The sequence below is a fragment of the Haematobia irritans genome, chromosome 3 (genome assembly GCF_050003625.1).
Source record: "Haematobia irritans isolate KBUSLIRL chromosome 3, ASM5000362v1, whole genome shotgun sequence".
NCBI lineage: Eukaryota > Metazoa > Arthropoda > Insecta > Diptera > Muscidae > Haematobia > Haematobia irritans.
The window spans coordinates 68,495,582-68,563,895 of NC_134399.1; the positions used below are offsets into that span (position 1 = coordinate 68,495,582).

General features: G+C 33.2%; 8 protein-coding genes and 1 long non-coding RNA gene across 11 annotated transcripts in view; 7 read left to right on the forward strand and 2 right to left on the reverse strand.

Annotated features, from left to right (window-relative positions):
- Nucleotides 1-685: 685 nt before the first annotated feature.
- LOC142230968 (uncharacterized) lies at nt 686-1,360 on the reverse strand. Its single transcript, XM_075301585.1, has 3 exons — nt 1,116-1,360; nt 889-1,048; nt 686-828 (listed from the first exon to the last, which is right to left on the reverse strand). Exons 1-3 carry the CDS (start codon nt 1,323-1,325, stop codon nt 686-688), a joined length of 513 nt encoding a protein of 170 aa, XP_075157700.1. The 5' UTR covers nt 1,326-1,360.
- A 4,157-nt stretch (nt 1,361-5,517) lies between these two features.
- Nucleotides 5,518-9,959, forward strand: LOC142229722 (annexin B10-like). Its single transcript, XM_075300292.1, has 4 exons — nt 5,518-5,714; nt 5,775-6,483; nt 9,475-9,656; nt 9,719-9,959. The coding sequence occupies exons 1-4, from the start codon at nt 5,703-5,705 to the stop codon at nt 9,773-9,775; spliced, it is 960 nt and encodes a 319-aa protein (XP_075156407.1). The 5' UTR covers nt 5,518-5,702; the 3' UTR covers nt 9,776-9,959.
- A 1,967-nt stretch (nt 9,960-11,926) lies between these two features.
- LOC142232106 (annexin B10-like) lies at nt 11,927-18,545 on the forward strand. The gene is made up of 4 exons (XM_075302823.1): nt 11,927-12,224; nt 12,293-13,001; nt 17,996-18,177; nt 18,243-18,545. The coding sequence occupies exons 1-4, from the start codon at nt 12,210-12,212 to the stop codon at nt 18,297-18,299; spliced, it is 963 nt and encodes a 320-aa protein (XP_075158938.1). The 5' UTR covers nt 11,927-12,209; the 3' UTR covers nt 18,300-18,545.
- Nucleotides 18,546-23,326: 4,781 nt separating this feature from the next.
- On the forward strand, nt 23,327-40,661 carry LOC142229370 (very-long-chain 3-oxoacyl-CoA reductase-like). The gene is made up of 5 exons (XM_075299922.1): nt 23,327-23,707; nt 23,902-23,948; nt 37,505-37,580; nt 37,657-37,997; nt 40,073-40,661. Exons 1-5 carry the CDS (start codon nt 23,545-23,547, stop codon nt 40,406-40,408), a joined length of 963 nt encoding a protein of 320 aa, XP_075156037.1. The 5' UTR covers nt 23,327-23,544; the 3' UTR covers nt 40,409-40,661.
- A 10,647-nt stretch (nt 40,662-51,308) lies between these two features.
- Nucleotides 51,309-52,009, forward strand: LOC142229950 (uncharacterized). Of its 3 annotated transcripts, none has more exons than XM_075300548.1 (2): nt 51,309-51,437; nt 51,631-52,009. In XM_075300548.1, exon 2 carries the CDS (start codon nt 51,636-51,638, stop codon nt 51,798-51,800), a length of 165 nt encoding a protein of 54 aa, XP_075156663.1. In that variant the 5' UTR covers nt 51,309-51,437; nt 51,631-51,635; the 3' UTR covers nt 51,801-52,009. The 3 variants fall into 3 exon arrangements, with proteins under 3 accessions (XP_075156663.1, XP_075156665.1, XP_075156664.1); XM_075300550.1 differs by having other exon boundaries at nt 51,361-51,448; XM_075300549.1 differs by having other exon boundaries at nt 51,369-51,499.
- Nucleotides 51,810-52,057, forward strand: ND-MNLL (NADH dehydrogenase (ubiquinone) MNLL subunit). Its single transcript, XM_075300551.1, has one exon. It carries the CDS (start codon nt 51,810-51,812, stop codon nt 51,972-51,974), a length of 165 nt encoding a protein of 54 aa, XP_075156666.1. The 3' UTR covers nt 51,975-52,057.
- Nucleotides 52,058-53,792: 1,735 nt separating this feature from the next.
- Nucleotides 53,793-54,713, reverse strand: LOC142229666 (FUN14 domain-containing protein 1-like). The gene has a single exon (XM_075300248.1). It carries the CDS (start codon nt 54,590-54,592, stop codon nt 54,062-54,064), a length of 531 nt encoding a protein of 176 aa, XP_075156363.1. The 5' UTR covers nt 54,593-54,713; the 3' UTR covers nt 53,793-54,061.
- A 531-nt stretch (nt 54,714-55,244) lies between these two features.
- On the forward strand, nt 55,245-55,601 carry LOC142228238 (uncharacterized). Its single transcript, XR_012720104.1, has 2 exons — nt 55,245-55,485; nt 55,553-55,601. It is a non-coding gene; the product is annotated as an uncharacterized LOC142228238 (long non-coding RNA).
- Nucleotides 55,602-68,065: 12,464 nt separating this feature from the next.
- Nek2 overlaps nt 68,066-68,314 on the forward strand; it is a 2,509-nt gene continuing 2,260 nt past the window's right edge. The window contains exon 1 of the mRNA XM_075301317.1: nt 68,066-68,314. This exon is cut by the window's right edge and continues 2,260 nt beyond it. Coding sequence (XP_075157432.1) covers nt 68,115-68,314 — 200 coding nt within the window. The 5' untranslated portion in view covers nt 68,066-68,114.

The following is a 68,314-nucleotide window of genomic DNA, read 5'->3' on the forward strand; positions in this document are numbered from 1 at the left end:
AAAATTTGAATTCATGAATAAAAATATGAGTTTAATAATGGTGATTTTATTTATATATAAACAATAAATGTCAAATCGTTAATATATTCAAAAATGCAGATATGTATATATATTGGCTACTGTATTTATTTTACCGGTTAGGCTACTGATAAAACAGTGTCATCAAAAAAACAGGAAAATGGTTCGTTTTGTTGTTTAATCCAAAAGTGGTGATTCTTTTATGCATCCGAACATCGATTTCGCATTAGTTGCGATGCCACATCAGTATTTCGAACCTCATTAGAACCAAAAGAAACACCTTTAAAAAATCTTAATTTTTTCTATCTATATGCAAAGACCTATTGAACATACTAATTTAAACGATACAGGCCCTCCGCAAAAAAAATTGTAATGCAGAAACGTTTTATTCTCATTCTATTCCTATGGTATGTAGTGTACACATCAAAAAATAATGTTAAACTTTTTTATTTTATTCTTTATTTATTAAAAGAAATAAAAAAAGTATAATTCATCTAATTCAGAGCAAAACAAAAAAACTAAAAATAAAGACTATAACATATTTAGGAATTAAAAAAAAAAATTATGAAAATTTTTTATTATATTTATTTATATTATACAATTTAAATAAATAAAAAAACTTAAACTTAAATATAGTTTATATTTTCCAATTGCAATTCCTTCCAATTCATGTACATTTCGTACTTTTTGATACGTTTCCCCAATCACAGTTGGTGATTGTTGTAGTGTAGCTTACGAGGCTGTGGTAGCGATGAGGATGAAATGGAACTTTAAAATGCTGGCAGGGTGCGAAAACTTTCTTAAAGGCATCTGAAAAAAAGGAGAACAAAATATTTTGTGTATTTTTTTTTTTTTTTGAAAATCACTTACTACGTATCGTGGATGTTACCAGTGTTCCTCTGATGCATTGTTTGGACGAAATTCCTCTCGACGAAAATTGTTCAAATACATTATCCGAACATATTGAACGCCCTAGGTTTCGTATAAATTTGTCGCTGGACCGAGAGCTCTCCGTTGATAATTCCTTTACCTATAAATATATATAAATTGTAAAATCTTTTAAGTACATATTACGGTGTTTGAAAATGTTTACTTACCAATTGGGCATATGTTTCCGCATTACTTAGGGGGACTTCAAATTCTTTAAATTTGTCCATTGTGTTGAAAGGTTCTTTAGGGGTAACTGTCTTCTCTATGTATAACTCGTTACACAATTTCACCTTCATATTCGTGATTTCAAAACCTTTCATATTTTCCAATAGTGTCAAATTTGGATCCTGATTCGTAACTAGTTCGGTGTATATCATTCTTTCGCCATTGTTTGGTGATCAGCTGTTAAACAATTGAGTATATTGTGACATCTGTCTAAAAATGAAGCAAGGGAATATAAATATTATATCCATTATTCTCAAATTAGCAAAGTTCCACAGTTTCAATTTTATGAAAGTAAAGTTTTGTTTCATATTACGTAGTTTTGGAGCAAAAAATTTCCTAGCAATGTAGAGTCAACAGTAAAGGTAAAAAAGGATTGAAGTCTAACAAGTCCTATTACTCGTATAAGCCCCTATAAGATAAACCTAAATTAAGTGGCTTTAAATTCTTCGAGATCGATCAGAGTCCTGGGCTTTCTGCAGAATTCTCTTGGTATATATGGTCTTAGCGAGACTAGTCTTTGGCTAAGTAAAGTCCATGCATATAATAATGATTTGATTACACCCATACAAACCACAAGCATGTAGACCAATGGAAATTTTTCGAATTGTAATTCTCCCAGAACTAGTTCATTGTCTGAACATTTGTTTGCCCGCAGACCATTTTCCGAAAAAGGGAAAGTAAAACTTTGGTCTTTTCGCACACATTTATGGCAGCTGTTGAAATTGGAATGGCACGTTATGCCCAACAAAAACGAGCGTGCCGGAGCATCGGAAACAAATGGCCTAATTTTAACTTGGTAGAAATTATCCATAAAAACCATTCCGTTCTCCACCAATACTGTCATTTCATGGACAAAATTTTCCAAATATTTGTTTGGATCTTTCGGCGTTGTCGTGCCGACGCATATACCGACTGTATATACGGGATCCGTTCCGTCAACATTTATTAAAAAAAAATTATTAAAATAGGCCCCAAAAATTTTATATGCTTAAATCTAAATATTATTAAATTTTAATATTAAAATGTGTATTCGAAGAAAATAGAGCGAAAAAGAGAATAGACATTTGAAAAAAAACCTGAGAAGGTGTTTTTGCCTTGAGAGCAGCATTTTATGTATAAATCAAAAAATATATTTGTTTCCTTTGAAACCTCTTTGTCGGGTTACTTGAAAATATATAGAATTTCATGTGGATTTGATGACAAATACTCTGCCAAGCAAACATATATACCAAATCGGTAGACTTAAAACATGGTGGCTATATCAAAACATGGACCGGTCCACACGCTACACCTTCTGTTGCTATGTCTTTGGCTACCTGCAAGCTCTTACTGCGTGAGAAGGTTGTCATGATGGCAAATCTTCGATGGGAGAATTGCAAGGGTTGTAACGACACCAAGCAAATATGGCCCCATTTATACTTGACCGCACACTAGATATGCTAGTGTTATCAATACGTCAGATATCACTTCTGATATCTGCAATAATGGGTCGCTGCCTGATAGGCGAATTTGCCAAAAATATTGGTGCGAAGTATAATGACTACTGTATGCGCTGTCATGATACGGAGGAAAAGGAATCAATTAAACACCTCTTGTGTGAGTGTCCTGCACTTTGTGTAAGGCGTAAGCAAAATTTAGGGGCATATAGATTCAGATTACTGGCGGACCTGGAAAACGTTAACTTAAGCAGTCTGCTAATGTTTTTGGAATAATCTGGTTGGTTCAACAAAAGAAAATAATAGTGAAGGTTCAGTGGTTAAAACTAGAAGTGCCCATATGTAATAGGTACTTTTAGTTAAATGTGGTATCACAATGGACTGAATAGTCTAAGTGAGCCTGAAATTTAATCTGGCTGCCACTTTATCCTAACCTAACCTATCACAGTTGGCGATTGTTGTAGTGACATTTACAAGTCTGTGGTAGCGATGAGGATGAAATGGAACTTCGAAATTCTGGCAGGGAACACATAAAAATTAAACTCTTAAAGGTGGACAAAATTTAGGCGACCATGGATGTCCACCTCTCAGAGGTTTCACTGTATATACTTTATATATTCGGAAATCGATGTGTTACGAATAGGCTGTCCATTACATCTCTTTTAAAGAGAACATGTTCTCTTATTGTGTTCGTATCTTTTTGTTCACTCTCTTTTTTGGTACCGTATTTTTATGTATTATTATACTCTATTTCAAAAAAAAATCCTAGATTGATGGAATTTTATTTATTTAGTAGGAATTCGCCACAATTGTTCGCCACTAATTGTTTACTGGGTTAAATCTGTTGACAAATTAAAGGCCGGAACACAATTGCGACGTATCGACGTACGGCGTAAAAATTAGAAATAAAGGGTGATTTGTTAAGAGCTTGATAACTTTTTAAAAAAAAAAAACGCATAAAATTTGCAAAATCTCATCGGTTCTTTATTTGAAACGTTAGATTGGTCCATGACATTTACTTTTTGAAGATAATTTCATTTAAATGTTGACCGCGGCTGCGTCTTAGGTGGTCCATTCGGAAAGTCCAATTTTGGGCAACTTTTTCGAGCATTTCGGCCGGAATAGCCCGAATTTCTTCGGAAATGTTGTCTTCCAAAGCTGGAATAGTTGCTGGCTTATTTCTGTAGACTTTAGACTTGACGTAGCCCCACAAAAAATAGTCTAAAGGCGTCAAATCGCATGATCTTGGTGGCCAACTTACCGGTCCATTTCTTGAGATGAATTGTTCTCCGAAGTTTTCCCTCAAAATGGCCATAGAATCGCGAGCTGTGTGGCATGTAGCGCCATCTTGTTGAAACCACATGTCAACCAAGTTCAGTTCTTCCATTTTTGGCAACAAAAAGTTTGTTAGCATCGAACGATAGCGATCGCCATTCACCGTAACGTTGCGTCCAACAGCATCTTTGAAAAAATACGGTCCAATGATTCCACCAGCGTACAAACCACACCAAACAGTGCATTTTTCGAGATGCATGGGCAGTTCTTGAACGGCTTCTGGTTGCTCTTCACTCCAAATGCGGCAATTTTGCTTATTTACGTAGCCATTCAACCAGAAATGAGCCTCATCGCTGAACAAAATTTGTCGATAAAAAAGCGGATTTTCTGCCAACTTTTCTAGGGCCCATTCACTGAAAATTCGACGTTGTGGCTCGTTAGTAAGTCTATTCATGATGAAATGTCAAAGCATACTGAGCATCTTTCTCTTTGACACCATGTCTGAAATCCCACGTGATCTGTCAAATACTAATGCATGAAAATCATAACCTCAAAAGAATCACCCTTTATATGGAATTGAACGTACGACGTAAATACGCCAATACGTTGTCGTCAATTTATTTTGTTTATTTTTTAAGAAAATGTGATTCTTTTTGTTTTTTATTGTTTTATTATATATTTATTTCGTTGTTTCTATCATTACAAACTATTATTATTTTAATTTTAACATCAATAAAATTATTAATTATTTATTAAAGATTTTTTTATTGTAAACTCTTTTTTAGTTCAAATGTTCTCTTTTTAAAGCGAAAGTTCTCTTTTGAAAATTATCCATATGGAAACCCTAGTTACGAACGGAATTACAAGCTTCTTATGCCCCCATAAATGTGTTGGGAAATTCATACAAAAAAAATATTTTTTGTTTTCAATCACGAAATTAATTAATTGAATTTTTTTTCACAGAAATGATAGTATCAATCACCAAAGTTAATTAAAAAATTAATTGATTCAATTAAAAAATTAATTAATACATCTAATTTGTGTGATTGATTTTTGTTTCAATCAAAATCTCAATTAAATTTTTAATTGAATATTTTTTAAAACTCAATTAAAATTTCAATTGGAAAAATGTTCGTGATATTTTTTCTGCCGAAACATAATGAAAAAAAGGCAGGCCTAGGCTTTAGCTTTGCTTTAAATCTGTTTTAGCTTTTCCAACGCACATAGAAAATCATAATTCTCCCCACCTGAGCACAACGTTCGTTATCGTACTCGTTATAGAAATATTCTCGGTTATTTCATGAAGAAAACTATCGAAAACTATATCGAGAATGATTCGAAAATTATTCGAAAATTATTCGAAAAATGTTCATTAGTCGTTTTCGAAAGCTTGTTAGTGATTTGAAATCAAAAGCTCAAACAGTCTGCCACAAACAGAAAAAAATCAACCCTTCCATCAACGCACGGATTAATTCATACTTGTCTCTATATTTTTTGTACCATGTATACATTAATATAGTAACGGACATTTGATGGTGTTGCCAGATTCTATTCTAAACTGATAACCATAAATATGGCAACAGAAAAGGGCAAAGAAGAGGAAGATAAAATGAAAACATTCGGAGGGCAACAACAAATACAATGAAACAAAAAACAAACTGCAGGTATTTGCCGTATAGTCTATTCAGAAATTAATTGTTACACTAACAATACAGACGCGTATACGCGGCGCGAATAGGTTCATTAATACTTAATTAGCATTGTGCGTTAATTTATTTATAACTGCCCCTGAATTTATAGAAATTTAAAGCACCAAACATGGATTATGATGTAAGCCAAAGAGATTTCCCTTATACTTTCCAAGGAAATAATATATCCCCCTTTTCTTAGCCGATTCCTACTGTGGTACCTGCAGAACCTCTAGATGTGGAAGCAGACACTGCAGCTTTAAGGGCCGCTATGAAAGGATTTGGAACCGATGAGCAGGCAATCATTGATATACTTACAGCCCGCTCGAATTCCCAACGTCAACAAATAAAGGAGAACTTTTTGCGTGAATATGGAAGAGATTTGATTGAGGATTTAAAAAGTGAATTGGGAGGAAAATTTGAAGATGTCATCGTAGCCCTTATGATGACTCCCGTCCAATATTTGTGCAAGCAATTGCATAAAGCTATGGCTGGTATGGGAACTAATGAGAGCGCATTGGTTGAAATCCTATGCACTAAGACTAATGAAGAAATGGCCGAAATTGTGGCATGCTATGAGAATATGTACGACCGCCCATTGGCCGAACATATGTGCAGTGAGACTTCGGGTCATTTTCGACGTTTGCTGACATTAATTGTAACTGGAGTACGTGACCCTGTGGGCACTGTAGATCCTGATAAGGCCAAAGAGCAAGCTGAACAATTGTACAATGCTGGCGAAGCTAAATTGGGCACCGATGAAGAGGTCTTTAATCGTATCATGGCACATGGAAGTTTTGCCCAACTGCGTTTGGTATTCGATGAATATAAACAGTTATCGGGCCAAACAATTGAGCAGGCTATTAAACATGAAATGAGTGGGGAATTGCATGAAGCCATGATGGCAATTGGTGAGTATGTAGAAGTTTAAAATTGGCTTCTTGTTTATTTTATCTGCGACGACTATGTCTTTATAAACTACATCACGGGAAAATTTCAAACGTTTCAATATGGGTGATGTATATTCAAAAATGTTATATTTTGTGCCATAGGATCGATTCCAGAAATGTGACAAAATTATAGAAACATTATACCCACCAAAGGTTCCAGCAAATTTGCACGAAATAAGGCACCAACATAGCAATAAAATTTAATTTTATACAAAATCCTAATAGAAGTATTCCCACAAGTATTAAAAGTACTCAAAAAGAAACATTCGGTATATTTTCACAGGTTTTTCAACTCAAACGTACATATCATGTGCTGGATATTCTAAATCTGAACAAATATCGGTAATATATTGTTGAGGAAAACTTTTGTAAAGTTCTTCCGTTAATTTACTATTCAGAAATTAATAATTAGCAGTTGACAAAAAAATTCGAATTCAACACCGATTTTTTTTATAGTGAAAAATTTTACAGCGGTCACACAAAAATAGACGACCTACAGTAAAAGTCAGTCAATCAAAAACGTCTTTGCCAAATTTTAGGAAAATACAATGAACACAGAGGAATATATCTTGGAAAAAAGTCTGCACCACCATGTCTAGGTCTCCCCAACTAAGCTGATGAGTTTTTGTTTTTTTTTTTTTTGTTTTTTTTATTTTTTTTTTGCCAAAAGTCGAAAATTTTCTGTTGCGGAAAAATGATCCTTATAATTGATGGTAAGAATTCCTTCAATTATCCGCTACATATTTTCTTATATTTGGAAGCAAAAATTGATAGCTTTGTAGTATCCCTTTGTTTACACTTGTTTCAATTTGGCTGACAATCAAAATGGCAATAAAAATTCCAACTAGCAAAATTATCTGAGTGTAGTACAAAAAATACATGTTTAGAGTTATCGGAGAATTCAATAGCACATAAAATAAACAGTAAATATTGTTTAATATATAGAGAAAGAAGTTATTATACCCTGCTCCACACTGTGGAACAGGGTATTATAAGTTAGTGCATATGTTTGCAACACCCAGAAGGAGACGATATAGACACATGGTGTCTTTGGCAAAAATGCTCAGGGTGGGCTCTTGAGTCGATATAGCAATGTCCGTCTGTCCGTGAACACATTTTTGTAATCAAAGTCTAGGTCGCAGTTTTAGTCCAATCGACTTCAAATTTGGCACAAGTATGTGTTTTGGCTCAGAATAGCTCCCATATATATATTTCGCCCGATATGGACTTATATGGCCCCAGAAGCCAGAGTTTTATTCTAATTTACTTAAAATTTTGCACAAGAAGAACAATTAGTACTATAGTCAAGTGTGCCAAATTTTATTGAAATGGGTTCAGATTTAGATATAGCTTTCATATATATCTTTCGCCCAATATGGACTAATACGGTCCCAGAAGACAGAGTTTTACCCCAATTTGGTTGAAATTTTGCACAGGGAGTAGAATTAGCATTGCAGCTATGCGTGTCAAATTTGGTTGAAATCGGTTCAGATTTAGATATAGCTCCCATATATAGCTTTCGCCCGATTTACACTCATATGACCACAGAGGCTACTTTTTTCCTCCGATTTAGTTGAAATTTTGCACAGGGAGTAGAATTAGCATTGTAGCTATAAATGCAAAATTTGGTTGAAATCGATTCAGATTTAGATATAGTTCCAATATATAGCTTTCGGCCGATTTACACTCATATGACCACAGAGGCCAATTTTTTGGTCCGATTTAGTTGAAATTTTGCACAGGGAGTAGAATTAGCATTGTAGCTATGCGTGCAAAATTTGGTTCAGATTTAGATATATCTCCCATATATAGCTTTCGCCCGATTTACACTCATATGACCACAGAGAGATCGATAAATCATAAATAAACTTTTTCGAAGTTTCCTTAAAATTGCTTCAGATTTAAACGTTTCCCATATTTTTTTACTAACATTGTGTTCCACCCTAGTGCATTAGCCGACTTAAATTTTGAGTCTATAGATTTTGTAGAAGTCTATCAAGTTCTTCCAGATCGAGTGATATTTAAATGTATGTATTTGGGACAAACCTTTATATATAGCCCCCAAACACATTTGACGGATGTGATATGGTATCGAAAATTTAGATCTACAAAGTGGTGCAGGGTATAATATAGTCGGCACTGCCCGACTTTAGACTTTTCTTACTTGTTTGGTACAAGGTTAATACTAAACAGACTATGAATTTTCCCCACTGAAATATACATACTGTTTCCACACCTCCTTATTTACCTTCTAGCCATTTTGCACATTATTTATCTTATCAATCGATAAGCTTTCATATACATGCTCTTATTTATCATCAGAAGAAATGTATCTGCTCTCAGGGAAGAAAAAAGAACAAACGATCAAATTAAGGAAGTATATACATAAGTAATCAAAAAATATCTTAACGTGGGAGATACCTTCGCTTTTTAGAAATAAAATCATCAGAACGAAGGATGAAGTCAGATATTTCCTTGTTTGCAATTAATAAAATGTGCATTTAATTACATTTGGGATTTTCGCCGGCTTGATGAGTTAAGGCCCTTATTGTAGTAGTCTAAAAGAACATGTTATTAATATAATCAACATAAAAACTTGATATGATGAAGTCTAGAATTTTAGCATATTTGCATAACTAATAAATTAGTTTTATTGAATAACCTAATATTTGATCTTGTCGGATGGGGCGGGAAAGTGGGCGATGGGACCGTTCGTAAAACAAACACATAAAAACATAACTTGAATTTTTTATGATGTATTTAAAACTGGCATTCTATTCGCAGATCTAAGTAAATACTAAATTTATTATTCCAAAAAACCATTATCCAAACGTCAGTCAAATTATTACGCAATTCATAATTCATCTTTTAAAATTTTCCAGAAACACATTCTGAAATTTATCTTTATTATAATGATATCTTTTCTTTTTTATTTCATTATAACTATTGCAGTTGAATGCGTTCAATCGCCGCCAGCCTTCTTTGCCAATCGTCTATTTAAGGCTATGGATGGTATGGGTACGGATGATACTACTCTTATACGAATTATTGTCTCTCGATCAGAGATAGATTTGGGTAATATCAAAGAAGAGTTTGAACGTATTTATAATCGTACTCTCGTCAGTGCTGTGAAGGTTAGTATGCTATTATTTATATTCATTTATTAATTTCTAATAAATTATATTTCTGTTTACAGTCCGAGACTTCTGGAGATTATAAGAGAGCCTTGTGTGCCTTAATCGGTGGAGCCTAATACATTAATTGTATTGTATCAGAAATGAATCTCTATAGCCAAAGTATTAAAGGCTTTTATATCATCTATAATATACTCGTATATCTTTTTAAAGTAGATTTGTTTCTATGTTAAAATATCTTGTATTTTGTCCAAACATTGTTTAAATCGAATTTAATACAATAAATTTGTTTATGTGATCCCAGTTATAAAGTTGTAAGTATATTTTAAGTATAAGTTATGGAGCATACATAACTCCTACAAATACTTCACAAGAGACAATATATTGTCGGTCATTACTACATCGCAAACACGCTTATATGGATAGATGTGAAATCTTGCAAATATTAAAGATAGGTTAAATATCTCGTTGTTCTTTTCAATTATTTCACTGCGAAACTTGATGACAAGAGACGCCGCACAAACGATTAGGTTATTTTTTACCAATATGGGTGAGACTAGTGTAGAAACATATAGAAAAATATACAAATAGAAATTGTTGTACTTGTGTTATCCGACCAAATTGTTGTACTTGTGTTGTCCGACCAAATTGTTGTACTTGTGTTGTCCGACCTTTGGGCAATTGTGCGTAGTATGTCGGAATTATACTAGATCGGAAGTTAGATTTTAGTCTTAATATAGAGGAAAACAATCTAAATTCAAGAGGATCGCAAATCGTAAAATGTTCATTTGGTCATAATTTTTTAACCCGGAACCTTATTAACATAAATCTTAATAATATAGTTCTCTTTAGCGAGAAGTTCATATAAAAATTGTATTGGAGTTCGAGAGTATCTCTATTTTTTCGTTAAAAAAAATAAATCTATTTAACCCTGGAAGGTCATCCTTATTTTTTTTTTTTGTACGCTAACGTCATCCTTCGTCATTTTGGCTACGGCTTATTTCAAGGAAAAATGAGAACCAAAATTGAGTTTATTTTCTTATTCAATTTGTTTTTAAATATTATGCAAAAATGCATAAAACAGTTGAATTAGTGTAATTTAAATTTATCATTTCCCAATCGACTAAAATGCATTTTAGATCGAAAATGAAATTACGGGTCGTAATTTTGACGAAGGATGACTGTCTAGGGTTAAAGTGGATTTTGGAAGTGTAATGTGAATGAGGTATAAGACTATAATGTATTGTCTTTTGTATATTCCAGCCACCTAATATTCTGAAAAGTACCAAATGCAATCAACCAACAATGCTATTATGCCTTAAGGTGGGTATTAAGTTCGAGTTTAGCCGCCAAAATTATCATTTTTTCACGATTACTTTCCTTTAATAATGCATTTTAAGGAATACAAACTGTGAAAATTTGATACGTATAATTTTATGCCTTTTTTCGCTTATTTAGTTTTCACTTTAGCGGCTAAACTCGAACTTAGTACTCACCTTTAATTGAAAAAAACCTATTCTTAATATATTAGGTTAGGTTAGGTGGCAGCCCGATGTATCAGACTCACTTAGACTATTCAGTCCATTGTGATACCACATTGGTGAACTTTCTCTCTTATCACTGAGTGCCTGCCCGATTCCATGTTAAGCTCAATGACAAGCGACCTCCTTTTTATAGCCGAGTCCGAACGGCGTTCCACATTGCAGTGAAACCACTTAGAGAAGTTTTGAAACCCTCAGAAATGTCACCAGTATTACTGAGGTGGGATAATTCACCGCTGAAAAACTTTTTGGTGTTCGGTCGAAGCAGGAATCGAACCCACGACCTTGTGTATGCAAGGCGGTCATGCTAACCATTGCACCACGGTGGCTCCCATTCTTAATATATTGCCCGTAGATTACATTTTTAATTTGATTTAACAAACAATTGCTGCTCCATCTTTTTCCGCAAACTGTTTTAACAGATTCTTCTGTTGTGTCCGCTAACAAATTTCTTTGATTGTACGATTTTGAAATAATAATCAGGTTGATGAGGACACATATACCTACGCGCCCCGTCAGTAAATCGCCCTTTGGCTAAGCATATATGTATTTAATATTTACCTTTGAAATCATTTTTGTTCATGACTGAATCTTTCAAACAACCACGAACCTCCGAATTTCCATTCAAAAATAACAGACGATATTCCAAACAGAATGCCACATTGGTCCCATGGAAATATTCATAGAATGGCAACGCTGGAGAATAAACAAAAGAAAATACCAAGAAATAAACATCGCGACAGTTGTTCCACAACAAATTAATCCACAAAGTAGTAATTTCAATATCACATTTATGTTAGTATAAGCGCTGAGACACAATAGCAATTACAAGCAGTTAATAGAGGGGCTTGTATCTACCTATACACAGCGTACATTGTATCCAATATCATAGTTGTGAATTAGAGGGTGAGGTTCAACGGAGAAGAAAGTTTATTAAAAATTAATTCGCAGCTAGAACGTCATCAGTTTTTTTGGAAGAGTTTTCATATACATATAACTACATTTAATACAAATGATGGATTATCAAGTGAGTTGGGAACAAAGTTTTATTTGTGCTATATTTTCTAATAAGACATCTATGTTTTTGTCCCCCAGGCCGTTCCAACCGTTGTTCCAGTGCAACCTTTTGATGCAGCGACAGATGCTGCAGCTCTTCGCGCAGCTATGAAAGGTTTTGGAACCGATGAACAGGCAATAATTGACATTCTAACATCTCGAAGCAATGCCCAACGTCAACAGATTAAGGACGAATTTTTGCGGGAATTTGGTCGTGACCTGATTGATGATTTGAAAAGTGAACTTGGGGGCAAATTCGAAGATGTTATCTTAGCTCTGATGATGCCCCCAGCCCAGTATTTGTGCAAACATTTACACAAAGCTATGGCTGGAATGGGTACCGATGAGACAACTCTTGTGGAAATACTTTGCACCAAATCTAATGAAGAAATGGCCGAAATAGTGGCATGCTATGAGAATATGTATGACCGTCCATTGGCTGAACAAATGTGCAGTGAAACATCGGGTCATTTTCGTCGTTTGTTGACCTTAATTGTGACTGGCGTAAGAGATCCAGTTGGTTCTGTAGATGCAACAAAGGCCAAAGAGCAAGCCGAGCAATTATATAATGCTGGCGAAGCTAAATTGGGCACCGATGAGGAGGTTTTCAATCGTATACTATCCCATTGCAGTTTCGCTCAACTACGTTTGGTGTTTGACGAATATAAGGAATTATCGGGGCAAACATTGGAGCAAGCAATCAAACATGAAATGGGTGGTGAAATGCATGAAGCAATGATGGCTATTGGTGAGTTAATTGCCTTTGCTAATATTTATTAATACGGTAAAGTTTTTACGGTCGGAGAATCATGTCCATGCATATCTAAGTCCGCTTAAGAATTTATTAATGTTGGGCAAGTTTATAGTAGTTGACAAGAGGCAGCAGAAATGGCGCAGTACCAAACAAAAATTATGTACAGACATTTTTAGGTCAAATTTGCTACAAAGTAATCCAATTGACCACCCTTTAAGTATGCCAAATTTCATCGAAATTGGTTCAGGTTTAGACATAGCTCCCATATATACGTATCGGCCGATTTTCCCAAATTTAGCCACAAGCAGGGATCCGGAGCGGAGCGGAGCAAGCCCTTTTTTTGCCGGAGCGGGAGCGGAGCGGGAGCGGCATTTCTACAACCCGGAGCGGAGCGGTTTCCAAATGAAAAACCGCTCCGCTCCGAATAAAATATTACTTGAATGAAATGTGTAACTTTGAAATTACACTGTGTAGGTAATTTCAAATTTAGCTAGTACTTAGCGTAGTGTGAGTAAACGATTAAAATGTACGATATGTATTTTTGTACGTACGTACATTGGGGAAAACACAACGTGTTTTTTAGTAATTGTTTTCAAAAAACGGCAAATGTCGAAATATATATCTAGTATGTGTTGTAAAAGTAACAACAGTACTTTAAATCAATTTCATCCCGTATTACTACAAAGATGTTTGTAATGAACGTCAAATAAATGCAATTAAACGATCTTATTTATATTTAATTTTTTAGTTTTCTACACTGAAAAAAATATTGTCGTGAAGTCAAAGATTCCATGTCCTTAGAATAAGAATGCAAATTTTGCTTAACATGGAAGACGCATTTCTCTAAAATAAAGTTTTTTATACCCATCACCATAGAATGGTGACGGGGGTATAATAAGTTTGTCATTCCGTTTGTAACACATCGAAATATCGATTTCCGACTATATAAAGTATATATATTCTTGATCAGGGAGAAATTCTAAGACGATATAACGATGTCCGTCTGTCTGTCTGTCTGTTGTAATCACGCTACAGTCTTCAATAATGAAGCAATCGTGCTGAAATTTTGCACAAACTCGTCTTTTGTCTGCAGGCAGGTCAAGTTCGAAGATGGGTTATATCGGTCCAGGTTTTGATATAGTCCCCATATAAACCGACCTCCCGATTTGGGCTCTTGGGCTTATAGAAATCGTATTTTTTATCCAATTTGCCTGAAATTTGAAATCTGGAGGTATTTTATGACCGTAAAGAGGTGAGCCAAAAATGGTGAGTATCGGTCCATGTTTTGGTATAGCCCCCATATAGACCGATCTCCCGATTTTATTTCTTGGGCTTATAGAAACCGCAGTTTTTATTCAATTTACCTGAAATTGGAAATCTAGAGATATTGTAGGACCACAAATAAGTGAGTATCGGTCCATGTTTTGGTATGGTCCCCATATAAAACGACCTCCCGATTTGGGGTCTTGGGCTTATAGAAAGCGTATTTTTTATCCAATTTGTCTGAAATTGGAATTCTAGGGGTATTTTCGGACCAAAAAGAGGTGTGCTGAAAATGGTGAGTATCGGTAGCCCCCATATAGACCGATTTCCCGATTTTACTTCTTGGGCTTCTAGAATCCGAAGTTTTTATCCTATTTGCCTGAAATTGGAAATCTAGAGGTATTTTCGGGTCATAAAGAGGTGTGCCGAAAACGGTGAGTAGCGGTCCATGTTTTAGTATAGCCCCCATAAGAACGATCTCCCGATTTAACTCCTTGGGTTTCTAGAAACCGTAATTTTTATCTGATTTGCCTGAAATTGTAAATATTCTGGTATTTTAGGCTCGGTCCATTTGATAATGCCTCCATATAGACCGACTTCACTTGAATTGCTTGAAACTCAATGTAAAATTTCCAGATTTTACTTCTACATATTTAAGATTTCAAATCAAGACGTTATTTTATAATTTTCTTGCACACTTACAAGAGATGTTAATGATTCCTCTAAAACTCAAACAAAAATGGTTCTTATAAATCCAGAATCTGATATAGTCCTCATAGGTGAAATCTTTAAATTTATCTTCGGGAAGTGTCCTCAAGTCCTCAAGCCCTCCTAAAATTTCAAAGGAAACCCTAATATTTGGTTCATGGTGGTGGGTATTTAAGGTTCGGCCCGGCCGAACTTAGTGCGGTATATACTTGTTTTCTTGTTCAAAAGGCAATAAACTTTTGAATGAAGTTGTAATGTCCTTATAATTAAGTGATTTTACTTAAAAATGTGTATCATAACATGAAAGATAAAATTTTTGAGGTAAGGTCAACGTGACTTTAATAATTAAGAAAAATTCTTTAAAATTAATAAAATTGTCTTTAAATTTGTTTCCTTTTTGCATCTTGCCTACAAAGCAAAAAATCGTTAAAAAATAAGACATGTTTTTCAACACTTTATTTTAAAGACGCCTTTTACTTGAAACAGCATAATTTCTACTGGAAGTCGAGTCTTAATATGGAAAAAAAATAACTCGTTAACTCGTTTTTAAAGGATTTTGATAACAACTGACGAAAAAAAATCTAAAAAAATGAAAAATTAACATATGCTTCCTAGAATGCTTCCTTTAATGAAGTCAAAATGGATTTAATATTTCTGAAAAAATTTTCAAAATTAATAAAATATTTCAACACATTGTTTTAAAGTCATTATACCCTAAACCACATAGTGGTTAGGGTATAACAAGTTTGATCTGCCAAAAAATGTGCCTACAAGAAATATTGATTTTAGACCCCATAAAATATATACCGATCGACTCAGAATCACCTCCTGAGTCGATCTAGCGCTTGGCGTCCGTCCGTCCATCCGTCCGTCTGTCCATGTATTTGTTGTTCACAGGATTTCGGTCGCAATTATTAACCGATTTTGATGAAAGTTGGTACAGGGAGTTTTTTTGGGCACAAGGACGAACGTTATTGAATTTGGAAGAAATCGGATCAAATTTAGATATAGCTCCCATATATATGTATTGCCCGATTTCGACAAATGGGGTCACGTTGCACTTTTCTTACTAACCGATCGTCGTCAAATTTAGCACAAAATAATCTTCTGTATCACCCTTTAAGTCTGAAAATTTCATCGAAATCGGTTCAGATTTAGATATAGGTCCCATATATATGTATCGCCCGATTTTGTCAAATTAGATCATAAAACCCTTATTTATCAACCGATCTTACTCAAAGTTGGCGAAATGTAATCTTCTATAGCACTAACTATATGTGCAATAAATCATCGAAATCGGTTCAGATTTAGCTATAGCTCCCATATATGTACCGCCCGATTTTTCTAAATAAAATAAAACTCAATTGAACAAATAATACAATGTTTGTACTATAATTTTCTCGAAGAGGAGCGGAGCGATTTTTTTTTTTCTCGGAGCGGAGCGGTTTTTTTTTCTCCGGAGCGGGAGCGGAGCGGAGCGAAAAAAATGGACCGCTCCGGATCCCTGGCCACAAGTCCCTTATTTATCAACCGATCTTACTCAAAGTTGGCCAAATCTAATTTTTTATAGTACTTACTATATGTGCAAAAATTGGCCGAAATCGGTCCAGATTTAGCTATAGCTCACATATATATGTATCGCCCGATTTTCGAAAATTTGGTCTTAATAGCCTTATTTATTAACCGATCTTACTCAAATTTGGCACACAGTTATCTTCTGAGATTTAGATATAGCTCTCATCTATATGCAACGCCCGATCTTGAACAATTTGTCCCCAATAACTTTATTTTTGACCATAGTGACCTCATATATTAAACGATCTTACTCCTCAAATTCAGCACAAGGTAATGTGCTGTAATATCGACCAAACCTGCAAAATATCATTCAAATTGGTTCAGATTTAGATATAGCTCCCATATATATACATCGCTCGATTTTCCCAAATATGGCCATAATACTCTTATTTATTAACCAATGCTACTCAAGTTTCAAATTTGTATGTATTATCCGATTGTATTTGGAATTGCATGTAACTCTTTTATAATAATATTGCCCGATTTTCCCGAGTTTTGATTTATTACCCACACTAATTGAGCGATTTTTTCTTTTTTAATAATGGATTCAATATTAGTTATGCTCGTGACAAAACTCCCATAAAAATGTTCCCCTTAATGTTCTTAAATATGGAAATGCGGTTTATCGCTCAAACCTATACCAATGTTACCCCAAAAATGCTTATATATACTTCAGTATGGGCGGTTTAGGGTATGATATAGTCGGCCCCGCCCGACTTTCTACTTTACTTACTTGTTTTTAATCAAAATTATCAGAAAAATAGTAAGTACGAACCTCGGGCGAGGCCTGCTTCACAATACCCTATTTTATTTATTTATTTATTTATTTTATTTATTTATTTGATAAACCAGCACAACAAGATTTATATCTTATAAGTGACAGTGCTAGTTTCAAGTTGTGATACAGAAAGTAATTTTGTGATCAGACAACGTAAAATAATGTTAAATTAACAAAAGTAAATGTATATATATATATATATATATATATATATATATATATATATATATATATATATATATATATATATATATATATAAACAAGTATAAAAAAATATATAAAAAATAAATATTAACAAGTTAACAAAAAAAATAAAAAAACCACCCATTAAACTATTATTTTCCCAGATTAGAAGAGTGTTATTAAAAGGAATACTTTGTGTTAAAGTTCAAAGGATTTTTTAGAATTTGTTAGGAATCTTACATCGAAATCTTATATCGGAGCTATTTCGACCATTTTTTGAACTATCTGACCAGCGATTTTTATCTGCTGGGACTAAGAAACTAAGAATTTTAGGTCCAAACGTATCAGTCGTAATCTCTAATTAATAGCAACGAACATATGAAAATTTTATAAATAAAATTTGTGTCCAACCAGAATATTTAATACCTTAAGCTAAGCAAATGTTTTTAATAGTACTTTTTGTTTATTTTCTCTTTTTAGTGGAATGTGTTCAATCTCCTGCAGCCTTCTTCGCAAACTGTCTTTTTAAAGCAATGTCTGGGGCTGGTACAGACGACACAGCTTTAATACGCATTATTGTCTCACGATCTGAAATAGATTTGGGAAATATTAAAGATGAATTTGAGCGTTTATTCGATCGTACTTTGGTTAGTGCGATTAGGGTAAGATTTGATTTGACAAGACAATATTTTTTAAATTTAATTAATCTGCATTATTTCTATTGTAGTCGGAAACATCTGGAGATTATAAAAGAGCTCTTTGTGCTTTAATTGGCGGTGCCTAAATAATTTTGCATGAGATGCCAAAAAAGTTTGAAATAACTAAACATGGCCTTTTCATTTTATCAAAATATCATTGTGCTTTGAATGTATACCTGTAATTTTACAAATATTTATGGTTTTCATGTTTAACATCAATTAATCTTTTAATAGAATCTAACATACAAAATAGGTTAGACAAAATTTCACAATAAAATCAATATCCATCTACACTAAAATTATATTTAATAAAATTATATGTGGTAACAACAGCTAAACTACTTTTATAATGTAAATTCCTTAAACAAACAGAAATTTTGTAAATAAAAATTCAAAGTCGACTTTGAATTTTTCAAAATTTTCAAATGTGTTTGTTGGTAGAAAATCCGCGGGTACTTTCTTGTTCTTCAAAGTCGGGGCTTTTTGTTTCTGCTTACTTTCTACAATACCCTAGAGCTATATGGGCAGCTACACAGTCGCACACAAGTTTACATACCCCTGTTATACAAATATACTTTGTTTTAAGACTGTGTACCATATATCCAATTGAGGGCTAATGAAAAATCGGATGAAAAATGAAAAAAGAAATTATGAAATTATCGTCTTCAGAACGATAATTTTGGTATTTAGTTCGCTTGGTACAGAAGTAGAATTTGTGCTCTTTTAACCGACGCACTGGTAGGTTTCTTGCACGTCCGAAATACTAGAAATTTATCGGATACTCGTACATATCAGTACGTGTAATTGATTTATTTATTTCAATTTTCAAAAAATAATCAAACTGTTCCAATTGAATGGACCATACGATCTAGTATGTCCACCTTATGAATCAATCGCCAGATACGAAGCTCTTGGTGTCTGCTGTTAATTTGTACTTCAGGGTCTAACGAAAAACAATTGCAATATTTTTAGTTTTTAAAATACCCAGCAAAAAATTTTGGAAGTTCTTCCAAAGGCACAACTTTAAAAGCACTTGCAGAAGATGCACTTCCAATGATGTTCTTTATTTTAACTACCCAGAAAGTTCTTTTAATTCCATTTTTTATAACTTGGTTTTTTCATACTTTTAATGGGTAATTTTAACTTTTTTTTGTTTCAAATAGGTTAAAAACGGAGTAAGAATTCATAAAATGGTACAAATCATTTAAATTTTGTCGAAAAAATGCTAAATCCAATCTGAAAAAATTGTGCATTTTTGAAAATATTAGAGGTCAAATGTTTCCGACAAACGTTAAAAATTATAAAATGCATTAAAAATTATTTATTTGACAAAATATCACAGAATTTTTTAATTTACATCCAAAACATTGAATTCGGATCAAACCTATAGAAGTGATGCAAATTCAGTGCAAAGGCTGTTGAAATGGAGGACTTCCGTCCTATGACAAGCTAATGTTAAATTTATCGTTTCTACGTCAATTTTGCACCACTTCCGGATCCAAAAAGAACATTTTGATAACTTTTTTGGCGACGCTTTTTTGCTGGGTAGTTAAAAAACATATTTAAGAACCAAAAACTGAGAGAATAAGTGACTATTTTGCAAACTTTGGTATATATACGAATAAGTGATTACATATTAGGTGATTACATGCTTTAAAAGCACTAATTATTTCATGGCCAAAGGTATGCCTGGGGAGAAGTACTTTCCTCCTAGGACATGCGTATGTAAATGTAATCCGGAGCGATGCCAATTAATAAGTGGTTATTCGTTTTTAAACAGGCTTAACTGCAAGATTACCGGGTAATGAGAGTTTTTGCTGGGTAAACATTTGTTTGGCCGAAGTTTTCGCTATCACAGTTAATAGAAACCGACCGAATTTTTGTATTAACAAAAATATCTTAATTTGAAATAAATGCCTAAAAGTATGCTACGTTAAATTGAAAATAGGAAAAATTGAGAATCATCTCTAGTTGCATTTGTTTTTCTGTAATGTAAGTTTAATAATAAACTAAATATACCATAGAAGTTGATGATGAATATTTTCATGGGTTGTCCAGAATATTGTAGCACTGTTGTTTTCACTTAATCAGTGCAAATCTCTTCGGTAGTGCCATGTGGATTTGTGATTTCTGATATTTTCTCAAAACATATATAGTAAAATTATAAAAACGTTTTGTACTAAGGGGCAGTTTAATTTCAAGGGCCGTTTAATATTTTGGAATTCACAAATATTTATTGTTACTAGGAATTTTTAATTCAAGTGTGTCTTGAAAGTCTCCATCCCGTGAAATTTCAAGATTCAATTGTTCCAAAGATCCCGCATTTTGGAAAATACAACACGCAGTCCCGAATATAGAGTGCAGCGTGCACACAAGTATGCTCCTAAAAGTATACTCCAATTTTATCAACTTGTACTAAAAATTAAGTCCACCGAGAGTATTGATTTGATGTTATCCAGTGTATGTGTGCGTGCGAATCTCGTATACAGAGACACGAAATTGAGAGAAAATCATGCTAATTTATTTACATCCATAGTATGGAACAGGATGCACGTTGAAACACAAAAACATCACTTAACAAATTAATGGGCCATTATGGTGTAATTGGCGACTGTAGCCAAAATTAAGAAATTTAACAACTTGATTTTTAATTTATTTGAGTATTTCATTTTGTTTTCTTCAAATTCTTAAGATTTTTTTTTAATTTTTCCTGATTTTGAAAAACGACCTTCGAATTTGTCAAAAGTTTTCCTTTCGGATTGGGATTATTAAAAAGCGATTCCAATGACAAGGCAACTCCTTTTTATAGCCGGGTCTGAACGGCGTTTCATATTACTGTGAAACCACTTACACTGAAAAAATATTTACTAATATCACGTAACCTAAATTTTAGGATTCGGAATTTACAAAATATTAAGGACAAATTTCTTTAAAACAATGAAAATTTAAATAAATTAAAGTTTAAAGACACAAATTTTGGAAATTTGCGCCCTCTGTTAAAATCGTATGTCTTTGAACTAAGGCAAATTTTCCTTATAGTAATACAACATATTTTTGTTTTAAAGAAATCAAAATATTGATGTTAGGTTTAAGATAAAAACGCTTCAAATATAGGCTAAGACTTATTTTGAGGATTTAGCATCTTTGGTTTAAGATTTTTTTTTTTGAATTAAGAAAATATTGTTTACTTTAAAGTATTCGTTACAATTTGGATTTTTAAGCTGGCCTTTGTTTGAGATCTGTATCCTTATTGTCATTTTATTGATTCTAGATTTAAAGCTAGAAAGGTCACCAAAAAATTTCTTTATTTTAAAAACGCCGGATCTTTGGCTCGGAATCAATACCAAAATTCTTAAGGGAAGGTAAAAATCTTTGAATCCAAGTAAAAGTTTGTGTTACTTCAAAGTCATACGATTTTAACAGAGGGACGCAACGAATTGTGTTCTAAATTTAAAGAACAAAATTTTTCATGCAAATACTAAAAAACTTTTAACAAAAAATTAATTACTTTAAAGAATTTTGTCCTTAATATTGTAAATTGTATTATAAATTGTTTGTTTTCAAATTTAGGTTGCATAATCTTTCATATTTGGTCAATATTGTTTTCAGTGTAGTCATCGAAAGAAAATACTTTCAGTACATAGCATGCAAACTTCCAAAACTCCAAATTTACTTCTAAGTATTGTATCGCCTATAGATATTGCTTTTTCATTTTCTGAGAATCAACATTTCATTTAACTGGAATTAACATGTGTTTTTGTTTGTGTTAGATTAAATTAAAAAGATTGTAACTACACTGAAAAAACAGTGAACCCACCAGGAAGAAAATTTTGATTAATTTTAGAAAATTTTGAATAGTTTTAGAAATTTTTAACTAAACAGTATTACAAGCGCTGGCATCACGCCGATATCACAAAAATAGGTAAATATTTTTCGACAAATTCAAGAAAATTTATTAGACATATATAATTTTTTTCACTTTTTAAAGAAAATTTTGCAGTTTGAAGGAAAAAATTGGAGTTCAAAATTGCAAGAATGTCTTTAGTGACATACGAAGTTCATGATGGACGCGGTTGTAGTAAAATTTACAAATTTAAAGAAATAATGAACTATTTTGTGAGAAGTACGAATTTAGTAAAACTTTTTACTTCATTTGTATATAATTTTTTCCCGTCTTTTAGTTCATTTAACTAACGTACACAAAAAATTATTAGAGTAAATGAAACTTTCTCCAAATATAATAATTTCATGAACTAAAATATAGTTAAATTGGCTTTAGTGAAATAGTGAGTTCACTTTTTTTGAGTGTAGTAATGTTTATTATAGTTTTTAAATTTTAATAAATAATGAAGTAAAATATTTAAAATATATGAATATCTTCAACTAAATATATGAATATCTTCAACTAAACAATATTCCTTGTTGGAATCATGTTGAATTCAAACAATCATCAAATATGTTGGGTTCATAGGGTTGCCAAATGCAGGATCTGTAGTATAAAAAGTGAAAGTGGAACAATGAATGTGTTCTAAAGTTCTCTTATTGCGTTCGCCACCCAACCTCTCACACATACAAGTCTAAATGTATATTTTGAAGACAGAAAAATACACCCCACAAAATAGGGTGTTAAATTTGCGAGAACAACTTTTCGAAATACAAATTATGAGAAATACTCACACACACTCTCTCACAACTTTACACACCCTCGATAATAATATTAGGAAAATATTTATCGAAGAGATGGAGAGCATGAATGCAAAGCCGAAATTATGCCGGTCGGCATGTAACTGTATAAATATACAAATAGAACCCCTAAGGGGGAGAGAAACTCAGATTTGTCTCCTTATCAACAACAAACACACGTATGTGCCCAAATACATTGTATGTATGTTTAGCCACCATATGGAATTATGGCGTATGAGTTCTGAATGTTTAATAGAAACAATACGACTCAGCGGCAAATGCAGCAAAAGCAAAAGAAAATACAAAAAAGAAATGTGTGTTCATTTCTATACGGAATCAAATTAAAGGCAGACATTCGACGAAGGCAAACACTACACATATTCCCTCCCATCCGTAGAGCGAATAATTGAGGAACATTGCTCGGCCAAATATCGAACCATTCGTATACGTCACTCATTTGTCTCTGCGCCGAAATCAACGGAAAATAAAATTTTTTAGCGACAGTAGTTTATAGTAGTCAAACGATTTAATCGTCTCCAATACCCCAGGCGGAATATACCAAGTGAATAAGTTAGAAAATAAAAAAGAGCCCTTTTTTGAGGAGGCATAATTCAAAAGTAAAAGCTTTTTCAATAAAACAAATATACCATGGAATTCGATTCGAAATGTATGCGAGTTATTGGCACAGCTGCCGTTTCCATTGTTGGCTACCAAATCATTACAAAGTTCCTGCCTTGGCTGTACATTAACATAATTGGTCCCAAATTATTTGGACCTAAGGTCGATGTTCGTCGCATGGGATCATGGGCCGGTATGTGCACTCATTATAGAGTGACGAATAGTGAATCAAAAAACGTGAATCAAAATGACCTGATTGACAATGTATTTTTCTTATCAAAGATTCAAAAAAAAAAAATCAATTGATTTGTTATTGTTAATTAAACCAAATTTTCCTCAGATTGTTATTAAGGTGTATTTTTTGTCTCTATTTCCTCTAAAAAATAGTTATCACTGGTGCTACAGATGGTATTGGAAAAGCCTACACCAAAGCGGTGAGTACAAAATAATGTAACATTGATTTTTCACTTTTCTTGTAGTTTTACAGAAAATCAATACATAAGAAATTTCATAAACTGACTTGAGGGTATTCTTTATCGAAACGTTATCATAGTTGTATACTATAATGAATAACTGACCACCCTTTAGGAACTCCGTGAAATTTTTACGATAAGCACACCGGTGAAACATAGAAATTAAGATTCTTACATAAAGGCCGCTAACAAGTCCAATCGGATTTCTTGCTGACTACATTTCCTATGTACGTACAATGGACTAAAAATTAAATATATGAATGAGATGAAGTGGAGAATTATTAGGTTTCGAAGTATTTTCATAGTTCAATCAGCGGGCCCGATAAGATTTATACAACGATAGGATTTAGACGCTGTTAAATAACGCCATCTATTAGAAAAAGATGGGTCCACAAAATATCTTTGTTACAATGCCGAATAGGAAGGTTAGGTTTAAGTAACAGCTCACTTTTTTCAGACTCACTCAAAGATGGTCTGTCGAAAACTCCGACGTATTTGACATACATTTACGAAGTTTTACTATACGTCGAAAACGTCGTAAACCTATGTAAAACACTTAGTTTTTGACATATATAAATTTAATTATACCCTAAACCACATAGTGGTCAGGATATAATAACTTTGATGTTTTTTATGAATGAAAATATATGAATCTGAGAAAAAAAGAGCAAGAAAAATTAAATTTTGCCCAGACTTTATTGAAACCTACAATGGCAAACTTGGCGTATCACATTTCACGCTCCTTATATTCGACCCTGTTTAAAAAAATTTAAAACGAGTTGAATTTAAACTTTTTTCAAGTATATGATCTATTATAAAAATTTAAATTTTCTCAAAAAGGTTTCTAAATGTTAATCCCAAGATTTTAGTTAATTTTAATATTATTTTTTAAACCAAAGATATTTTACTCTATATTATATACATACTCGTAAGAATTTGATATAATGTCAATTTTTTTAGTGTTGAGTCTCTGTAGATCGCCACACACAATGAGAATTTTTGTTATATGCAGCAGAAAAATCTGCTAAATAGCAAACAGTCAGGTGAACGGGGAAAGCAAACTCTACTAAAACTTCTGTCTGTTTTTATACCCTCCACCATGGGATGGGGGTATATTAACTTTGTCATTCCGTTTGTAACACATCGAACTATTGCTCTAAGACCACATAAAGTATATATATTTTAGGTCGTGGTGAAATTCTGAATCGATCTGAGCATGTCCGTCCGTTGAAATCACGCTAACTTCCGAACGAAACAAGCTATCGACTTGAAACTTGGCACATGTAGTTGTTATTGATGTAGGTCGGATGGTATTGCAAATGGGCCACATCGGTCCACTTTTACGTATAGCCACCATATAAACGGACCCCCAAAATTGGCTTGCGGGGACTCTAAGATAAGCAAATTTCATCCGATCCGGCTGAAAATTGGTACATTATGCCAGCATATGACCTCTAACAACCATGCAAAAATTGGTGCACATCGGTCCACAATTATATATAGCCCCCCTATAAACCGATCACAATGGACTGAATAGTCTAATGGCGTTTTCTTTTCTTGCAAAAAATGCACACTTTTTTTGCATTTTGCCCGGAAAATGTACTCTTTAGGTTCTTTTCTTAAAAAAACAGGCAAAAGTGCGAAAAGGCTTCGAATTCTGTTGTGAAAATAGCGCCACGCATAGAGGCAAATTACGGGCATTTTCAGCACTGCCAACAAACGAGAGTGCTGCGATTGCCCTGTTTCCTTCTTTGAATTCTTTTCTGCCCGCTGAAATGATAGCATTTTTTTAGGTTGCTGGTAACATTTTAAAAATGCGCATTCTGTACAGACAAAATGAAGGCAAAGCACTTTTTTCAGAAAAGAAAACACCATAAGTGAACCTGAATCTTAATCGGGCTGCCACTTTAACCTAAACCAATCCCCCGATTTGGATTTCGGAGCCTCTAAGAGGAGCAAATTTCATCCGATCCGGCTGAAGTTTGGTACATGGTGTAAGTATATGGTCTCTAACAACTATGTAAAAATTGGTCCACATCGGTCAATAATTATATATAGCCCCCATATAAACCGATCCCCCGATTTGGCTTGCGGAGCCTCTAAGAGAAGCAAATTTCATCCGATCCGGCTGAAATTTGGTACATGGTGTTAGTATATGGTCTCTCATGACCAATCAAAAATCCACATCGGTGCATGATTATATATAGCCCCCATATAAACCGATCCCCAGATTTGACCTCCGAAGCCCCTTGGAAGAGCAAAATTCACCTGATCCGGTTGAAATTTGGTACGTGGTGTTAGTTTATGATCTCTAACAACCATGCAGGAATTGGTCCATATCGGTCCATAATTATATATAGCCCCCATATAAACCGATCACCAGATTTGACCTCCGGAGCCCCGGAAGAGCAAAATTCATCCGATTAGGTTGAAATTTGGTACGTGATGTTAATATATGCTATCCAACAACCATGCAGGAATTGGTTTATATCAGACCATAATTATATATAGCCCCATATAAACCGATCCCCAGATTTGATCTCCGGTGCCTTTTGGAGAAGCAAAATTCATCCGATCTGGTTGAAATGTGGTACTTGGTGGTAGTATATGATATTTAATAGCCATGCCAAAAGAAGTCCATATCAGTCCATAATCATATATTGCCCCCATATAAACCGATCCCGAGATTTGGTTTTGGAGCCTCTTGGAGGAGCAAATTTCATCCGAGGCAGTTGAAATTTGGTACATTGTGCTAGTATATGGCCGTTAACAACCATGCCTAACTAGGTCTATATCGGTCTATAGTTATATATAGCCCCCAGATAAATCGATCCCCAATCACACAAAAATTTGTCCATATCAAGTTCATAATTGTATATAGCCCCCATATAAGCGACCCCCATATTTCAATTCTGGCTGTCTACCACGTATGGACTAACTCACAATTTAGAAAACGATGTTAAGAAGTTTTAAGATACCACAACCCAAGTAATTCGATTGTGGAAGACAGTCTTTCGTAGAAGTTTCTACGCAATCCATGGTGGAGGGTACATAAGATTCGGCTACAAAACATTCAAATTTTTTTCAAAATAAAACATGGCAATATAATATATTTTTTATATTCGGTAACTCACAATATATATAAAATAGTCAAAAAATAAAAATGTAACAATAGACGCCGGGAGCTGTTATTGGCACAATGTTTTTCTATGATGCATTTTTTAATTCGATTTTCTAAAGAAATCAACATGAGCTACATTGTAGCTTATTGGTTATTTGACGACAGTTTCTAGCATTATGTGTGTAAGAGCTCTTCTCCCTATTTGTATGCATAAACTTAGTTCGAAATTAATTCATTTGTATACGCAAGTGAACTTAAGCATTGTGCTGTCTCATCATTATTTTCAACACGTTCCACCACCAATCCGACATTATTTAATTGTTTATGTATAAGCTATGACACCAAATCAATTTCAAAATTTCTTTAAAAAGTAAATAACCGAGAACGCAAGAGAGCGATATTGGATGTACTCTAACTTGGGTATAATTCAATCGAATGTACATAACCCTAATTCCAATATGTACTCGTATCAGAGGTTTAATATCCAAATTAAAGGCAGGTTACTGAACTTTAGTCAACAACGCATTTTTTTTTTTAAATTGAAATTGATTCAATGACAAAAATTTTAGAATCAATCATAAAATTGATTAATTCTACAATTCTTCGACACTTTCAATTAATTTTTTAATTGATTCATTAAACATTTGATTGATCGCAGAACTCAATTCATTGTTTAATTGAGGCAATCAGTTATTTTGTTGGTCTTGCATATGTCATGCAACGGTTAAATGGCCCGTCTTGCATATAAAGGATGAACGCTTTCATTGAACAAAATCTACTATAGTTTTTGAATAAAATGTTTTTTGCTAATGGGAAAATATAATATTATTCTACAAATTAACAATTTTGCGAAAAAAATTTAATATATTTACATAATATATTTACTATTCCGATAACTCTTCAATTTTATAGCTATTAATCCGTAATGATGTTATTCAAAACGAAGAAAAGTCACATATTTAAATAAAATTATTTGCATATCATCTCAATAAATGATTTTCTACCTTTAGCATACTCACGTACTAATCCATAAGCATATGAGTAGTACACACGAAGGAAATTTGACTAAAATTGAGCGAACGATTGTTTTCATTGAAACGAAAATTCGTCAGTTTTGAGACAATGAAAATGTTCATCTATAGTATATACTATTTTATTATATAATGAAAAATTCATTACCATACACAAAAAAAAAATCAATGAATTTTCTTGTCAATACAATTAAAATTATGTTTAAATTTGAGCTAACAACGTAATTTGTAAATAAATTACGATTTTAGTAATATTTTGTCACATTATATCAACAACAATTTTTTTGAACTTAAAAAATTTCTTTAACAAAAATTTATTGTAAGTTCAAAAATTTTAATAATATTTTGTATGCACAAAACAACAAAAACTGAACTATATTGTATTCCATATTTGAGATTTTGAGAGATAATGCGTTGTTAAAATAACAAGATTTTACTGATATTTTTGGACTTTTAACTACGTTTTACGAAATGCCTTTTTTCTCATAAAAGCAAAAATGAACTAAATGTATAAGAAAACATCATTACCATATAAACCATGCCGTAATTCATTCTTACTATCTTTTAGAAGTGTATCAATATTTTCTTCTGCTGTAGTTAATAGCATACGTATAAGCATTTCAGATTCCTATTACTAAATGTGTAAACAAAATCAGGTTCGTAATGTATTTACTTCTAATGCAAGTAAACACAGTGGCTACACTACAATAGATTTTTAAATGTGCAAATTCATCAAAATCTTCAAAAGAAAAAAAACCCTCATTGTCAAGTACTCTTACAAAAATAGTTCGTCTTTCTACGAAATCAATAAATCATTTATTTGTTGCAAATTTACAAAGCATCATTAGCACAAGCTTTTGTTTTTTCATATTTCCATGTGGGAAATGGAATGAAGGGTAAATATTTATCCATTATTTAAAAAAATTATCGATGCGATGAAACAAAAATCGAAGTTTGCCTTTCGTAATAGTCTGTCATAAATAGGCAATGTAAGTGAAAAAAATCTATAAAACAAAAACAGAAATGAAAGTTTGATATGTTGATAAAATAATAATAAAAATCTGAAAATAGCAAACAGTGACTGCTGCTTTTCAACAGACGAATTACTGTTATTTTGTCGAGTTTATTTTTGGTTGTAACAGCATATCTGTAGACATGCTGTTTAAAAATTTGACTGCAATTTCAAGCTGAATGAAATAATGAACTATTCAGAAGTTCGTAAATATACTAATTTAAGGCCCAATTCTATCGAAAGTTTATGTCGTAAATACTTATGTATTATACACCGAAAAAAAAATTCCGTAGTTAAACTAACGGTAAATTTAACATATTTTTATTATACCCTCCACCATAGGATGGGGGTATATTAACTTTGCCATTCCGTTTGTAACACATCAAAATATTGATCTAAGACCCCATAAAGTATATATATTCTGGGTCGTGGTGAAATTCTGAGTCGATCTGAGCATGCCCGTCCGTCCGTCTGTCTGGTGAAATCACGCTAACTTTCGAACGAAACAAGCTATCGACTTGAAACTTGACACAAGTAGTTGTTATTGATGTAGGTCGGATGGTATTGCACTTTTATGTATATCCCCCATATAAACGGACCCCCAAATTTGGCTTGCCGATCCTCTAAGAGAAGCAAATTTCATCCGATCCAGCTGAAATTTGGTACATGGTGGCAGCATATGATCTCTAACAACCATGCAAAAATTGGTCCACATCGGTCAATAATTATATATAGCCCCATATAAATTGATCCCCAGATTTGGCTTGTGGAGCCTCTAAGAGAAGCAAATTTCATCCGATCCGGCTGAAATTTGGTACATGGTGTTGGTATATGGTATCTAACAAACATGCAACAATTGGTCCACATCGGCCCATAATTATATATAGCCCCCATAAAAACCGATCCCCAGATTTGACCCCCGGTACCTTTCGGAGAAGCAAAATTCATCCGATCTGGTTGAAATTTGGTACGTGGTAGTATATACTATTTAACAACCATGCCAAAAGTGGTCAATATCAGTCCATAATAATATATAGCCCCTATATAAACCGATCCCGAGATTTGGTTTTGGAGCCACTTGGAGCAGCAAATTTCATCCGAGTCAGTTGAAATTGTGTACATTGTGCTAATATATGGCCGTTAACAACCATGCCTAATTAGGTCCATATCGGTTTATAGTTATATATAGCCCTCAGATAAATCGATCATCAATCACACAAAAATTGGTCCATATCAAGTTCATAATTGTATATAGCCCACATATAAGTGACCTCTTGTTTCAATTCTGGCTCTCTACGTACCGTGCAAAAGTCCATATCGATTCGTAATTATTTGTAGAGTTACCTATACATACCTTTTTTGTCTAATATATTCCACGTATGGACTAACTAACAATTTAGAAAACGATGTTAAGAAGATTTAAATAAGATGCCACAACCCAATTAATTCGATTGTGGATGACAGTCTTTCGTAGAAGTTTCTAGGCAATCCATGGTGGAGGGTACATAAGATTCGGCCTGGCCGAACTTACGGCCGTATATACTTGTTATAAAATAAAATTTTCGTACGATTCCCAAAAATAGTAAGAATGAACTACTGCACGGACGACAAATACTGTTTTTCATATGTTTGAGTGTAAAAATTGTATGCTTGGAACTCAAATTTTTTAACACAATGCAAATATATATTAATTTAGAAATAGCCTGTAAACATATATGTGTTTAGAAATACAGACTTTGAGAGTATGCTGGATGTAACCAAAATTGGCGCCTTAAAAATATATATACACAAAGAAAATTTCACTAATTTTTTTCTATCAGTGTATGCCTAAGGTAAAACATAGTATGTTAGAACAATACAAACAATATTTTGTTTGGACCAATCCTGAAAATATATGTACTTGAAGTAAAATGTGTTTGGGGCATATGTTACAGAAGCGATTTTTTTTGAGGGTGTGTATGGTTTAAATGGTCATCATTTGGCGCCAATGATTTTCTTCATTACTTTTAGTTCACTTTTTCTTCTATGAGTGGATGGAATTTCGTGAACTGCAGTTAAAAAGGGGAACAAGGCATTAAATTTTCCTGGTTTTAACAACCCTGTGGATTATGTGGAGAGGTAGTTCATTCTTCCCATAAAATTATTTATTTTTTTTTTTTTTTGTGTATACCAAAATTAGTTTTGTGACATATTTTTCCTATAAATCGCAGAATGTCTGAAGTTTGGTCTTCATGTACAGTATTTAAATTCGGCATTAGGTTAGATTGAATTCTCTAAACAGTTTGGAACTCTCTAAACAGTTTGGAATTCTCTAAATCTCTAAACAGTTTGGAATTCTCTAAACAGTTTGGAAACAGGGACTGGAGGTTCCGAGTCACCTCTTCACCGATAGGGTGAACTCTTTGCCTAATAAAGGCAGGGCAGTGACAAAGGTAGTGTCTCATCATCCTCACCACCGTGGTGCAATGGTTAGCATGCCCGCCTTGCTTCCACAGGGTCGTGGGTTCAAACCCAGTTTCGACCAAACACCATAAAGTTATTCAGCGGTGTATTATCCCAACTCAGTAATGCTGGTGACATTTCTGAGGGTTTCAAAGCTTCTCTAAGTGGTTTCATTGCAATGTAGAACGCCGGACTGAATAGTCTAAGTGAGCCTGAATTATCGGGCTGCCACTATACCTAACCTAACCATCCTCAAAACATAAATAAAATAAAATATTTCCTCTGTATATCTGTTCTATGGGTCATTCTCCCATAACCATATTATTGGCGTTAGAACGACATATTTGGTAGCTATGACCATCTCAGGTATACGATCAGGGATTCTTGCAGCATCCGCCAGTACACCCACCGAACCCCTATTATCCTTTCATGTTCGTCATGTTTCGTGTTTCCGTCCATTCTCCCGACATCTTCAATCTCACCGCAGCCATACCGGCTTCGCTTTTGATCTGAACCTGTATTGGCCTTAAATTCAGTAGAGTCGCTAAGCGTCAGATAGCACTCCTGATATCTGTTATATCGGGTCGCTGCCTGATAGGCGAATTTGCAAAAACTATAGGTGCGAAGTATAATGACTATGGTATAAGCTGTCATGATGTGGAGGAAAAGGAATCAATTAAACACCTCTTGTGTGAGTGTCCTGCTTTTTGTGTAAGGCGTAAGCGAATTTTAGGAGCATATAGCTTTAGATTACTGGCTGACCTGGAAAACGTTAACTTAAGCAGTTTGTTAATGTTTTGGAGCAATCTGGTTGGTTCCACAAAAGTAAATAATGGAGAAGGTTCAGTGGTTAAGACTAGAAGTGTCCATATGTAATAGGTACTTTTAGTTAAATGTGGTATCACAATGGACTGAATAGTCTAAGTGAGCCTGAAATTTAATCGGGCTGCCACTTTAACCTAACCTAAGGCTCTGGTTGACGTAATCTGCATTGACCCAATTATGCCAAGACAACAGGTCTGTTGAACCCGTTGTAAACCAGACAATCGACGGGTATGTCATGATTGTCCTATATCCAGTGCGTGGCCTTTGGATTCAAGTCCCATTTAGAACCCGCCGCTCTTCTGTAAAGTACCCAACATTTGTAGGGTTTCTCAGTCCCCTCTTTGATGTGGCTCTTCCAATTTCCTGTCTATGGGAACCAGGGTTGGCCTGTCGCAAACTGTGACTTTTGCGACATACATTTACGACGGTATAATACGTATGTCGCAAAAGTCGTAAACCTTTTGGCCAGAAAAATATTTAAATATTTAATTTAATTTAGTTTGGCTCCCCGATAAAAGGGATGCAAAAACTATGCTGTTACATTGTATTTATTGAAAAATTCAACTAGTTTTACATCTCACATTCGCAACTTCAATTTTTTCGGGTTTTGCGTGGTCCATAATGTTCAAACAAGCTTTTGCTGCAGTGTGGAAATTGGCACTAATATGTCAAAAAGTGAATTTATAATATTCTTTCTAAACATCAGTTCACTTACATAAGAATTAAGTAGTGGTTCTTCTTCGCTACCAGTTTCTGCAGAAATTTGTGGAAGGTTAATTATGAGCGGGTACAAATCTAACGCTTACTACATCATTAATAGTTTGATGAACATTCCTGAGAATTAAAAATTCTTCGAACATATCGTCATTTTGGATATCATCGAATTTCCTGTCCACCTGAAGCGATTGTAGTATTTTGAGTTTGTGACGTTTGTTACTTTTTATACATTTACGTCGCGTATGTGACGTTTACGACGTTTACAACTTTGCGACAGTCGTAAACATAAAAAAGTTTGATACCGACCATCTCTGATGGGAACTCCTATTTACTTTATTTTATTAGAAACTGGTATCAACTTGCCCAAAAAATTCGGCAATTTTAAACGTGTAGTGAATAGGCATAATTCTGTCTTCTCCGGGTTTACATTCAGGCCATTCAGGGTCTTGCCCAGCCATGTGCTGCCCTAAGGACTTTTTCAGCTCTCCTGCAAAATCTATTATGATCCGTTTCCTTGAGAAGTATTGTAACATTGTCTTCGTAACAGGCGGGTTCAAATCACGGTTGCCACTCGAGCCAAAAGTAATCTACCAAAAATCGAAGAAAATTTTACCAAACATTCACGAAATTTTTTTTCAATTAAAGTCTTAATTAAGTTTTAAAAAATATTCAATTAAAAATTTAATTGATTCAACAAATTTTTTAATTGAAACAAAAACCAATCACAAACTTAATAGTATCAATTAATTTTTTAATTGGATCAATTGATTTTTCAATTGACTTTCACTTTTTAACTGATATATCATTTCTATGATTGAACACATTTCAATTAAAAAATTCATTGGATCAATTAATTTCGTGAAAAATGTTTTATGCGTAATATCGACAATTTATTTAGATGTTTAAATGTATCGAAGTATTAAATATTTTTAGCTTGCACCAAGGGAAAGTTACTACTCCTACAAAAAGGGGGAAGTTACCTACAGTAGACTTTGTTAGTATGACCTAACACGAAAATTACAATTTTAAGGGAGCCACCGTGGTGCAATGGTTAGTGGGTTTGATTCCTGCTTCGACCGAACACCAAAAAGTTTTTCAGCGGTGGATTATCCCACCTCAGTAATGCTGGTGACTGAGGGTTTCAAAGCTTCTCTAATTGGTTTCACTGCAATGTGGAACCCCGTTCGGACTCGGCTATAAAATGGAGATCCCTTGTCATAGACATAGAATCGGGCAGCACTCAGTGATAAGAGAGAAGTTCACCAATGTGGTATCACAATGGACTGAATAGTCTAAGTGAGCCTGATGCCACCTAACCTAACCTAACCTAACCTAACCTAACCTAACCTAACCCAACCTAACCTAACCCAAGGATATTAACTTATACAAAATTTAGTAACTTTTTATTTTTGGAGAAAAATTTGCCCAAATTTTATTTCTATATAAATTTTTCTTTTCTATAGACTTTGTCAAAATTTTATTTCTATAGAAAACTTTGTCAAAATTTTATTTCTATAGAAATTTTTGCTCAAATTTAATTCTATAGAAAATTTTCTTTAAATTTTAAAATTTTACACTCAAAGAAAAAAATCTGAAAATAGCATACAGTGACTGCTGTTTTTCAACAGACGAATTACTGTTATTTTATCGAGTTTGTTTTTGGTTGTAACAGCATATCTGTAATTGTATAATGTAGACATGCTGTTTAAAAGTTTGGCCGCAATTTATCCATTCAGAAGTTCGTAAATATTCTAATTTTAGGTCCAATTCTATCGGAAGTTTATGTCGTAAATATATATGTATATATTGAATATTATATACTGAAAAAATCCGTAGTTAAATTAACGCTAAATTTAACTTATTTTTATTACAAAAAAAAAATTATTTGTTTGTAGTTAAATTTTATTATTTTTTTTTAATTTTCCACAGCTTTATGAAATCTTACTTTTTTAAGTACTAACTAAACGTGGGTATAAAGTTCAATGGCCGTACACATAAGTTCAATATGAACTAATGCAAAAGAACATATTCCTACACCCAGAAAAAAGTGGTCACTTCTTTAAGTTAAAATGAACTCATTGTGAAGAATGTTGAACTTCGTATAGCGCCAAAGACATTTTTATTTGTTTGAATGATATGAATTTTCGTAGAAATTAGGTAGAATGCATTCCATATATTAGTTAACATTTTCCTATATTTATGTACCACTATACTACAGAATGAAAAATTTAACTGAATATAATATATGGAATGATTTTATTGAACTTTTTTCATTCATTTGGACAAATCTTACATATTTGTGGTAAACCTTTTACTTCAAAATTAGAACTGCTTACCTTCGCTTTTAAATACAGTTTTATTTATTTATATAGGCATTGTTCTTCAATAAAAGACATGTTTTATTAATATATTAAATATATTTATTAAGAATTAACAGCATCGAGTGACCTTGAAATATTAGTTTATTATTCCACTATTTCCAATTTCCATGTAAAGTTACCAACTGTAAAACGTAATGCTTTTCTTCTTCTTGTTCCTTTCACTTTTAATAAGATGCTGCGTAACGATTTTGTCCTCCTTTTACAATTTCAATACCTACAAATATAAACAATCATAAACCAATTTTTTCACAAAAGGTTAGCGTCACAGTATGAATGTTACCTGATAATTAAAGATTCCAAAATGAAGACGAATGAAGGGGTTCTTTCTTTATACACCATCACGAACTTTGATAGACTTATTGTTTGTTATTTATGTTCAATAATTTTGAAAAAAAAACGAAAAATTTTCTCACTAATTTAAAATAATAAATATTTTATTTGTTATTTATTATATTATAACAACGCGATTCAAACTAAAAAAAAACAACCCACGCGAAAACATATCGATTACATCGATGACAGGTATCGATTACAGGTAGATAAAAGAAATATAGGAAAATTTCCTATATTTTAACAAGTTTGTTTCCTTAAGTTTGGAAAGGATTGAATACTTCTTACTTCGAATGAACTAAAATATTTTCCTATGCTAAGTTTTATTCGTATGTATGATAAGCTTTCTATAATAAAGGAAGTAAGAATTATCATTTTATACTAAATTGTACTAAATTTGAGGAAACTTGGTTAGTTAGTTCGGTTTTTGTTTATTTTTAGGAATGCTTTGTTATCATTGAATAAAATTTTCTTGTTCAGTAGTAAATTCTTATACCCAGCGAAGAAAACAGAATTAGTAAAATTCCATGCCTTAATCTAGTTAATGAACTATTCCTAACTGCTTTCATTTTAGGATTTTTTTACTGAAACAAGTAAATTTTATTATTTCACACAAAAATGTAAAATAAAATGGATAAACTAAATTTATAAACATTTTTTCCTTTAGTTTCCAAGGCACTTTTTTCTGGGTGTACGATTCCCAAAAATAGAAAAAAAGAACTATTGTATTGTTAAAATGGTCATCAATTGGGGCAATGATTTTCTTCATTACTTTTAGTTCATTTTCTCTTTTATGAGAGAATGTAATTTCGTGAACTGCAGTCAAAATTTTATTCCTATAAAAAATTTTGTCAAAATTTTATTTCTATAGAAAATTTTGCCAAAATTTTATTTCTATAGAAAATTTTGCCAAAATTTTATTTCTATAGAAAATTTTGCCAAAATTTTATTTCTATAGAAAATTTTGCCAAAATTTTATTTCTATAGAAAATTTTCTCAAAATTTTATTTCTATAGAAAATTTTCTCAAAATTTTATTTCTATAAAAAATTTTTCCAAAATTTTATTTCTATAGAAAATTTTGTTTAAATTTTAAAATTGCAGAGGAATGTTTTGCAAAATCTACCAAATATCAAGAATTCTATCAACCTACCAAACAGCAAAAAATCTACCATTTTTGGTAGAATTCTACAAACTGTGGCAGCCGTGGTTAAAATCATTAAAGTCATTAGTATGCATAGTGCATAGTTGTTACACGCAGAAGTGGCTCACCCTGTGGGCCATATTCATAAAAGTTAGCTTGAAACCTACTACATATTACCATAAAAATTCCTTGGATAAACTGTCTGTAAATTATTATGAATATTGACATTAATGTTCAACAAGTTCTATCACTGAAATAACAAACATTTCTTAAAAAACACAGCAGTAATGAGTTTGGTTTTCTAGCTAATGTGACTTCTTCTCCCTTTTCAGCAGACAAAAACAGTTAAACAACTTATTCTTTGGCCATTTATTACAAAAATTTTCTTTCTAGTGTGATAATTTGGAAACTAATGGTATATTCTATTTAATTATTATAATTATAGTTTATTTCAGCACCTCAAAAACTTTCTTATCTTCAATCTGATTAACATTATTTATTTCCTTAATTTTTAGTTGGCCAAGAAAGGACTAAATGTGGTACTCATCAGCCGAAGCCTTAGTAAATTGGAAAGTGTTGCTAAGGAAATTGGTAAGACTCTTAGTAAATTCTCCAATATTAGTAAATAAATTTAAGAGTTTTTTCTATTTCTTATTATTTACTACAGCCGATGCCTATAGCGTTGAAACCAAGGTTATTGATGTTGATTTTACTGGAGGCTCTGAAATTTTTGAAAAAATCAAGAAGAACATTCAAGGATTGGATATTGGCGTTTTAGTGAACAATGTTGGCATGAGCTATTCCCATCCCGAATTCTTTGTCGAATGTATTCAAAATGATCCTAAATTTTTGCGCGATATTGTTTCTGCGAATGTTCATTCGGTGACACATATGACTGCATTGATATTGCCAAGTATGGTGGAGAAGAAAAAGGGTGTAATAATAAATGTAGCATCAACAGCCGCAGTAATACCGAATCCACTACTAACAGTATACAGTGCCACGAAGGTATGTATATGGCTGTATTAATATGCCAGCAAAAATGTTTTTCGAAACTCGAAACACAAATCTTCGAATTGTACGTTAGGTTGTCGTAGAAATGATACGGGAAGGAACATGATTTTAACTTGTAAAATGTTATGAATATTTGGAGGCTACGTTAGGTTAGGAATTGCCACTTTTCGACTAGTATGTCCAAAAACCTTTATAACATATAATAAAGTCGGCGCCGCCTGACTTTAAACTTTCTTTACTTGTTTTGGTTTTAATTTTTTTGGCTTAACTGCACTTTAGTGAGGTGCCACCAAATCACTTAAATTTCAAGTATGTTGCGTAGTTCGATGTTATGATTATAACAAAGTAAAATTTTTGACCCGGGTCTTGAGAAATAACCTCGTAAAAGTCATTCAAAATTTTGCTCTATCTCAGCTATCAAGCTAATCCCAAGTACTACTAACCACCAAAAACTTTACGTAAATATCTACTAAAGTTTATGAGATATAACAAAAAAATTAAAATTTTGACCCTAATTTTGTGAAAAATGTTATATATCTTAAAAGTCCATTGATTATGACCTATACTTTTTCCTCCAGTATATCAAAGACCATCTTCTGCTCTTTCATTTGAGTTTCAGTTCAGTTTTAGCAAAGTTATCAAGGTTTATGTCAGTAAAGTGCAGTTGCTCCATTTTTTCATATAAAATCGATTTATTCGATATTGCTCACGGAGACATGTGTTGTCTGAGCGTGCACTCAAAAAAAAAGTGAACCATATATTTCACTAAAACCAATTTTACTTTATTTTATTTCATGGAATTATTATGTTTGGAGAAAAATTCGTTTATTCTAATTTTTTTTTGCGAACGTTAGTTAAATAAACTAAAAACGCGAAAAAAAACTATACACAAATGAAGCATAAATATTTTCCAAATTCGTATTTCTCACAAAATAATTCATTATTTCTTTTAATTTGTAAATTTTACTACAAATGCGTATTTCGTATGGCATTAGACATTCTTGCAATTTTGAACTCCAATTTTTTTATTGACACAACAAAATTTTCTTTAACAAGTGAAATAAATTAATAAATTTTAATAAATTTTCTAATAATTTTCTTGAATTTGTCGAAAAATGTTTACTTATTTTTGAGATATCGGTGTGATGTCAGCGATTGTAATAAAGTTTAGTTAAAATTTTTAAAATTAACCAAAATTTTTCTTTCTGATGGGTTCACTGTTTTTTCAGTGTGCCGAAATCAAAATCACAATTTAGATATAACATAGCTCCCATTTATTAAGTATTAGGTTAGTTTGCAATCAGAATCAAAAAGTCGATTTTTTGAAAAATTTTGGAAAAGTCGACCATTTAAATTTAATACTAAAAAAATGTGAACCTCCTAGCCTATTTAACTAAATTTTATTTGAAGGAATTATTATAATGTTTTGAGAAAGTTTTCTTGCCTTTAATAGTTTTTTTTTACGTACGCTAGTTAAATTAACTAAAAAGGGACAAAAAATTATACACAAATGATACATAAAGATTTACTAAATTTGTATTTTCCACAAAATTGTTCAGAATTTCTTAAAATTTGTAAATTTTACCACAAATCGGTCCATCTTGAATTTTGTATAGCGCTAAAGACATTCTTGCAATTTTGAACTCCAATTTTTTCCTTCAAATTACAAATGAAAGAAAATAATTATGTCTAATAATTTTTTTTGAATTTGTCGAAAAATATTTACTTATTTTTGCCATATCGGAGTGATATTGGCTTTGGTAATAAAATTTGGTTAACATTTTCTAAAATTAGCTACATTTTCAAAAATGAACCAAAACTTTCCTTCGTGGTGGGTTCCCTGATTTTTGAGTGTAGACTTTTCGAAAAGTCGACATTTCGACTTTTTAAAAATTAATTATACTAATTATTTTTTTTTTTATTGAAAACAGCAACAAATAACATCAATTGTTTAATTAAACATTGTCCGATTTAATTGAATTCTTTTTCAAAATCAATTCAATTTTAATTTGAAAATAGTTATTTATATTTGTACTGTTTGTTGTCTAACATAATTTCTTTATTTACAGGCATTTGTGGATAAGTTTAGTGCTGACTTGCAAACTGAATACCGCGCTCGTGGCATCTACGTTCAAAGTATACAACCCGGCTTCGTTGCTACAAACATGTCAAAAATTCGCAAAGCGAATACATTCTCTCCCTCACCTGATACATATGTCGCTTCAGCTTTAAGTACATTGGGTATTGCTGAACGTACCGCAGGTTATTTGCCCCACACTCTAATGCAAAGCGTAATCAATGGAATAGGTTCGATATTCTGCGAGCAATTTGCTAGCCAGTTGGTATTTTCGAACTTGCTCAAGACCCGTCAACGTGCCCTACGTAGTCTTGCGAAGAAGCAATAGATGATTATATAAATAAACAGTTGTTTATGTCATTATAATTCAATTTCAATGGACTGGGTCACATTATTTTAATAAATGCATTAAAAGAGCTAAATTCATTAAGGTGAAATGTATGTATTTATTGCATTTGTTTTTTATTAAGAAAAAAAGTGTCATATATTTAAATAAAATTAGAGCTTAGAAGTCGTTTAAGTACAAATAAATTAATTGACATGCAGTTGTATGCACAAATAAAAATATTTCTGAAATTTAATTTTATTTTCCTGTTTCTTGGTGCAGTGCTTCTTTTTATCTTCAATCAAAAATCAACATATATTTCCCACGGACATCCCATGAGAGGGTAAATTAATGAGAACATTTCGATTTTGCCTCTCATGGGTTGTTCGTTCAATTCAATGCCACTTTTCGAAAAGTTATAGTGGTGGCCTGTTACTTCACACTATCTTTAACATTCAGTCCAAAAACTGAAAAACGTATTGCCTTGCGTCTTTCAAGTCCATTTATATGAATCAATCGATTTTTATACCCTTCACCACTATTTTGGTACAGGGTAAATCAGTTTATACATTTGCATGTAACGCTAAGAAGGACCGGTCTTAGACCCATCTTTTAGTAACACGTTGGCTGATAAGTCCCCAGTCTGACACATACATGGCGTCGCTTGTGTTAAATGCATATTATTTTTATATAGTACCAACCTTCAAATGATTCGTGTCAAAATTTGACGTCTGTAAGTCAATTAGTTTGTGATATAGAGTGTCTTTTGTGAAGCAACTTTTGTTTGTTTTAATGAAAAAAAGGAATTTTTTGTTTTGATAAAATACTGTTTTCTGAAGGGAAAAAATACGGTGGAAGCAAAAACTTGGCTTGATAATAAGTTTCCGGACTCTGCCCCAGGGAAATCAACAATAATTGATTGGTATGCAAAATTCAAGCGTGGTGAAACGAGCACGGAGGACGGTCAACCCAGTGGACGCCCGAAAGAGGTGCACGGATGAAAAAGACTGTTTTTCATATGTTTGGCTATAAACATTATATGTTTGGAACACAAATTTTTAAACACAATATTTTTGAGTGCAAGCATATAATGTTCATAAACTAGCATAACATGTTTGGGACATATATGTTAATATGTTAGAACATATTATGTTTGGGACATAAAATGTTTGTAAATATAATATGCTTGGATGCAAACATATATTAATTTAGAAATAGCCTATAAACATATATGTGTTTAGTAGCTTGGAGCGCTATTTAACAGGGAGCGATATTGAATTAAGTTGGTGGTTGTTGCTTGTTATTACAAAATTAACATTTTATTTTTCCTTGGGCAATTGATCAGCTACTTCTTTGATCCTTACAAACTGTGTGGTCCGCTGTTCGAATCCCCGTCCGGCAAAAGGTAAAATTAAAATAAAATAAAATCATACAATTGATTAATTTCTTCTACAAAGTTTGTATTACAGAAAAAGGTGCTAAGAACTAAAAAATCTCGTGGAAGTGAGAAAGATGTGGGGGAATATACAATTGGGCAGAAACAACATTTTGAGCATTCAGGTCGAAAACCTATGTTGTTAGCACCTATATTACCTGTTTATTTTCATAATTCATTATGATTGTAAATATATAAATAAATAAATAAAATTTTGAGCACAATATTGTTTGGGAGAATTTTTTAAGCATATAATATTTTTGGGTGCAAAATGCTTCCAAACACATTATATGTTCACATAATAACATATTGTGTTTTGGAAGACAACATTATTGAATTTGGATGCAAAAATACAAAATGTTTGGAACTTAGACTACCCAAACATATATTGTTTAGACCAATATGCTTTCAAACATATTATATATTGGTAGAGATCAAACATATAAATCTTTGGGCAATACCCAAAAATGTATATGCTTGAAGCAAAATATGTTTGGGAGTATATGTTACAGAAGCGATTTTTTGTGAGCGTGTGGTTACCGACGAAAACATCAAAAAAAAAATCCACAAAATGATTTTGAATGACCGTAAAATGAAGTTGAACGAGATAGCAGAGGCCTTAAAGATATCAAAGGAACGTGTTGGTCATATCATTCATCAATATTTGGGTATGCGGAAGCTCTGTGCAAAATGGGTGCCGCGCGAGCTCACATTTGACCAAAAACAACAACGTGTTGATGATTCTGAGCGGTGTTTGCAGCTGTTAACTCGTAATACACCGAGTTTTCCGTCGATATGTGACAATGGATGAAACATAGCTCCATCACTACACTCCTGAGTCCAATCGACAGTCGGCTGAGTGGACAGCGACCGGTGAACCGTCTCCGAAGCGTGGAAAGACTCAAAAGTCCGCTGGCAAAGTAATGGCCTCTGTTTTTATACCAACCACAATAGAATGGTGACGGGGATATAATAAGTTTGTCATTCCGTTTGTAACACATCGAAATATCGATTTCCGACTATATAAAGTATATATATATTCTTGATCAGGGAGAAATTCTAAGACGATATAACGATGGCCGTCTGTCTGTCTGTCTGTTGTAATCACGCTACAGTCTTCAATAATGAAGTAATCGTGCTGAAATTTTGCACAAAGTCGTCTTTTGTCTGCAGGCAGGTCAAGTTTGAAGATGGGCTATATCGGCCCAGGTTTTGATATAGTCCCCATATAAACCGACCTCCCGATTTGGGGTCTTGGGCTTATTATCTGAAATTGGGCAATTTATCTGAAATTGGAAATCTAGAGGTATTGTAGGACCACAAATACGTGTGCCAAAAATTGTGAGTATCGATCCATATTTTGGTATAGCCCCCATATAGACCGATTGCCAGTTTTTAAAGAGGTGTGCCAAAAATGGGGAGTATCGGTCCATGTTTTGGTATAGCCCCCATATAGACCGATCTCCCGATTTTACTTCTTGGGCTTATAGAAACCGCAGTTTTTATTCAATTTATCTGAAATTGGAAATCTAGAGGTATTGTAGGACCACAAATACGTGTGCCAAAAATTGTGAGTATCGATCCATATTTTGCTATAGCCCCCATATAGACCGATCTCCCGATTTTACTTCTTGGGCTTATAGAAATCGTAGTTTTTATCCAATTTGCCTGAAATTTGAAATCTAGAGGTATTTTATGACCATAAAGAGGTGTGCCAAAAATGGTGAGTATCGGTCCATGTTTTGGTATAGCCCCCATATAGACCGATCTCCCGATTTTACTTCTTGAGCTTATAGAAACCGCAGTTTTTATCCAATTTATCTGAATTTGGAAATCGAGAGGTACTTTAGAACCGTAAAGAGGTGTGCCAAAAATGGTGAGCATCGGTCCATGTTTTGGTATGGTGCCCATATAAACCGACCTCCCGATTTGGGGTCTTGGGCTTATAGAAACCGTAGTTTTTATCCAATTTGCCTGAAATTGGAAATCTAGATGTATTTTAGGACCATAAATAGGTGTGCCGAAAATGGTGAGTGTCGGTCCATATTTTGGGAGCCACTGTGGTGCAATGGTTAGCATGCCCGCCTTGCATACACAAGGTCGTGGGTTCGATTCCTGCTACGACCGAACACCAAAAAGTTTTTCAGCGGTGGATTATCCCACCTCAGTAATGCTGGTGACATTTCTGAGGGTTTCAAAGCTTCTCTAAGTGGTTTCACTGGAATGTGGAACGCCGTTCGGACTCGGCTATAAAAAGGAGGTCCCTTGTCATTGAGCTTAACATGGAATCGGGCAGCACTCAGTGATAAGAGAGAAGTTCACCACTGTGGTATCATAATGGACTGAATAGTCTAAGTGAGCCTGATACATCGGGCTGCCACATAACCTAACCTAACCTAACCTAACCATCGGTCCATATTTTGGTATAGCCCCTAATAGACCGATTTCCCGATTTTACTTCTTGGGCTTCTAGAATCCGAAGTTTTTATCCTATTTGCCTGAAATTGGAAATCTAGAGGTATTTTCGGGCCATAAAGAGGTGTGCCGAAAACGGTGAGTATCGCTCCATATTTTAGTATAGCCCCCATAAGAACGATTTCCCGATTTAACTCCTTGGGTTTCTAGAAACCGTAGTTTTTATCTGATTTGCCTGAAATTGTAAAAATTATGGTATTTTAGGCTCACAAAAACGTGTATCGGATTAAGTTTTTATCTGTCCATTTGGTAATGCCTCCATACACACAAAAAAATTTCACGAAAATTTTTCCAATTAAAATTTTAATTGAGTTTTAAAAAATATTCAATTAAAAATTTAATTGATTCAACAAATTTTTTAATTGAAACAAAAATCAATTACAAAAATAATAGTATCAATTAATTTTTTAATTGGATCAATTAAATTTTTAATTGGCCTTCAATTAATTTTTTAATTGATACTATCACTTCTGTGATTGAAGACATTTCAATTAAAAATTAATTGGATCAATTAATTTCGTGATTGAATCAGAAAAAAATTTTTTTGTGTGTATAGACCGACTTCACTTCTTGAGGGTGTAGATGGCCAACTGATCATGAAAATTGCTTGAAACTCAATGTAAAATTTCCAAATTTTACTTCTCGGGTGAAAATCTACAGATTTAAGATTTCAAATCAAGACGTTATTTTATAATTTTCTTGCACACTTACAAGAGATGTTAATGATTCCTCTAAAACTCAAACAAAAATGGTTCTTATAAATCCAGAATCTGATATAGTCCTCATAGGTGGAATCTTTAAATGTATCTTCCGGAAATGTCCTCAAGCCCTCCTAAAATTTCAAAGGAAACCCTAATATTTGGTTCATGGTGGTGGGTATTTAAGATTCGGCCCGGCCGAACTTACTGCTGTATATACTTGTTTGGGATGCGCATGGAATAATTTTTATCGATTATCTTGAGAAGGGAAAAACCATCAATAGTGACTATTATGTGGCGATATTGGAGCGTTTGAAATCGCGGCAAAACGGCCCCATATGAAGAAGAAAAAAGTGTTGTTCCATCAAGACAACGCACCGTGCCACAAGTCATTGAGAACGATGGCAAACATTCATGAATGGGGCTTCGAATTGCTTCCTCACCCACCGTATTCTTCAGATCTGGCCCCCAGCGACTTTTTCTTGTTCTCAGACCTCAAAAGGATACTCGCAGGGAAAAAAATTGGCTGCAATGAAGAGGTGATCGCCGAAACTGAGGCCTATTTTGAGGCAAAACCGAAGGAGTACCACCAAAATGGTATCAACAAATTGGAAGGTCGTTATAATCGTTGTATCGCTCTTGAAGGGAACTATGTTGAATAATAAAAACGAATTTTGACAAAAAAAAAATGTATTTTTCTTTGTTAGACCGTGGACTTATCAGCCAACCGATCGTCTTGGAATTAAATTCAGAGTCGATTTAGCGATGTCCGTCTGTTTGTCTGTCTGTTCATGTATTTTTGTGTGCAAAGTACAACTCGTAGCTTATGTCCAATCGTCTTCAAATTTGGCACAGGGTCTTTTTTCGGCTCAAAGACGAACCCTATTTTGGAAAAAATCGCTTCAGATTTAGATACAGCTGCCATATATATTTATAACTGATGTGGTAATAAATAACGTATTTATCAACCGATGTGCTTCTAATTTCATATAATCGAATGTTTTGTGAGTCTCGTAAATTTTGCAGAATATCAGTCAAATCGGTTCAGATTCAGATATAGCTCTCATATATAGATTTCGCACGATTTACTCTCCTATGGTCCCAGAGGCCATGTTTTATTCCGTTTTACGTGAAATTTTTTGGGAGCAGAATTAACATTATAAATATGCGTACCGAATTTGGTTGAAACCGGTTCAGATTTAGATGTAGCTCCCATATATATATATATATATATATATATATATATATATATATATATATATATATATATATATATATATATATATATATATATATATATATATATATATATATATATATATATATATATATATATATATATATATATATATATATATATATATATATATATATATATATATATATATATATATTATATATATATATATATATATATATATATATATATATATATGTATATATATTATATATATATATATATATATATATATATATATATATATATATATATATATTATATATATATATATGTATATATATATATATATATGTATATATATATATATATATATATATATATATATATATATATATATATATATATATATATATATATATATATATATATATATATATATATATATATATATCTGTCCCTCTGGTTTACTAACATTCTTGCTACACATGCCAAATTTGGTGAAAAGTGGTTCAGATTTAGATATAACTCCCCATATATATACGCCCGATTGAGATTCATATGACCACTGAGGACAAAGTTTCTTGTTGAAAATTTTGAAGTTTTGCACTAAGAGTGCAATTAAAATTTTATATATATATATATGTATATATATATATATAATATATATATATATATATATATATATATATATATATATATATATATATATATATATATATATATATATATATATATATATATATATATATATTATATATATATATATATATATATATATATATATAATATATATATTATATATATATATATATATATATATATATATATATATATATATATATATATATATATATATATATATATATATATATATATATATCTGGTTTACTAACATTCTTGCTACACATGCCAAATTTGGTGAAAAGTGGTTCAGATTTAGATATAACTCCCATATATATACGCCCGATTGAGATTCATATGACCACTGAGGACAAAGTTTCATTTTGAAAATTTTGAAGTTTTGCACTAAGAGTGCAATTAAAATTTTTTCGAAAATTCGCGAAAAAATTGATTAAAATTTACCTATACTCTAATTCGTATGTATCAAACGATAAATCGTAAATACAGGCTTAAGAAATTTTATGCAATTTAAATATTTCCAATATTTTATTATACCCTGCGTCACACTTTGGAACAGGGTATTATAAGTTAGTGCATATGTTTGCAACACCCAGAAGGAGACGAGATAGACACATGGTGTCTTTGGCAATAATGCTCAGGGTGGGTCCCTGGGTCGATCTAGCTCTGTCCGTCTGTCCGTCCGTCTGTCTGTGAACACATTTTTGTGATCAAAGTCTAGGTCGCAGTTTAAGTCCAATCTCCTTCAAATTTGGCACAAGTTCCTGTTTTGGTTCAGAATAGAACCCTATTGATTTGATTGAAATCGGTTCAGATTGAGATATAGCTCTCTCATCTTTCGTCCATCTTTCGTCCAATATAGGCTTATATGACCCCAGACGCCAGAGTTTTAGCCCAATTTGTTTGAAATTTTGCACTAGGAGTACAATTAGTAATGTAGTCAAGTGTGCTAAATTTTATTGAAATCGCTCCCATATATATCTTTCGCCCGATTTTCCGTCATATCACCGAGTCCGATTTACGTGCAGGAAGTAGAATTAAAATACTAAGTATGCATATCAAATTTGGTTGAAATCGATTCAGATTTCTATATAGCTTTCATATATATGCTTTTCCGATTTGGGCAAAAATGACCAAAATACCCACCTTTCCCTTATAAAATCGCCACCGCTAAGTCGAAAACTTTTAAACGTGACTCAAATTTTCCTTTTTTCTAATACATATCTATCGACCGATAAATCATAAATACACTTTTTAACATAGTGTACCATCCCAGGACATTAGCCATTAGACTTAAATTTGAAGTCTATAGATTATAAATTTTGTTCAGATGGAGTCAGATTTAAATGTATGTATTTGGGACAAAAACCTTTATATATAGTATCGAAAATGTGGATTTACAAAGTGGTGCAGGGTATAATATAGTCGGCCCCGCCTGACTTTTAGACTTTCAAATTCCGAGGAGGAAGCAATTAAGATTGGGTGTAAATTTTTTAAAAACCAATATTAATACCAGTAAAAGATTCTAAAAGGTCCTTGCGAGAAAATTCTTTTCTCTCTTTCGTGTGAAAAATGGTTTTCATCACCGTTTCCACTGCCATTTGATTTCGCCTTTTCAACATGAAGACCCAAAACTTTTTATACCCTGCGCCACACTGTGGAACAGGGTATTATAAGTTAGTGCATATGTTTGTAACACCCAGAAGGAGACGAGAGAGACACATGGTGTCTTTGGCAATAATGCTCAGGGTGGGTCCCTGAGTCGATATAACCATGTCCGTCTGTCCGTCCGTCCGTCTGTCTGTGAACACATTTTTGTGATCAAAGTCTAGGTCGCAATTTAAGTCCAATCGCCTTCAAATTTGGCACATGTTCCTAATTTGGGTAAGAATAGAACTCTATTGATTTTGGAAGAAATCGGTTCAGATTTAGATATAGCTCCCATATATATCTTTCGCCCGATATGAACTTATAAGGCCCCCGAAGCCAGATTTTTGGCCGAATTTGTTTGAAATTTTGCACTAGGAGTACAATTAGTAGTATATTCATGTGTGCCAAATTTGATTGAAATCGGTTCAGATTAAAGATATAGCTCCCATATATATCTTTCGCCCGATATGGACTAATATGGTTCTAATAGCCAGAGTTTTGGCCCAATTTGGTTGAAATTTTGCACAGGGAGTAGAATTATCATTGTAGCTATGCGTTTGGTTGAAATCCGTTCAGATTTAGATAATAGCTCCCATATATGTGTTTTTCTGATTTCGACAAAAATGGTCAAAATACCAACATTTTCCTTGTTAAATCGCCACTGCTTAGTCGAAAAGTTGTAAAAATGACTCTAATTTTCCTAAACTTCTAATACATATACATCGAGCGATAAATCATAAATAAACTTTTGCGAAGTTTCCTTAAAATTGCTTCAGATTTAAATGTTTCCCATATTTTTTTAATAACATTGTGTTCCACCCTAGTGCATTAGCCGACTTTAATTTTGAGTCTATAGATTTTGTAGAAGTCTATCAAATTCTGTCCAGATCGAGTGATATTTAAATGTATGTATTTGGGACAAACCTTTATATATAGCCCCAACACATTTGACGGATGCGATATGGTATCGAAAATTTAGATCTACAAAGTGGTGCAGGGTATAATATAATCGGCCCCGCCCGACTTTAGACTTTCCTTACTTGATTTTTTTTTAATTTCGTCTCAAGCCATCAGACTTCAATATGTAATTCCTATAATATAATTCGAATCATTTCTCTTGACCCTCTAATGCCCCAAATTTTTTGTCTGCCGATTAAATATTCAATGTTAACGACAGCAAGAAAACTAATCAAGAAAAATTCATAATTTATGTGTTTTACCAAAAGCTTCCTTATTTAATGAAGCCCGCCTAAAGCCAGGATTGGGCATTAGAGGGTTAATTGCCAACAAAAACTCAAAGATTTCAAAATTTTTAAACCTGAGTGTTTTTGAAAAATATCATTCATTCATTCATTAGCAGTGAACCCAATCTAGAAAATGTTAAAAGTTTAAAGTTGAAAATTTGACTTTTTGCCGCTAAAGTCGCGATTTCAGCCATCCCTGCCAGCATTTCAAAGTTCCATTTCATCCTCATCGCTACCACAGACTCGTAAGTGACACTGCAACAATCGCCAACTGTGATGGGGGAAAAAGTATGTAATGTTCATGAAAGTATTTTGCCATCACTATTGTTACAAGAGCCATTTTATATTTCGTGAAACACCAAGCTCAACTAGCTTCTTATAATTGTTTTAAATAAAAACGTTATCTCGCTTAAAATTGTGAAAGGTATATTGGTGAACAATTTTTGGGCTTTCCAAATGGAATAAAGTGATAGTTTTTCAAATATGTTTCCAGACACGCTGCCTCCATAGAGAATTAACACACTGGCTGGTAGACACTGCAACATGTAACTTGTTACTCAACATCATTCTTTTATTACTGCAAAAATTATGTTAAATGTGATATGATAGTCGTATAAATGTAATATTTATAAGTATTTATAAATGTTTAATCAAATTAATAAACATCTAAACAATCATGTTTACTTGACCACAATGATTCTTTTTCAACTACCTTAAAATTCACTTTTTCTGATAGTTTGAATGGGCTCTTATTGGCGTCGTTCTAAATTTATTAATAAAAGGCACCTAATAATTGCACTCATTCGATACTTTTTTGTAGTAACTTGGCATGGTACAACTTCTCAATAGTGACGGCGCCATTCCGACGAGTTTTGGATGTCGTATACGATTGTTTTCGACGTGGTGGGGATTCTCAGAAGCGCCGTCAAATTCAAAAAATGTTGGCAGGGATAGTGCCCTGGTAGGTTTTGAAGGGATTTGGACTAATTTCAATTTCTCAACATGTTTTCCCGCTCAAAGAAGTTGCTTCTTCATCCAAATGTCTATATTTTTCTGTCATGCCAAAAGATTGTAAAATCATCCGCTTAACACCAGTACTATGTTCGATTTCCGATGCGAAATCCCATATATAACCAAAAAATGTGAAAAACTATCGATTTTTTTCATTTGTGGTAGTTTGTTTTTTTTTCGAGTTCAAAAACTGACGTTTATAGCATGGTGCCATTTGCAATGTGAATTAAGAAATAATTATTTATTAAAATTATTTGTGTGGGTTTATAACGCAAACACAGATCATATTTTTGTTCCGAAAATAAACAAACAGACACACACATATGTATATTTGAATGTGAATTATGTATCTGAAAAAACTATGTATTGAATAAATGTAATTAAGATATTGGTTTGATATAGTGAATCTTATTTGTTACTTGTATTATAGAACTAGGACTGCTTGCGTGTAATAGCTTTACACATTTATCAATATATTATGAAATGATTAATCAATTTCGAGGTCTATAATTTTCAGATTTTTCGAATTTTGAAATCCCCGTTGCCACGCAAAAGCGTGATATCAAATGACCACGAACAAATCTATTAAAAACCTAACGAGCTAATAAACTATAAAATCTGGCAGCTTTTGCATATGTCAAATGGTTGTCAAAACGTAAATAAAAGCAAGTACGGATATTAAAAACGCAAATTTTTAAAGGTTGGTTCGGAGTGAGTTGTATTGAATAATTTTAAGAAATAAGAGCAAAATCCATAAAAAAAGTAAAAAACTACATTTAAATATATTTTCCCTTCATTTTAATTTACATATGAAGTGTGAAAACCCATAACATTTCCCCACTTGGTTGCTTTCCTGTTACTTACGTAATGTTCTATGTTGTTTTGTTTCCTAGCGTTCATGGCCGGTAGTGCTATTTCTCGCCTGGCATCGAAATACGGAGCAGTCATATTCTTTCCCACATTCACAGCAGCCACAATATTTGCCGACTGGTCCCATACCCAGCAGTGGAAAAAGACACAGAAAGAAATCGCCAAAGTTCAAGAGTTGTTGAAGCATCAATAGGAAAACAACATGGTTCTTGGCATTAACAAAAGTTATGTCTGGGGAGTGCTTCCCTTCATTGGTTTCGCAATTGGCCATTTCTTGGACAAGAAAGAAACTGAACGCATGACAATGTTCAGAGACAAAAGTGCTCTGTATGGTCGCCCTGGAGGACGAGAGCAACCGTCATGGTAGAAGGATGAATTGGATGTAATTTCAATTCAGGAAAAGTATTTCGATTATGTAGAAATATAAATAAAAATAATGTTGAACGAAAAGTAGTGTGTGTAATATTGATTCGTAGGAATTTAAGAGAATGTTCAATAATTTGCAAGAAATTTAAATTTGTTATTTGCGTATTCCAGCATACTACAGTATGTCAAGAAAGTCTTTTGACATTGCCAAATATTTCAAATTCTAGAAATAATTGAAATATTAAATATTTTATTAAATTTTTAATTCTGTGTACGTATGTATACTTTGCAAAATACATAATAAAATATTTTTTTAAAATTTCATTATATTTAATTTTGGAACAAAACATAATTTTTATCCCATTGTCAAAACACTTTCTTGACAAACTGTATATATTAGCAATTATGATTAATGAAAAAAATTTCAATTTCTATCTGTGGCGCAACATACGGATACACCGACGAAGAACGACACGCCGTTTGGCTCAAACCGCGAATCGATCCAACTTGAGGTAGAAATTTTCATTTTGATTGTTTCCAAAAAATAATTTATGGTTTTTGCAACATGTGGCCGACCGTTATAGTGATGCATAATCACCTAGTCGTGTCTTTCTAAATATTATGGCCGTTTATCACAAGTTCGTCTCAAATTCAATTGTGATCGTTTCACTCGGTACACCTCTGATCGTTTAACTCGGTACACCACAACCAGCTGGTCCACCAAATACACAGCTTAAGATTATTTCCAGCTTTTCAGTTTGCTTTCGATGTTGAGATATGGCCGGGGTAACCATATAATTGCTTTTACGATTTAATTTTTTCACCACCCTTAACGATGCGATGCAAAAATTATATCTTTGAAGCCGCTGTTCGCAAGCTTCCCGCAAATGCTGTATTGTGGACTCGAAACATGAGAGCCTTCGTTGTTTACATACCTGTCAAAACGACACATTCTCATTATATAGTTTAGGAATTGTCTGATGCCTATATATACGCCATTTGGTGCCAATCCCGAATTACTAATTTACGAAACCAATATTTGTAAAATTTTACTTTTGACGATTTAAAATTTAGCAATTTAATTGCGTATTCGGTGTACATGAAGATCAAATTGTTATCTTTACAATGATGATTTCATTGCAATATCAATTGGAAAGCTATTTGTCGATGTTGGCCAATGCCAAAAACCAATTTTTGAAAATCATGAAAAGTAAATTTTAAAAAATCACAGTTGAAGTTGGACACCAAAAAGTGAACTTCTACTTTTCTGACTGACTTCAGTAGGCTGTTCTATAGCTAAATACGATAAACCACATTGTCCATCAATAGGCGAACGAGGGGTAAGATAGCTTGGAACTGTCAAAGGATAAAGAGGCGAACATACATCGGGACACAGTTAAGGAATGGGCGGACAGTTATATGATAAGTCGGGTTCAAATCGCAAATTCACTCAATATGGACAGCGATTAAAAGTTCCATGGAACACCGATTCAATTAACAAGGATCACCACTTCTACATCACAAGCATCTGCACAATTACTCTTTGGAAACAAAAGCTATGCCCATGAGCTCCTTTTATTTCCAGAGATATCTGTTATCACTTTGCTGTAGGTTATCTCTTTTCAATCTGTTTGCATATATGTACATATATATGAACTAATATACATACGTATATACATATATACTCATATATTTGCAAATACATCATAGTTTGTTTATAGTCTACAAACAAATGAATAACACGAATTATATAAATGCAGAATCTTTGATACTATGCGCTTCAAACTTCTTTTCCAATTACAATATTACGAAACAAGTATTGTTGATTACCATCAAGAGCAACGCATTTTATTTTTACTTCTTCGCTTTCATTCGATTTAACGCATTTTAATACTAGGTTAAAATAAAAATGTAGAAATACTACAAACATAAATTATAAATACATATAGTTGGTTGGTTTTAAAATTACGACTCGTAAATTAATGATGAAAAAGAGAAACACAAGTGTGGGCTATAATAAGTGAAGTGATTCCAACATACAGTTTATGGAGATACATTCATTCAACTATTGATTAATTTTGTTCGTATTTAAGAACTTGCAATGCCCAAAGCAACACCTCCTACGAATGCAGTTAGGAAAATGTGCAGGTCGTTTATTTTAGGTCCATTCTCATCGCCAATTAACGAGCTATACCACTTTCTGGCCTTCTTTGTTTTCTTTTTGATTAGGTCTTCTGCACGGTCCAGTTTACGGTCTACCATGCGCTCTGCTTTGTCCACCCATGACCTTTCTTGTCCGGTTACCGCTTCCTCAACTTTGTCGGTGACTTTGTCTAGTTTTCGTGAAATCTTTGACCAGTCTATCTCAATGATACCCTCTTGGTGTGCAATCTCCATAAGAATAATACCTCCGCCAATGGCAAATGCTGCAAATTTTCCTATTTTCATTGTGGCAAAGCCGGTAGCCCATCCTGTAGCAGCTCCAATTCCAATCTGTGCGTACGCCGACCTGGAGCTAATATCGCCCAAAATGCCACCCAAAAATTTAGATGCGTCATCAGACATTTTTTCTATGTTTTTGTTCGTTAGATTCTTCTGTGATTTTGCCCAATCGCTCATGCTACAGACGGATTAAGACACAAAACTTAGTTCGCACAATTCGTTACTAACAATTCTATCTTCTCTTTTTATTGATTCACCGAAGATAAAACGAAGTGATTTAATAATTTGCAAATATACGATAATGTATGCTATAGAATCTTGTCGATAAACGATTACTTTTCATCGTAACCGATTACTCTACAAAGTCGTTCATAAAATCATGACTTCATACGGGAGGTAGAAAGCAAAGCATACCCAATAAACACAAACGTTTGAAAAATGCTATATGTCAACAATTTTTCAAAGGATAAGGGTAATATTCAAGACGAGAAATTGTTGAGAAAATCGCGTTCTCAACAAAAAACTGACATTACCCTCAACAGTGAAATTCCAAACATTAGCAATAATTTCTCATGTGTTATCCTCAAATTGAAATGCATCGCTACTAAAATCCTCAAATTGAAATGCATCGCTACTAAAAAATTTGTCAAACAATTTTCGATGCGAGTCAAATTCGAAATTAACATCGTTGCAAATACTTTTCAACTTAAGTTTGTATGAATGATATCCCCACTTCAAATTGAAAGTCAACGCCAAAATTCTATGAATTTTGTATAAATTATTCATTTTCATTAAAATAAAATATATAATAACACTACCCTGCCAGCATTTCAAAGTTCCATTTCATCCTCATCGCTACCACAGACTCGTAAGTGACACTGCAACAATCGCCAACTGTGATAGTATTTTGCCATCACTATTCGCATGAAAGTATTTTGCCATCACTATTGTTACAAGAGCCATTTTATATTTTGTGAAACACCAAGCACAACTAGCTTCTTATAATTTATTTAAATAAAAATGATAATGAAGTGCTGAAAACATAGTTATCTCGCTTAAAATTGTGAAAGGTATATTGGTGAACAATTTTTGACTTTCAAATGGAATAAAGTGATAGTTTTTCAAATATTTTTCAAGACACGCTGCCTCCATTGGGAATAAAAGCACTGGCTAATAGACGCTACAACATGTAACTTGCAACTTGTAACTCCCCTGCCAAAATTTTTTGAATTTGGGGGCGCTTCTGAGAATCCCCACTACGTCGAAAACATTCGTATAAGATATCTAAAACTTCTCGGAAAAGCGCCGTCACTATTGAGAAGTTGTACCACGCCAAGTTATTACAAAAAAGTATCGCATGAGTGCAATTATTAGGAGCCCTTCTGGATACATTTAGAAGGACGCCAATAAGAGCCCCTTCAAACAATCAGACAAAGTGCATTTTAAGATAGTTGTAAAAGAATCATTGTGGTCAAGTAAAACACGATTGTTTAGATGTTTATTAATTTTATTAAAAATTTATAAATTCTCATAAATATAACATTTATACGACTATCACATCACATTTAACATATTTTTATGCATTAATAAAAGATTGACTTTCCAAATGAATATATAGTCAAGATGACAGATACGTATGGTTTAAGTACGACTTTATAGTATATATAAATAACATTTGCATAGCATAGGTAAAGGCAGCCCGATCAGGCTCACTTAGTCCATTGTGATACCACATTGGTGAACTTCTCTCTTATCACAAGGAACCTCCTTTTTATAGCCGAGTCCGAACGGCGTTCCACATTGCAGTGAAACCACTTAGAGAAGCTTTGAAACACTCAGAAATGTCACCAGCATTACTGAGGTGGGATAATCCACCGCTGAAATTGTTTTGGTGTTAGGTCGAAGCAGGAATCGAACCCACGACCTTGTGTATGCAAGGCGGGCATGCAAACCATGGCACCACGGTGGCTCCCATATGCATAGCATATTACCTCTAGATTTTATATTTTAAGCAAAACGGATTAAAATATCGATCCGCGGTCTCAAGAAGTCAAATCGGGAGATCGATTTATATGTGAGTTTTATAAAAACATGGACCAATTTGTAGCAAATTTGGCACAGCTCTTTAGGGCCCTAGGTTAGGGTAGGTTAAAGCGGCAGCCCGATTAAGTTTCAGGCTAACTTAGACTATTCAGTCCATTGTGATACCACATTGGTGAACTTCTCTCTTATCTCTGCTCGATTCCATGTTAAGCTCAATTACAAGGGACCTCCTTTTTATAGCCGAGTCCAAACGGCGTTCCACATTGCAGTGAAACCACTTAGAGAAGCTTTGAAACACTCAGAAATGTCACCAGCATTACTGAGGTGGGATAATCCACCGCTGAAAATTGTTTTGGTATTAGGTCGAAGCAGGGGTCGAACCCATGACCTTGTGTATGCAAGGCGGGCATGCTAACCATTGCACCACGGTGGCTCCCATAGGCATAGCATGGGATCTCAAAGTCAAATTGGGAGATCGATTTATATGTGAGTTTTATAAAAACATGTACCAAATTTGTCACAGCTCTCTAGGGCCCTAGGTTAGTTTAGGTTAAAGTGGCAGCCCGATTAAGTTTCAGGCTCACTTAGTCTATTCAGTCCATTGTTATACCACAGTACCTATTACATATGGGTACTTCTAGTTTTAACCGCTGAACCTTCTCGATTATTTTCTTCTGTTGAACCAACCAGATTGTTCCAAAATCATTACCAGACTGCTTAAGCTATCTTTTTCCAAGTCCGCCAGTTATCTAAAGCTATATGCCTCAAAAATTCGCTTACGCCTTGCACAAAATGCAGGACACTCACACAAGAGGTGTTTAATCGATTCCTTTTCCTCCGCATCATGACAGCTCATACAGTAGTCATTATACTTTGCACCAATAGTTTTTGCAAAATCGCCTATCAGGCAGCGACCCGTTATAGCAGATATCAGGAGTGAAATCTGACGTCTTAAGAACATTAGCATATCTAGTGTGCGGTTCCTAAAATAACTCTATATCTCAAAGTTCAAGCAAACCCGATGAAAATTGCAGCTTCCATGCCCTCAAGAAGTCTAATGGGGAGATCCGTCTTATGGTGACTATGTCAAAACATATACCGATATATACAATATTTTGCACAGTTCTTAACGAAGTGTATGCACGTAAATTGGATGAAAATTCAGGCTTCCGTGCCCTCAGGAAGTCAAATCAGGAGATCGGTCTATATAGGACTACATAAAACATGGAACAATGTACACCAAATATGGAATGCTTCTGTATAAAATTAAATACCTCTAGATTTCCAAAAATTGCGGAATTTTTATGCTCAAAAATCAAAGCGGTGTCGATTTATATGGAGACTATATCAAAACATTGACCCATTTATAGCAAATTTGGCACAACTCTTTATGGCCCTAAAATACCATCGGATTTAAAATTTCAAGCAAATCTGATCAAAATTGTGGCTTCCATGCCCCCATGAAGTCAATCGGGAAATCTGTCTATATGAGGCCCATATCAAAACATGGACTCATATACACCACACTTAGCACAGTTCTTTTTGGACCTAAATTGAAAATCGGACAAAAGTGGCGGCGTTTATGTGCTGAAGAAATCAAATCGGTGAATCGGCTTATAGGGAACTATATCGAAACATTGACCGATATAGCCCATTTTCGAACATGACCTGCCTGCTGACAAAAGACGAGTTTGTGCAAACGATTGCTGCATTATTGAAGGCTGTAGATTGATTACAACAGACAGACGAACGTCGTTATATCGTCTAAGAACTTCTCCCTGATCAAGAATATTTGTACTTTATGTAGTGGCAAATCGATATTTCGATGTGTTACAAAAGGGATGACAACGGAATCGCCATCATAAAGTGGTGGGTATAAAAATTGGATCCAAAAGACAATTTTCTACTCATATATACATACATATATATCATTTTGCTAGGATTTTTGTTTAGATTCGTGTATTTCAAAGGAACATAATTCCCGTCATTTAAACGGAGACCATTTTATTTTTAGCTAAAATCCACAAGTGATAGGAAGTCATTAATATAAACAACATGCCGTGGACGTTTTATATCCTTTTCCCTTCAAATGTTTATGTAAACAAAGATATATTGTATACTCTTCTTGGTCGTCATTCCAAATGAGCAAAATACCCTCTAACCCTTGTCCTTTAAATATAGGAATTTATATCTCGAACAATAGAGCATCCCTCAAAAATGGTATATTTACCAATTTCTGCGAAAACAAATGTACAGTAATATACCTTATAATTTGTGGTATGTGGCATTTACCTGCTACTCAGTAGATTACGATCAAATCCGTAATCTCTATCTTTTGGAGACTTAAAAAAGAAGAAAATAATTTATTGTCATAACGAGTCAAAACTCTTATCTTAAATTTTTGGAGAGTTAAACAGGTAGAGAGTTGTGAATCGCTTAAGTACCTTGCACAAACGGTGGGGATTTTATAGTAATATATGCTCATTTTACGGTCAATCAAAACAATAACTTCCAGATTACACTGAAAAAATGTATGATTCGATCACGAAATTAATCGTTCGCTTTTCGAGTTGAAACTTTCGGGGTTACTTTATTAAAACAGTTCAATATAAAGCAGACAAATTAACTCAATTAATGTCCATGTTCTTGTTGCTCTAAATTTCGGCATGACATTATGGGAATATGTTTGTTTTCATTTATAATTTTGATTATTTCAGGAAAAGTAATCGCGAAAATAAAGTGATTTTCAACTCCAAAACCCAACATAGTACTCACCTTTAATTGTAACTGATTCTTTCACGAAAAGGATAGCATCAATTGGAGAGTTAATTAGAATTAGAAAATATGTTTATTTTTATTTAAGCCAACCTTATTAAAAAAAAGAAAAGAAAAAGTGTATTTTAAAATAGTTGTAAAAAAATCATTGTGCTCGAGTAAAACACAATTGTTTAGATGTTTATTTTTTTTGATTAAAGATTTATAAATTCTTATAAACTCTGCCAGCATTTAAAAGTTCCGTTTCATACTCATCGCTACCACAGACTCGTAAGTGACACTATAACAATCGCCAACTGTGATGGGGGAAGCATATGAAAAAGTATGAAATGTACATGAAAGTATTTTGCCATCACTATTGTTACAAGAGCCATTTTATATTTTGTGAAACGCCAAGCGCAACTAGTTATTATAATTTATTTAAATAAAAACGATAATAAAGTGCTGAAAACATAGTTATTTCGCTTAAAATTGTTAAAGGTATATTGGTGAACAATTTACTCCATTTGGAAATTCGGAAATTGGGCATTTCCAATTACCCTACCAATATTTTTTGAATTTGACGGCACTTCTGAGAATCCCCACCACGTCAAAAACAATCTATACGACGTCCAAAACTCGTCGGTAAAGCGCCATCACTATTGAGAAGTTCTACCACGCCAAGTTACTACAAAAAAGTTTCGCATGAGGGCAATTATTAGGTGCCTTTTTAGATAAATTTAGAACGACTATTGAGAAGTTCTACCACGCCAAGTTACTACAAAAAAGTTTCGCATGAGGGCAATTATTAGGTGCCTTTTTAGATAAATTTAGAACGACGCCAATATGAGCCCCTTCAAACAATCAGAAAAAGTGCATTTTAACATAGTTGTAAAAGAATCATTGTGGTCAAGTAAAACACAAAGCATATTAAGGAACCAAAAGTAGTTTATGGTATATTTTTGCACTGTACTATACTTACAAGCTCCTAAAGGTTGAATTACACACCATGCGTCAATCCGTGCGTTGATGGAAGGGTTGATTTTTTTCTGTTTGCGGCAGACTATTCTAGCTTTTGATTTCAAAGAGAAATTTCAACTCTTCAATCATCGGTCGCATTGTACGCATTGAACGCATGGTATGTAATTCTACCTTAATTACAATCACCAAACATTTTGTTTGCTTTAATGACTCAATTTGATAAATATTCAGATTTTTGGGCAAATGCTATAGATATTCATAAAATATTATTTTAATTGTGTTACGATAGCTCCTAAGTTGCCTTTTTTGTTTGTTTCAGCCAAGCTAAAACATGTTTTAGTGTAATCGAGCTTAAAAAATTGCAGACAATATTTGCTATTTCGGCAAACAGTGACTGCTTTCCCTTTTTCCGCAGACTTTCTGCTATCCCTACTAAAAAATTTTTCTTTGGGTGTACACAAGTACTTTAATGCTTAATTTCATACTCTGCACCACTGTGTGGAGCGGGGCATTGTAAGTTAGTACATATGTTTTAAACACCCATACACACAAAAAAAATATTTTTGTCTTCAATCACGAAATTAATTGATCCAATTTATTTTTACTTGAAATGACTTCAATCACAGAAATGATAGTATCAATTAAAAAATTAATTGCTACTATTAATTTTTGTGATTGATTTTTGTTTCAATTAAAAAATTTGTTGAACCAATTACAGTTTTAATTGAATATTTTTTAAACCTCAACTTTAATTGGGAAAATGTTCATGTTTTTTTTCTGTGTAAGCAGATAAGACAGACATATTGTGTCTTTGGCAATATTGCTTAAGGCAATATTGAAACCAAAGAGTAGGTCGCAATTTAAGACCTATAGGCTTCAAATTTGGCACAGATATGTGTTTGAATTATGATTTTGTAAGAAATCGGTTCTGTTTTAGATATAGTTCCCATGTATATCGTTCGATACATTTTTTATTCTGATTTAATTAAAAATTTTCACAAGTGCTACAACTGTCAGTGTCGTCAAGAATGCCGAATTTGGTTCAGATTAAGATATAGAGTCCACATATACTAGAATTGACATTCTAGCTACAATGTACCCTTAAATCGGTTCAGAGTTAAGCATGGCTCCCATATATGTCTTTCGCCCGAATTAGACTCATATGACCAAAGTTTCACTTTCAATTTTACAGAGATAGTAGCCCCGTCCGGGGCCTGCGTACACCGCGCCTCACTGTTGGGAATTGGTATTTCAAATTTCTTGTCCATAAGGGGTTTCAATAGAGTGTAATCCACTGAGTTTGGCACATTTGGTATTATTTTGAGAACCGCATTGCGCCCGGATGTTTCTTCGGCCTCGCGATAGCACGCACAACCGAACAGCCTCTTCTTACTGTTTCGCCAATACAAAATGTAAATTGTAAGAAAATGACTGCCGTCCTTTGACGAGCCCATGTAAAATTCTGATCCGATTTTGCACCACTTCCGGATTCTTTGCAGTATATGACTAGTTCTGTCTTTACAGGACCATTCTCCTTCGCCCATTTCTCAGTCATCGGGAGAACTCTCTTCACATACCATTGAATGTTTAGTTTTTCGACAATTTGTCAGTCATCCGGAGGTCTCTCTTCACATACCTATGAACGTTTCCTTTTTATGGTGGCTGCGGGTTTTCAAACAATTATTATCGATAGAATATATTCGCTTACTAACCGATAGTCGCAAATGTCGAAATACCCAGTTTCCACTATTTCCCATCGATAGTTTTTTTTTTTTCAATTTTATAGGATTGAACTAAGAAATTGCAAATTTAAATACAAAGTACTGACGAAACACTGAAAACATTTTGCTAAAATTCACCAATGGTTAATTGCTTATAATAGTAATACGGATTATCGAAATTTCTTAATAAACACAAAGTCTGTCTTCTCTTAATTTTTAGAAAATCGTTTTCAAAAAGTTTTCAAATTTAAAAAAGTCAATTTCTCATTACAATCCCAAGCTATTAAAATTCTAAGTGCTTTTTGAGCTCTTGGTTCATTTTTATACCCTAAACCACATAGTGGTCAGGGTATAATAAGTTTGATCTGCCAAACAATGTGCCTACCAGAAATATTGATTTTAGACCCCATAAAATATATACCGATCGACTCAGAATCACCTCCTGAGTCGATCTAGCGCTTGGTGTCCGTCCGTCCGTCTGTCCATGTATTTGTTGTTCACAGGATTCCGGTCGCAATTATTAACCGATTTTGATGAAATTTGGTACAGGGAGTTTTTTGGGCACAAGGACGAACGCTATTGGAATTTGGAAGAAATCGGATCAAATTTAGATATAGCTCCCATATATATGTATCGCCCGATTTCGACAAATGGGGTCACGTTGCGCGTTTTTTCAAGCGGATCGTCACCAAATTTGGCAAAAGGCAATCTTTTCCATCGCCCTTCAAGTCTGCAAAATTTCATCCAAATCGGTTCAGATTTAGATATAGCTCTCATATATATGTATCGCCCGATTTTCCCAAATTTGGCCACAAAACCTTTATTTATCAACCGATCTTACTCAAAGTTGGCTAAATATAATCTTCTATAGCACTAACTATATGTGCAAAAAATCATCGAAATCGGTTCAGATTTAGCTATAGCTCCCATATATGTGCCGCCCGGTTTTTCTAAATTTGGCCATAAAAGCCTTATTTATCAACCGATCTTACCCAAATTTGGCTAAATGTAGTCTTCTATAGCACTAACTATATGTGCAAAAAATCATTGAAATCGGTTCAGATTTAGATATAGCTCCCATATATATGTATAGCCCGATTTTCCCAAATTTGGCCATAGAACCCTTATTTATTAACCGATCTTACTAAAAGTTGGCTAGATCCAGTCCTCTACAGTACTAACTATATGTGCAAAATTTCATCGAAATCGGTTCAGATGTAGATATAGCTCCCATATATATATCACCCGATTTTAAAATATTCGCCCCTAATAACCTTATGTTTGACCATACAGGCATCATTTCTTAACTGATCTTACTCAAATCTTGCACAAGGTAACCTTTTGTGGTATTAATCAAACCCGCAAAATATTATGCAAATTGGTTCAGATTTAGATATAGCTTCCATATATATGCATCGCTCCATTTTCCCAAATTTGGCCATAGTACTCTTATATATTAACCAATGTTACTCAAATTTCAAATTTTGATGTACTAGCCGATCGTACTAATACGTACTTGTAGCTCTTACATAAGAATATTGCTCGATTTTTACAAATTTGTATTTATTACCCACACTAATTTAACGATTTTCTCGTTGGGCTCAACAAAAAAGATTACTAATTTGGGTAGAATTCTACCAACTGTGGCAACCGTGGTTGTAATACAGATTTATATTCTAAGTTATATACGCATATTCATATTTTAAGATAATAAAGTACTTAGAACCATTTTTGTTTTGTAATTTTTTTTAAATTTAACGAAAAATATAGTAGGGAAAATTGTTTGGGAATGTAGGGAACTTTTTTTGTCCTTGTAGGGTAAACCGAACATTTTCCGTGGCAACATTGACTATGAGCTATAGTCGGATTGACACAAAGCACCCATAGACATTTACCCCTTTATTTTCTTAAATATGCAACTGCGGTTTATCTCCCAGACCTATATGTTACCCAAAAATGCTTATGATTACTAATTCTGTAATGGTGGTTTAGGGTATGATATAGTCGGCCCCGCCCGACTTTCTACTTTACTTACTTGTTGAAAATCAATTGTTCAAACTTTTATTTAGATGAGAAGTAAATATAATATACGGTTAATATTACATACAATTAAATAAACATATTAATAATTTTTATCCAGAATATGGAATTTTTCAATATAAGAACATTAAACGGCTGAAGTACAATTTTTTTCAGCTTGAATCCCGAATTTATTTGAAAGTACCAGTACATATTAATAATTTTTAACCAGAATATGGAATTTTTCAATATAAGAACATTAAACGGCTGAAGTGTAATTTTTTTCAGCTTGAATCCCGAATTGATTTGAAAGTACCAGTAACCCAATGACATGACCAACCAATTCAAATATTGCCATAATATCCCATTACATATATGAATGTTCAACATGAAATGGGAATATGTTTTTCCACCCACATAAATATACAAGTAAATATAGGAAAATGTGAAGAAGTGTATATGAAAATATGGAGATGGGTTACAAATTCCTAATAATATGTGCTGTGCCGCTTGTCCACATATATGACATTTCAATTGATTTCCTGAAAATCCACTTGAAAAATTAGATCATGTGCCACATATTTAATTTGAATCAAAGATAGGCCTATATATCAACTTTTGAAGGTTGTATATATATATATATATATATATATATATATAACTTGTATGTTTCAAGCATCATTTTGAACTGCCATAAAGGGATTGCATGTACGTATGTAGTTAGAGTCCCACAACATGTAACACAATATTGTAAGCTAGCGATATAACTCCAAAATCATCGGCCCTTTTTCTATGTTAATGTCATACCCGTAGCTAAAGACTCACGTATGTATCTCCTTTTTCAACACCAACGTAGATATACTTAGGAGTCTTGCTTATACCTGCGGCAGCCACATGAAAATCGTTAATCATTGGTGATGTCGTTAGGCGATCATGGGCAAGGGAAGCGTTCGTTACTAGACGTTAAGAATGAGGTTCAAGGAATGAACGAGCGTGCACACAAACACTGACTCTCAAAAAAGAACTAAAAATAACAGAGACATAAATTAAGGCAACAATGGTTTGTTTTGCTCGCTTACTTTGGATGCTGGCTCGAATGTGTATTTGGAGTGGGATATCAATGCAGATTAACAAGAGAATCCATAACCAATTTTTATTATTTTGTGGTATGTTAAGGCCGAAACTAAGTTGGATGGACTGATTTGTTTACTTTTTCGGTTTTTGGAAGCATATTCGCTGACAAAGGAAATTGGGTTTTATGAACATTCATTCATTTTATGATCCAAGTAAAATTTCTTCCAGCTAACCTGTAAGAACGAACCTTATCACATAAGTTCAACCGGGGAGAATTTTAATTAGCTTCCTGCAAAGGATCGCATACAATAATTTCTTCCTGGAGTCAATAACTCTCAACCGTATTACCTCCCAGCAAAGAAAAGCGTCGCCAAAAAAGTGAATATGTTCTTTTTGGATCCGGAAGTGGTGCAACATTTGGCGCAGAAGCGATGGATTTAACATTGGCTTGTCATAGGATGGATGTCCACCATTCCAACAGCCGTTGCACTGAATTTGAATCACTTTTTAGGGTGTGATCTGAATTCAATGTTTGGATGTGAATTAAAAAATTTATGATATTTTACCAAATAAATAATTGTTATATTTTTTATGATTTTTAATGCATTCTATCGCTTGTCTGACCCGTTTGACCTCGAAAATTCGCAATTTTTCTAGAATGCATTTAGCATTTTTATCGACGAAATTTGAATAATTTGTACAATTTTATTAATTTTACTCCGTTTTTAATCTATTTGGAACAAAAAAAGTTAAAATTACCTATTAAAAATATGAAAAAATCGAGTTATAAAAAAATTGTATTATTTATTTTATTTATTCATTATTTATTACAATTCTAAGAACTATAATAAACATTAAAGCATTTGTAGCTAACAAAGGCTATCGGCTTTGAAAAATTGTTTTAAAAGAACTTCCTCTGTAGTTAAAATAAAGAACATCTTTGGGAAGGCATTTTTGGAAGTGCTCCTAAAGTTGTGCCTTTAGAAAAATTTTTTCTGGGTTATGGAGTGCAGTGTTATGGTTCATAATTTGTAAAAAGTGACAAAAAAAAGTGTCACCAGTCATTAAATGTGACATGCTCATTAAAATAAATTTGCACACATTTTCAAATGCAATATCGTGCGTTATTAAATTCTGAAATCAGTTTTTTTTTAATTTAGATCCTCATTTACCTATCGAAAACCACTCTTTGAAATTTAATATTCAGGACATTCAATTGGTTTATCTAATATAAAAAAATGTATGTGCATACTTTTAGGCGGTACGCGTGACCGCGAAAACATAATAGTAAAAAAGAAAAAAATACTCATAAATTTAATATGTGACACGTAAACTCGATTATTTGTTAAGAAGCCGATCATTTCAGTAATCTTATGTTAACTAGATTAAAATGTACAAAAAATATTACAGTATAAATGTAAATATATATTTGGCATTTTTGCCACTAAAGGGGCACAACGGCAACACTGGTGGAGAGGACCTAAATAGGATACTGTCCGCTTAGGTCACATTGTTTTGAATGTTAACCACACAACTTTTAAATTTAAAAATTAAAAATTAATTGATCCAATTAATTTCTTAATTGAAATTGCGAAATTTGTAGCATCACTCACAGAATTATTCAGAAACAAAAAATATACTTCATTAACAATTAAATTAAATTCTTCGACACTTTCAATTAATTTTTACTTGACTAAAATTTAATTAATTTTGATCACATCTCAATTAATTTTTTTTTATTGAGGCCAAAATATTTTTATCAATCAATTTCAATTAATGTTTTAATTGATTCAATTAAAAATCTAACTATTTTCAATCACTTTCTTAACTGACTTTTGATAGATTCAATTAAAATTTTATTTTAAAAAATCCAATCATGTTTTAACTGACTTAGTCCTCCGAGTTTCAATCAATTTTTTAATCGAAGTTTCAATCAATTTAAATCGAATTTTGATCAAATCGGCTCAGGTTTGAATATAGTTTCCAGAAAATGTAAATGATTTCGGATTGAGAAGGCAGTACTGGACTCCTCAAAATCAAGTGTTCAATCGCAGTCTATTCATTGAGTTATAATCATAATTTGGGTCGTAGTTTCATTCAAATCGATTTACACTTTAGCAAGAATGTTAAAATATACGACTATTTTTAGTGCCCAGAAAAGTAAATCTGTATGGTCCCATCATTCAAACTTTGAAATTAAAGAAGAGTTACGGTGCACTCATTGATACGAGAAAAATTTGACCTTGTCCCTTTTGTTATTATATATTTATGGTACACATGAAATGCGCGTTCAAAGATATATTTGTCATTATACACTGTATTTGGAAATAACATAAAAACGTGATAAGTTTCTTAAAATCCTAATGGATTCCCAAAAATCTTCCTATGTATACAAAATACGTATGATTTTCTCAAACGATTTTGAACAGATTTTAAAACATTGCAGAAAAGGCATCCCCATCTGGCTAAGTCCCCTACCTGGATACACATATACTAACAAGGCAGCCCATAAGTAAGGTCAAATTCATTTTAGTGAAAAAAATCTAAAATTGAAAATTCATAACAATACAAACCAATTAAACCAATCTCCTATAGAGAGAGACATAGAATGAAAGGCGTGCTCCGGAGATAACATTGAAGATTATATCCAACGGTTTTTATTTTGTACACAACACATACAGAGAGGAAAGTGGCATAAAAACCGGTAACTCTGCATGGAGCCAAAAGCAAGCACAGCGATGGACAGAAAACGGTTGGTACACCTACAAATCAGTTCCAAAAGGAAAACTTCTATGGACCAATACCTGTTTATGGTGGGCAAAGATTGTATACACTTCACTACCACCATACAATTTCCAGCAACGACTGATGGTATTATGCACTCACCATAGAATATACCTGAAAACCAATCCATTCTTAGAATACCACCAAAGCCTTAACATTGACAAGAGTGTGAGAAGTCTCCACTGTGTGCTCTTCTTTAACACTTAAGCCTGTCTCTCTTTAGAGGTTTTTAGCTAAACACCACAAACCTAGCCTGCCACAAAATCAGTTTTATTTAATCTCTTGAATCGTTCGGTTGTACGACGGAAATAAATGTAGCAAAAATGAGTGTTGAATGTGTGGCAAGTACATATTCTTCACAAGACATGGATATCAGTTCAAGTTTTACCAATAAAACATTGCAAGATTATGAAGTTATATCGGTTATTGGCAATGGCGCATTCGGTACATGCTTCAAAGTTCGAGACAAGGATACCGGGGCATTATATGCTTGGAAAGGCATGGATTACGATGAACTAAGTGA

Bases quoted from the DNA above. Each gene is read 5' to 3' on its own strand.
- LOC142230968 (XM_075301585.1), bottom strand. From the start codon at position 1,325: ATGATATACACCGAACTAGTTACGAATCAGGATCCAAATTTGACACTA. The intron at 1,049-1,115 runs GTAAGTAAACAT...ATATATTTATAG, and splicing joins CGGAAACATATGCCCAATTG to GTAAAGGAATTATCAACGGA. The intron at 829-888 runs GTAAGTGATTTT...CCTTTTTTTCAG, and splicing joins GGTAACATCCACGATACGTA to ATGCCTTTAAGAAAGTTTTC.
- LOC142229722 (XM_075300292.1), top strand. The intron at 6,484-9,474 runs GTGAGTATGTAG...TAACTATTGCAG, and splicing joins TGAAGCCATGATGGCAATTG to TTGAATGCGTTCAATCGCCG. The intron at 9,657-9,718 runs GTTAGTATGCTA...TTCTGTTTACAG, and splicing joins CTCTCGTCAGTGCTGTGAAG to TCCGAGACTTCTGGAGATTA.
- LOC142232106 (XM_075302823.1), top strand. The intron at 13,002-17,995 runs GTGAGTTAATTG...TTCTCTTTTTAG, and splicing joins TGAAGCAATGATGGCTATTG to TGGAATGTGTTCAATCTCCT. The intron at 18,178-18,242 runs GTAAGATTTGAT...TTTCTATTGTAG, and splicing joins CTTTGGTTAGTGCGATTAGG to TCGGAAACATCTGGAGATTA.
- LOC142229370 (XM_075299922.1), top strand. From the start codon at position 23,545: ATGGAATTCGATTCGAAATGTATGCGAGTTATTGGCACAGCTGCCGTT. The intron at 37,581-37,656 runs GTAAGACTCTTA...TATTTACTACAG, and splicing joins AAGTGTTGCTAAGGAAATTG to CCGATGCCTATAGCGTTGAA. The intron at 37,998-40,072 runs GTATGTATATGG...CTTTATTTACAG, and splicing joins CAGTATACAGTGCCACGAAG to GCATTTGTGGATAAGTTTAG.
- LOC142229950 (XM_075300548.1), top strand. From the start codon at position 51,636: ATGGCCGGTAGTGCTATTTCTCGCCTGGCATCGAAATACGGAGCAGTC.
- ND-MNLL (XM_075300551.1), top strand. From the start codon at position 51,810: ATGGTTCTTGGCATTAACAAAAGTTATGTCTGGGGAGTGCTTCCCTTC.
- LOC142229666 (XM_075300248.1), bottom strand. From the start codon at position 54,592: ATGAGCGATTGGGCAAAATCACAGAAGAATCTAACGAACAAAAACATA.